The 72089-nt window shown below is 44.7% G+C and overlaps 1 protein-coding gene across 4 annotated transcripts; it reads right to left on the bottom strand.

Moving 5' to 3' along the window:
* Positions 1–19742: 19742 nt before the first annotated feature.
* Positions 19743–69546, bottom strand: USO1 (USO1 vesicle transport factor). 4 transcript variants are annotated; one of them, XM_074993817.1, is made up of 26 exons: positions 69369–69546; positions 65855–65941; positions 65646–65710; positions 62090–62169; positions 58663–58674; positions 55226–55326; positions 54605–54707; positions 54378–54433; positions 53446–53566; positions 51857–52035; positions 49013–49153; positions 47742–47830; positions 46514–46668; positions 44011–44222; positions 42973–42993; positions 34861–34971; positions 33478–33596; positions 32740–32921; positions 31704–31825; positions 31173–31311; positions 28112–28275; positions 27262–27351; positions 26159–26248; positions 24436–24528; positions 23045–23260; positions 19743–20707 (listed from the first exon to the last, which is right to left on the bottom strand). In XM_074993817.1, exons 1-26 carry the CDS (start codon positions 69432–69434, stop codon positions 20624–20626), a joined length of 2898 nt encoding a protein of 965 aa, XP_074849918.1. In that variant the 5' UTR covers positions 69435–69546; the 3' UTR covers positions 19743–20623. The 4 variants fall into 4 exon arrangements, with proteins under 4 accessions (XP_074849918.1, XP_074849920.1, XP_074849919.1 ...); XM_074993819.1 differs by lacking the exon at positions 42973–42993; XM_074993818.1 differs by lacking the exon at positions 58663–58674.
* Between the last annotated feature and the right edge of the window lie 2543 nt (positions 69547–72089).

Below are 72089 nucleotides of genomic sequence, written 5' to 3'. Positions count from 1 at the left end.
TGCTGCTGGGGAAGGGCAGGAAGCCACACCCAAACCGGGACACTGGCCCAGGTACAGGAAGCAACCCAGGGAGCGGGAGTACTGGTGGGAACAGCCCTCAGCTGGCAGAGCAGAGGCTAGTGATCAACGGCTCGATGTCGGGATGGCGGTCGGTTTTTAGTGGAGTGCCCCAAGGTTCGGTTCTGGGTCCTGTTCTGTTCAACAATGACCTCGATGAGGGGTTGGATTGCACCCCCAGCAAGTTTGAGGATGACACTAAGCTAGGGGGAGAGGTAGATACGCTGGAGGGTAGGGACAGGGTCCAGACTGACTTAGACAAATTAGAAGACTGGGCTGCAAGAAATCTGATGAGGTTCAGTAAGGGCAAGTGCAGAGTCCTGCACTTGGGCTGGAAGAATCCCAAGCATTGTTACAGGCTGGGGTCCAACTGGCTTGGAAGTAGTTTTACAGGCTGTTAGATTGTTACAGGCTGGGGTCCAACTGGCTTGGAAGTAGTTTTGCAGAAAAGGACCTGGGGGTTGTAGTGGACAAGAAGATGGACATGAGTCAACAGTGTGCTGTTGTAGCTGAGAAGGGCAATGGCATATTAGGTTGCATCAAGAGGAGTGTTGCCAGTAGATCCAGAGAAGTGATTATTCCTCTTTATGCGGCTTTGGTGAGGCCGCATCTGGAGTACTGTGTCCAGTTCTGGGCCCCCAATTATAGGAAGGATGTGGATACGCTGGAGAGGGTCCAACGGAGGGCGACCAAAATAATTAGGGGGCTGGAGCATATGACTTATGAAGAAATGTTGAGGGAATTGGGACTGTTTAGTCTGCAGAAGAGAAGACTGAGGGGGGACTTGATAACAGCCTTCAACTTACTGACGGGAGGCTGCAAAGAGGCGGGAGAGAGGCTGTTCACAGTGGTCACGGATGGCAGAACACGGAACAATGGTCTCAAGTTGCGGTTGGGAAGGTCCAGGTTGAACATCAGGAAAAACTTTTTCACTAGGAGGGTGGTGAAGCATTGGAAGGGTCTACCCAGGGAAGTAGTGGAGTCTCCATCCCTGGAGGTGTTTAAGTCTCGTCTTGACAAAGCCTTGGCTGGGCTGATCTGATGGGTTTGGTCCTGCTTAGAGCAGCAGGCTGGACTCGATGGCTTTTTTAGCTCTCTTCCAGCTCTATTGTTCTATGATTCTATGATTCTATGACATGGGTTCTCTAGCCCACGCTCCAGCAACTAGAGCCCTTAGACAGTGTGGCCCTGGACTCTGCCAGCGGGTGACTTGGGCATGGACCCTCCCAGAACACGTGTGTAAAACATGGGCATTTTTTGGTAGAAATTGGTACCAACTGAAAACGAAGGGCCTTCTCATCTGTGCCCTCGCTTCTGTTCACATCAGCCCAGAGATCAGCACTCAGGCACTCGGCAGGTTTCTTGCCTCATGAATATAAGAGCACCTGGAATGAGCAGAGTGGCTGTGGGTGTCAGTGGTGGGGGGCGTGTGTGTTGGTTATAAGATGAGATGCAGAATAGGAGGGTCTAGGTTCATTTCTCACTTCTGAGACCAACTCCTGGTGTGGCTTCATCTTAGCTAGTTTCTTGCTGTACTAGACTATTGACTTCTAGCAATTAACCAGTGTTGGTTATTTGACCTTGTGAATCTATTTCACAATCAAACAAGGTGTGGTCAAGGAATTGGCTGTACAATTTACCAACATGACTTTTTTCTACATGGGCCATTTATGTGTTTACACAGTGCAATATTAATAGATAGGAAATACACCATACCAAGCAAGAACTAGATAGAATCTAATAGGACATTTCAGTCCCTAAAATGTGCTGGAGATTGCATTTCATTCTCTGTCTTCTTGCATTCTGAAATGAATCATGACCCTAGCAACCAAAGAGCCAGTCCATGAAAACAAATCAGCCATCCCTGATAACCTGAATCCAAGAGTTGAAAAAGAGCTGGCTGAGGCAATCACTGAACTGTTTTATGATCATTTTCAATAAGCCTCGGAGGAGTGAGGAAGTTCCTAAAGTCTGGAAGCAAGGTGTACATTTTATGAGTGAGTGCAATTAGCCATTGGAATGACTTACCAAGGGCCAGCGTGGAATCTCCATCAGTGGCAAGTTTTGAATTACAGTGGGATGTTTTTCGAACAGATCTGCTCCAGGATTGACTTGAGGGAAGTTCTGTGGCCTGTCTTATTTAGGATCTGAACCATGGGCACAGCAGAAACCTTGGCCAGGCTGACCCTGCCTGCCTCGCACACCTCACACTGCTTACAAAAGCTGGCTGTGGGGCCCTGTTTGTCTGTGAACAGCTGCAAGCCTGGAGGGAGGGGAGGAAGGCATCATGCAGCTCCCACTGACCATTAATGAACAGGCAGCCTGCAAATATCCATCTCCTCAGGCTCATAGCTCTTCACAAATGCACAGGACTCCACAGCTGGCTGCACCCAGTGGCCTGCTGGGACATGGAAGCCAGGGAGCCTGCTGGGCTTCTGTCCTGGAGTTGCCCCCCAGTGAGCCTTTGCCAGCCAGAGCCTGCCCCTGGCACCCTAACCCTCCCACTCACCAGCCCTCTGCCCCCTTCTTCACATAACCCAAACCCTCTGCATCCCTGCTCCTGTTCTCTGACCCGCTCCCAGACCCTGCCCCAGGTCACAACCCGAACCGCTGAGCCACAATCTCCTGAACCAGGTCACAGCCCCCTCCTTCACCCAAACCCCACACCTCCTCCTGCATCCCAGTCCCTTACTCCAAGCTCCCTTCTGCACCCAACTTCCTCCCAGCCCCTGCACCTCCTCATTCACATCATGGAAGAGTGCAACCCTTGACCATTTGCCAAAGTCCTGGAGGGCCCTCGCATCAAAAACTGTTGCCCTCCTCTACTCTAGATGATCGTATTGGTCCTTTCTGGTTTTGTATGAGAAGTCCCAAGCTGAGAGAGGCCCTGCTGGGACGTGCTGAAAGTCAGGTGTCATTTCCGTCATTGAATGTTTACTGACTAGTTAGCCGATCGTGGAAGGTTAGGGTTGGAGCAGACGTTGGGAGGTCATCTAGTCCGACCCTCAGATGTTTCTCTACTTCTACCGGCAAAGTGACTCCCTGTCAGCTCTTGTGAGCGGCAGATTATCACTGAATGCCAGGCAATGTTTTCCTCTGAACACTCCTAGCGGTGATGCTCCTCAAGGACTCTGCCCCGGCATTCCGTGGCTTGAAAGACTCCATGCTCTGTGACCTTAACGAATACGCTGTTGAGTAAATTGGATGCAGCCTGCTTCCAGCGGAGCCTTCAGGCTGGAGGTGGCTGACGAGAGAAGGGAAATAAATATTTTGAAACAATTTCTGATCCCTGTACTCCTGCCAGGCCACGTACCCCTAGCTGACCCTCACGAGAACGTACTGGGATTGCTCGCATACTTGGGGACAGGCTTCATCTCTGATATTTCCACTGGCGACAAGCCGGAGGCAGCTCTTTACGTGCCATTTGGGCAGGGGATTCAGAAGCAGGGAGATGGATTGTCACAAATGATTAATACTGGACGAGAGCTGTAGATGTCACTTGGTTATTCAGGCAAAGGTCTTGGTGAAGTCCCCAGGGCTCCATCTCCTGGCAGTTGAGCGTGACAGCCTGATGAAGGTTCTCTCGAGGAGATGGAGAGGAAGAGGTGCAGGCAATGGTGGGACACTTCTGAAAAGCCCAGGAGAGTAACCAGGCTCTTGGGGAAACTCAGCCCTGCTTGGGCGAATGGGCTGGCTGACAAACTGGCCCTCCAGACTAGGCAAAAAGTTCCATCTCAGCACATCTTTTGTACTCCAGTGGTATGAAGAAACAAAGCCATGGTCAACACAGTGACAACACAGATGAATCTAACTGTATGGGGCAGGGGTGGGGCAGCTAAATTGTCTCCTGCCCCATTCATGGAAGGGATTGTGTGACAAGGTGCCTGGTGGTGGTGGGGAGCTGTGAGTTTCCTGCTGGACATTGTCCATGTTTGTAAAGTTCATGCTTCAGAACTTCAGCCAGTCACTTGCAGGAGTTAGGAAGGTATTTCACTCCACACTATATTCTGGGAGGCTTTTTTTTTTTTTTTTGGTCTCTGTATGCTGGTGACCCTATATAAACCAGGCTGACTCTTCCCCCATACATTATGTTTGTCTCTGAGTATGACAGTTCTGTTCTTTACTATGGTTGCAATCAGTTTGCCTGGTACTGTGGTTAGGCTTACTGACCTGTAATTGCCAGGATCACCTCTAGAGCCCTTCTTAAAAAGTGGCATCACATTAGCTATTCTTCAGTCATTTGGTACTGAAGCTGAATTAAATGATAGGTGACAAACCAGAGTTAATAGTTTTGCAATTTTATACGTTTGTTCTTTCAGAATTCTTGGGTGAATGCCATCTGGTCCCGGTGACTTAAGACTGTTGAGTTTACCAGTTTGTTCCACAACCTCCTCCAGTGACACCTCAGTCTGGAACAGTTCTTCAGATTTATCACAGAAAAAGGCATCTCCTTCATGTCCTCAGCTGTGAAGCCCAATGCAAAGATTTCATTTAGTTTCTCTGTGATGACTTTATCATCCCTGACTGCACCTTTGGCATTACAATCCGCCGGTGGCCCCACTGGTTATTTAGCAGCCTTTCAGCTTTTGGTGTACTTGCTATTATTTTTGAGTGTTTGACTAGTTGTTCTTCAAACTGCTTTTGATCTACCTAATACCTCATTCTCCAGAGTTTATGCTCCCTCCTTTCTTATTCTCCTTTCTAACTGGAGAGTTGGGCTTGCTGGCATAGCTGTGTAGATGAGCTGTGATAGGGAACTATTTATCCTCTTGAAAAAGCCCTTTTCCACTAGCGTCCCAGGGAAGACAACCTTGTCAGAAAATTCCCCACTGTCTTGTGCGTAGGTTCATCAGATCTAAAGGCTATGGGAGTAAACCCTGGCGGAAAATCCGGAGTGGAGACCCTGCTTTCTGGCATTGCCTTGCAGTCACCTCAGTTCTGAATGCACTGACTTCTGTCTTTCCTTTGGATGCACCTGGGGCGACCGAGAGGAGGGTAGTGCCACTTGGCAATGCACTTGCTCCAAACACTAGCCCAGGCAACACAGCGTGTAAGAGGGTGCCCAATGAAAAGCACTCCATCCTTGCTGATAGCATGGAAACAACATGGGAAGTGGCAGTTCTGGGTTATAAGCCCTCCTCAACCGGCACAGAGGAGGACGCCACGGGTCACTTTCATCAGTGGGAGGAGTCGTTGCGCTCCACTGGTCAGCTACCGCCCGCCTCAAGCTGGGCAGCCCCTGGTCAATACGGTGCTGACCCACCACATCTGATGGGGGCTAATTTAGCTGTAATTAATCAGGAAAGAGATCTTGGCGTTATCGTGGAGAGTTCCTTGAAAACATCCACGCAGGGTGCAGAGGCAGTCAAAAAGGCAAATAGGATGTTGGGTATCATTGAAAAAGGGATAGAAAATAAGAAAAGCAGTATCTTATTACCCCTATATAAATCTATGGTGCACCCACATCTTGAATGCTGTGTACAGATGTGGCTTCCTTACCTAAAAAAAAATATCCTGGCACTGGAAAAGGTTCAGAAAAGGGCAACTAAAATGATTAGGGGCTTGGAACAGGTCCCGTATGAGGAGAGGCTAAAAAGATTGGGACTTTTCACTTTAGAAAAGAGGAGACTGAGGGGGGACATGATAGAGGTATATAAAATTATGACAGGTGTGGAGAGGGTGAGTAAGGAGAAGTTATTTACTTGTGCCCATAATACAAGAACTAGAGGACACCAAATGAAATTAACAGGTGGCAGGTTTAAAACTAATAAAAGAAAGTTCTTCACTCAGCGCGTAGTTAACCTTGGGAACTCCTTGCCAGAGGAAACTGTGAAGGCCAGGACTATAACAGAATTTAAGAACGAGCTAGATAAATTCATGGAGTTTAGATCTATAAAAGGCTATTAGCCAAGGGTAGGAGTGGTGTCCCTGGCCTCTGATTGTCAGAGACCAGAGATGGATGGCAGGAGACAAGTAGCTTGATCATTGTCTTTGGTTCACTCCCTCTGGGGCACCTGGTATTGGCCACTGTCGGCAGACAGGCTACTGGGCTGGATGGACCTTTGGCCTGAGCCAGTATGGCCGTTCTTATGTTCTTATCTGCCTTCCTCATTGGGTGCATGGGGATAGACCAAAAATCAAAAAGTAGATGTAAATGATGTACCTGCCAAAAAATGAAAAAATAAATCAATGCACCTCCGGCTCAGTAGCTGGAATGTGCAAACCGTATGTCCGGGACTTGAATCTGCCCATGACTTTACAAACACAGACTCAGTATGCAAAACAGCAGTCATAGATCAACAGCTACACAAATGGAACCTCCACGTCGCTGCTCTCCAAGAAACCAGGCTGGCAGATGCTGGGTCAGTGAAAGAAACCAACTATACTTTTTCCTGGAAGGGCTGGAGTTCAGAGGAACACCGCCTCTGTGGAGGTGGATTTGCTGTTCGGAACAATCTGCTGAAATCTATCAGCACACCCACAGCTGAATCGGAACATAATAGATCCCTGAAGCCCTGCACCAAGTCAGGATATGTCAATATCATTAGTGCTTATTTATCCACGTTGGTGTCATGCACCGAAGACCAGGAGCACTTTTATTATAATCTTCGGAAAGTTATCGACTCCTTTCCAGCTGGTGAACAACTGTACATCCTTAGCAACTTCAATACTGGAGTTGGACGTGACCATCAGTCCTGGCCCATCTGCCTCAGTCATGACGGTATTGGGAAAATGAAAGAAAATGGTCAAAGGCTTCCCGAATTCAGGTCTCAGAATTAGCCAGAGCTGCATCACTAAGACTTTTTTTAACTTGAAAGAGTGTCAGAAGGTTTCATGGCACCACCCTACATCCGGTCACTGGCATCAACTTGACCTTGTGTTGGTACGCAGGAAACATCTCAACGCCATCTAAATTACACGCACACATCACAGCACAGATTGTGATGCTGATCACTCCTTGATTATCAGCAGAGTGAAAATTGTCCCAAAGAAACTCTATAGCTGTGTCTACACGTGCACGCTACTTCGAAGTAGCGGCACTAACTTCGAAATAGCGCCCGTCGCGGCTACACGCGTTGGGCGCTATTTCGAAGTTAACTTCGACGTTAGGCGGCGAGACGTCAAAGTCGCTAACCTCATGAGGGGATCGGAATAGCGCCCTACTTCGACGTTCAACGTCGAAGTAGGGACCATGTAGATGATCCGCGTCCCGCAACGTCGAAATTGCCGGGTCCTCCATGGCGGCCATCAGCTGGGGGGTTGAGAGATGCTCTCTCTCCAGCCCCTGTGGGGCTCTATGGTCACCGTGGGCAGCAGCCCTTAGCCCAGGGCTTCTGGCTGCTGCTGCGGCAGCTGGGGATCCATGCTGCAGGCACAGGGTCTGCAACCAGTTGTAGGCTCTGTGTATCTTGTGTTGTATAGTGCAACTGTGTCTGGGAGGGGCCCTTTAAGGGAGCGGCTTGCTGTTGAGTCCGCCCTGTGACCCTGTCTGCAGCTGTGCCTGGCACCCTTATTTCGATGTGTGCTACTTTGGCGTGTAGACGTTCCCTCGCAGCGCCTATTTCAATGTGGTGCCGCGCAACGTCGAAGTTGAACATCGACATTGCCAGCCCTGGAGGACGTGTAGAAGTTATTCATCGAAATAGCCTATTTCGATGTAGGCTTCACGTGTAGACGTAGCCTATATGACAAAGGAATGCAATAGGCCAAAAATCAGTACCCTCAATACCAGGGATGTGCTGAAATGCTCTGTCTTCACAGGTGATTTCACTCGCAAAATGGAACACAAATCTGACCAAAAAAAGTTGATGAAACATGGTCCATGCTGAGGTGCAATATACAAATGTGCCAAAGCTGCCTCTGGAACATGTAAATTCTCTGGACATTTGCAGCTTTTTGTCTGTGATCACCTGTCCATTTAAATGCTTCAAGGGGGTGACTTTGGCTATGTTTTATCTGAGTGCTTTCTTCAATCCATCATACATGGTTTTCAGGTCGCCCAAATCAGATGCTTTTTGAATATTAGAATGTAGGTCGGCCCAATGCTTGTTCGCACACCGCCTGGCTTCTCTCTGAAGAACAGATCTTGCCTGTCGAAGTTGATCTCTTGAGCTTTGTGATGGGTTCTTTATGTTATTCAGATGTGCCTTGTGTTTTTCTTCAAGAAGAGGCCTAAGGATGTCAGCATTTTCATAGAATCATAGGACATTAGGACTGGAAGGGACCTCGAGAGGCCATCAAGTCCAGCCCCCTGCCCCAATGGCAGGACCAAGTACTGTCTAAACCATCCCTCATAGACATCTATTTAACCTGTTCTCAAATATCTCCAGCGATGGAGATTCCACAGCTTCCCCAGACAATTTATTCCACTGTTCGACCAGCCTGACAGTTAGGAACTTTTTCCTAGTGTCCAACCTAAAACTCCCTTGCTGCAGTTTAAGTCCATCGCTTCTTGTTCTGTCCTCAGAGGCCAAAAAGAAAAAGTTTTCTCCTTCCTCCTTATGACACCCTTTTAGATACCTGAAAACTGCTATCATGTCGCCCCTCAATCTTCTCTTTTCCAAACTAAACAAGCCCAATTCTTTCAGCCTTTCTTCATAGGTCACATCCTCTAGACCTTTAATCATTCTTGTCGCTCTTCTCTGGACCCTCTCTAGTTTCTCCACATCTTTTTTGAACTGGGGTGCCCAGAACTGGACACAATACTCCAGCTGAGGCCTAACCAGCGCAGAGTAGAGCGGAAGAATGACTTCTCGTGTCTTGTTCAGAAAACACCTGTTAATGCATCCCAGAATCATGTTTGCTTTTTTTGCAACAGCATCACACTGACGACACATATTTAGCTTGTGGTCCACTATAACCCCTAGATCCCTTTCTGCTGTACTCATTCCTAGACAGTCTCTCCCCATTCTGCATGTGTGAAACTGATTGTTCCTTCCCAAGTGGAGCACTTTGCATTTGTCCTTATTGAACTTCATCCTGTTTACCTCAGACCAGTTCTCCAATTTATCCAGATCATTTTTAATTATGCCCCTATCCTCCAAAGCTGTTGCAACCCCTCCCAGCTTGGTATCATCTGCAAACATAATAAGTGTACTTTCTATGCCAATATCTAAATCATTGATGAAGACATTGAACAGAACCAGTCCTAACACAGACCCCGGCGGAACCCCACTTGTTATACTTTTCCAGCAGGCTTGAGAACCATTAAGAACTACTCTCTGGGTACAGTTATCCAGCCAGTTATGCACCCACCTTATCGTAGCCTCATCTAAATTGTATTTGCCTAGTTTTTTGATAAGACTATCATGACAGACCGTACCAAATGCTTTACTAAAGTCTAGGTAGACCACATCTACTGCTTCTCCCCTATCCACAAGGCTCGTTATCCTATTAAAGAAAGCTGCCAGATTAGTTTGACAAGATTTATTCTTTACAAACCCATACTGCCTGTTTCCTAGTACCTTACCACCTTCCAAGTGCTTGCAGATGATTTCTTTAATTACCTGCTCTATTATCTTTTCTGGCACTGAAGTTAAGCTGACTGGCCTGTAGTTTCCTGGGTTATTCTTATTCCCCTTTTTATAGACTGGCACTATATTTGCCCTTTTCCAGTCTTCTGGAATCTCTCCTGGCTCCCATGATTTTCCAAAGATGATAGGTAAAGGCTCAGATACCTCATCTATCAGCTCCTTGAATATTCAAATTAAATCTGAAACAGCTTCCCCCCCACAGGCTTGTCTGAGATTTAAACCCAGGACTACTCCCACCCAAAGGGTGAATCATACCCCTAGACCAATAAGCCACTACTGTCACCACAAGCCTATCCATGGATGAAGAACTGAACATCAGACTTGCGAAGGCAGCTACTATTTTTGGCATACTTATGAAACAAGCATGGAACAATCCTAAACTGACAGTTAAAACAAAGATATTACTCTACCAGCATGGTTAATGACTAACCTGCTATATGATTGTCATGATCATGAGGGTTAGCCAGCAGCCTGGGAGAATAAGGGTTAACCTCCTTTGCCAGGTGGGGTTGGCCTATAGGAATGTAGGTAAGAATTGAATTTTGGCTCCTCCCTTTTCTGTTCTCTGCTTTCTTCTTCTTCTTTCCAGCCATGAGCGAGAGAGACATAGAACATATCCCTCCAAGAACAGGCCCCTCCAATCTTCTATAAGGAGGGAAAAGTTCAGATAAGTCTGTTAGGCTTTATTGTTTTATGGTTTGGGAAGTGGGATCTGATGTCTGTGCACTTTTTAGAAAGGTTCTTTTACTCTCCCTGTAACTAAGTTCTAGGCCCATGTCCCCATGTGTTTTACTTTGTGACTCTTCCATCTAGTCGTGAGGCTTGCAACACGAATATTGTTGTAATAATAAAAGTTCTCTCTTTTTCTTTTTATTAACCTGGTATTGGTTAATGTTTGTGTCCTGGTTTTTACTTTTGGGGCTGAGATTTCCCAAGTAGTCTCTCCCTGGTTTCCTTATTATTACTTGGGTGGTGGCAGTGAATTTTATCCCCAAATTCTAAGTGTTTTTAGGATTTTGGGAGGGGAGTTTGTACCACAACCTGGTAGATAAGGTACTTTTGCTGACCCCCACTTCTGCATTTATCTTGCTAGAGTGGGGAAGGAGCCATGACACAGCATGTGTAATGAGTATCCTGGTATATGATTCTGAGGCATGGACCACCTACTCAAACTAGGAGAAAAAATTGAACAGCTTCCATCTTCGCTGCCTCTGCAGAATTATGAATATCAACTGGGAAGATGAAGTTTCAAATGCAGACGTCCTGTCAAGATCTGGCATACCCAGCCTCCTAGCAATCTTCAACAGCAGAAGATTACAATGGCTTGGTCATGTGAGAAGTACGGGTGATGAATGTCTTCCCGAAGAAATCCTCTTTGGTGTACTGTCGCGTGGGTTGAGAACAAGAGGAAGACCAAAGCTAAGATTCAAGGATACGTCCAATAATGCCACGAAAAAGTTCAGCATTGATCCAAAATCCTGGGAATCTACATCATCAGATTGAAATACGTGGTGACGATTGCTATGACAGGGCACATTGTCCTTTGATAATATATGTGCAAGCCACACAAAAGAACTTTGTCTTAGGAGGAAAAACTCTCAGACTCAAGAATTCAGAAACTGACTAACATGGTTATTGTAATCGACTGTGCAAATCCAATATTGGATGGATAACCCATGAGAGAAACTGCAGATTCATACACTGCCCATAGATCCTCACCACCGCTGCTAACCACCCTGCCTCGAGATGAAAAGAGGACATATATGTATGCTCCTTTCTATTCTTCTCACTAGGATTTAACTTCCACTTTTTAAACAATGCCTTTTTATTTCTCATTTTGTTTAGTTGTTACGCAATGGTGGCTCTTTTTTGGTTCTCTTACTGGTTTTTTTATTTGTTTTTGTTTTTTAAGTTTGGAGAATACGTTTAAGTTGAGCCTCTATTATAGTACCTTTTAAAAGTTTCCATGCAGCTTGCAGGGATTTCATTTTTGAAAGCTTATGCTCCAAAATATCTGTTAGTCTATAAGGTGCCACAGGACTTCTTGCTATTTTGGACGCTGTATCTTTTCATTTCTGTTTAACTAGCCTCCTTATTTTGTGTAGTTCCCCTTTCTGAAATGAGATGCCGTGGTGTTGGAGTGCTGTGATGTTTTTCCCACCACGGGGATGTTAAATGTCATTAATTCACTATTTCCAAGCAGTCCAGTTATAGTCACGTCCTGAATCAGATCCTGTGCTCCACTTAGTACCAAGTCACAAATTGCCTCTCTTCTTGTGAGTTCCAGAACCAGCTGCTCCAAGAAGCAGTCATTTAAGGTGTCGAGAAACTTTATCTCTGCATCTGGTCCTGAGGTGACAAGTACCTAGTCAATGTGGGGATAGCTGAAATCCCCCATTATTACAGAGTGTTTTATTTTAGTGTTTCTAATCTCCCTTTGCATTTCACAGTCACTATTACCATCCTGGTCAGGGGGTCAGTAATAGACCCCTACTGCTATATTCTTATTAGCACCTGGAATTACTATCCATAGAGATTCTATAGTACAATTTGCTTCATTTAAGATATTTATTTGATTTAATTCTATGCTGTCTTTTACATATAATCCCACCGCCTCACCAGCATGACCTATTCTGTCCTTCTGATGTATTTTGTACCCTGGTATGAATGTGTCCCATTGATTATCCTCATTCCACTAAGTTTGTGAGATGTCTATTATATGACTACCTTCATTCAATACATGACACTCTAATCCATCCATTTCATTATGTGGACACCTAAATGTTGTATATAAGCACTTAAAAATCTAGTCACTTTTTAGCTGTCTGCCATTACACAATGTGATTGAATGGGACTCTTTTTCACTTGACTGTTTCTCAGAAAATCTTACCAATATTTTATCATCTTTCATCCTCTCTTTACTAGGGCACAGAGAATCTCTAACAGATCCATGTGCTCCTCCGTACGTGTCAGCATTCTCCCAGGCCTTAGCTTAAAAACTGCTCTACAACCTTTTAAAGTGCCAGCCATTTGGTTCCATTTTGGTTTTGGCAGCGTGGATCCATCCTGTATAGGTTCCCCTTTCCCAAAAGTTTCCCTTGTTTTTAATAAATCTAAAGCCCTCCTCCCTAAACCATAGGTCTCACCGATGCATTCAGACCCTGCAGTTCTAGCTGTTTGGTGTACTAAAAAGTCTTCAAATCACAAGCTACAGCCATTCATAAACAGATGCCTGAGGCTCATCCTTTGCATCAAATGGCAAGACTGCATCACAAATGAGGAGCTTTGGAACAGAGCAGGACAAGAACCAACTGACATTGAAATCAAGAGAAGAAAGTGGGGATGGCTAGGCCACACGCTCAGAAAAACATCATCCAGCAGAGTTTGCCAAGCTCTCACATGACACCCGCAAGGAAAATGCTAAAGAGGAAGACCTCAGACAACGTGGAGAAGGTCTGAGATTGAAGGGCAACAACTGGGTTACTCCTGGAGCCAGCTAGAAGTTTTGTTCCAAGACAGAGTGAAGTAGAGGAGACTTTTAGATGACCTTTGCTCCACTCAGAGTACAAGGGTTAAGTATTAGGAAGTAGGAAGTAGTTCTAGCTGTCTAACTGGCCCAGGGCATGGAACTGGAAGCATTTCAGAGAATGCTACCATGGAGATCCTGGATTTCAATCTCTTACCTAGTAGCCTAAATTTGGCCTCCAGGACCTCTCTCTTACCCTTCCCCAGGTCATTGATACCTACATTTACCATGACGACCAGCTCCTACCCAGCACTACATGGAAGTCTATCTAGATGTCTTGAGAAACCAGCAACGTTCACACTAGGTAGCCAACATCACTGTGCCATTCTCCTGGTTATCATAAATCCAGTTGTTTATGTTTCTTATGATCGAATGCACCACCACTAGTACCTGGCTCTTTTAATAATCGGCATTCCTGTCCCTGAAGAGTATCGGAGGGGTAGCCATATTAGTCTGGATCTGTAACAGCCCTGCAGATTTCCAAGACCAGCATCTGGTGAAGTGAGTCTGTGCTCATGAAAGCTCATGCTCAAAACTTTTCTGTTAGTCTATAAGGTGCCACAGGACCCTTCGTTGCTGTCCCTGAAGAGGTATCCTCAGTGTGAGCTGATACCACCATTTATAGACAGAAGGTCCCGACCATGGGATGGTTTCCCTGCTGCTCCTGTTGGTTGTTCTCCTTCCCGGAGACTTTCACCCTCCTTAACAGCACAGAGGCTGTCTGACTGGAGGTGAGACCCCTCTCTGTGTCCTGGAGGCCTCATCAATGTACCTCTCTGCTCCCTTAGTTCTTCCAGCTCAGCCAGCTTGGCCTCCAAAACCCATACGTGGTCCCTGAGGGCCAGGAGCTCCTTGCACCAAACACATAACATACACCACCTGGTAGTCATATATGCTGCACTGGGTGTAATAAGCAGGGTAGCCGCCACTCTGGTGATGGGCTTCTGCCAGCATTCTCTTCTTACGCCTAGAACTTGTCCTTTCTGAGTGTTCATTTTTTAAAATCAGGTGGTTTGGGTTTTAGTTTAAAGCCGTTTAGCGATTGTTGATCGTATAAAGCCCATGCCCCAACTCTGCCTCTAATCTTCCTGGCAGCCCTGCCCTGTTAGCCCACCTTTGGACTGGTATCTTTCGACTGGAGTACCTCACGGTGCTGCTGGGATCATCAGCCGCTCCTCGCTCCCTGCAATGACAAGCCTTTTGTTACTGTACTCGCCCTGCCTCTGTTTATACACAAACTCCCTGCCCCAAAGGCTGTGCAGCTCCCAGTCACACTCAGGCTTGATCTATACCGAAGGCCTAACGCTGCCCCGTAACTCCAGCAGGAGCTTTGGGTGCACTGGAAATGGAGGTGGCCTGGGCAGCCCCTTATGCTTACCACACCACACAGGACCTTGTTTATACTCTGTCATCAGGCTGTTCCTAGTCTGCTGCTGCCACCCACAGACAGATCCGCGTAACGGAGCATGGTCTGTCAGCAGGTGATGGATGATTAGCATCGCGGGCAGGGAGGATACATGGGCACTTGGCCACAGGCCTGCACTCATGAAAGCCTTTTGTCCCTTAGCAGCTGTCACTGTGTAGCAGCTTTGGCTAGGGCTGGCTCTGGATGAGTGATACTGATGAGTCTCGGGAGGCAGGGAGAATGCAGCAGTGGCTGCTGAACTAGGGCAGGCTGTGCTCAACAGCCCGACCTCCTGTTTGCTTTTACATGCGGAGGGCCCAGGTTGGGTCCCCACTGCCAACCCAACTGGGCCTTGCAGCTGGAGAGGTTAGTGCAAGACTCCTACAGCCATGACTGGACAGGTCTTTGCTTGGCACAGCGAATTTTGAACCGCTTTAGCCTGGCAACCTTGGAACCTTACTGGTGGCAGACAAGAGAACTACAACACCGTTGGAGATGAGGGCGAGCTCAGCCGTTGGAGCAGTGCCTCCCTAAACCCAGGGCTGTGCGCTCAGTCCTTGAGGGGCCATGTGGGGCAAACGGATTTATTTTATTTTAAACAAAAAAACCCGTCAGAGATGGTGATAGGTCCTGCTGTGAGGGTAGAGGGCTGGACTCACTAACCTCTTAAGGTCCCTTCCAGCTCTATGCGCTAGGTGTATCTCCATCTATTTTTATATTTAATAGCGTCTAGCAGCATTACCAACCCTTCCACTGCTTACTGGGCTCTGAGAGGACAAGTGGGGTTAAATTAGAGCTAAACAACAGTGAGAGCCAGGACTGGTGGCTGGAAACAAACTTTATGGGGCCATGGGAAACTTGGCCACACCCAGGTAATGTGACATCCAGCTGATTAACATCCTCCCGGACCAGAGCATGCTGGCCTAGAGAGGTTCAGCCTGTATTTGTTTTATTGTTGCAGTTTCACTCTTAGTCTGCGCTCAGGGGGATCTGGCCCTTCAAGAACACAGCCTGGCTTGGCACAGTATGGTGGAGACAGAGCACAGTGTGGCAGATTGGCTTGTGATCACGCCTGTGTGCCTGCGCTGCAGAGCGTTATTTTAGAAACATCTTTCCAGAGAGCAGCTTCGGGCTCCCAGGGGTAACTCCGCACTCGTTAGGGGGGATGGCTGGGAAGTATTGCTAATGAACTAGTGATCAACTGGTGTGCACGTCTATTGGGTGCTTGGTGGCCCTAACGCGAGATTAATTTGGTGGGGCCGCCCCTCCCGCATCCTGCTCTAAACTGGCGCGCTGGCTCACGGTCTGTACAGCCCCTAGCACAGGAGGGCCCATCTCAGCTTGGACCTTTTGGTGATACCTGAGTAGGGTTCAACATTCCTCATTGGGTAATAGTGAGGGGGAGCCAGAAGGGCTGTCACTGCCTCCCCTGCACTGAGGAAACGGGCGGGGGGCCTCTGAGGCTGGCCCACAATGAAAATTCAATGAGTTTCTTAAATCCCACAGGGGTGAGGGAGTCAGACCCATGTCGTTGGGCTGCGTGTCAGCAGCTGAGCTGTGTATGACCTGCTGCTGCTCGTAGGTCATTCAGTAAAACATCACAGGAATGTGAACTTTTCAAAGTCCAAGGCCCATTTGTAACAGCAAACAGCTCACACTTTGCCTACACAGGGAAATTTACTAGCCTCAATGTGCTGGTACCTTCACACACCTCTCGTTACACCCATTCAATGCCCACCCCTGTTCTGGCGTAAGACTGACTTTTCTGGCTGACCTGAAAGCCGTATGAGCTAAACCAGGAAAAGGCTGGGCCTATTCTGGGATTGGGGTGTCCACCCCGGAAGTTTTCCAGGTACAGACACACTGGTAACATTGCCCTGTGTACAGCAGCCTCAGGAAAGAGCTGTCAAATTAGGCTCTGAATATTCAGGCCTCGCTCGGTGAGCAAGCAGGAACCAGCAGGGACAGATCCTCCCTACATGCAAGATAGACCTTCCCACCCCCAACCATGGGTGTCACCCCAGCAAATGGGACATGATCTCTACCATGGCAGCTTGGGATGAGGAACTGGCATGAAAGCTGCAGTGGTCCATCCCCACATGTGGCGGGGGCGGGGTCCCACTGGCAAGGCAGCTCAGGGACACTCGCCTCGCTCCTTCCAGAGCACTGCACTGGCAATCAAATCAGGAGCTGCTGCTTATCATTTGCCATTAACCAGTTGTCGTTTGGCTCTTCCGCGGGCCAAAGCACTAATTCAGAGCCTGTGGGGGGCTCCATCAATGCCCTTTTAGAGGATCTAAAGCACTGGTACCACCAGGTAAAAGGAGCTGCAGACAATCTTTCCAAGCCTCTGCCCATAAGCGCTTTAGGTGTATTGGTGGTACCAGTATTGAGGTTGGTGGGCAGTGTTCCCTGTAAGCTGAGCGCTTGGGCAGCTGCCCAGGAGAGGATCAGGTGCTGCCCAGCTGCTTCGCAGAACACCTACCGCTAGCGAGGTCTGTTTCTATTGGGGGTGCACAGCTGCACATGCCTTGGGGCACACACCATTTATTCCACCCATGGACTGAAAAAATTAGAACACATAACTGGGTACCGAGGTCACCAAACTAGCAGGTGTAAGATGGCTCAGTGGTTTGAGCATTGGCCTGCTAAATCCAGGGTGTGAGCTCAATCCTTGAGGGGGAATTGGGGGCAAATAAATCAAAACAAAAATCTGCTAGGGATGGTGGTGGGCCCTGCTGAAAGGGCAGGGGAGTGGACTCAATGACTTCCTGGGGTCCCTTCCAGCTCTGAGATCTCTCTACATTATTATTTTTCGGTTGCTTCCCTAGTCAGGGGACTTGTCGCCTGCTTTGAGAGGAATCCAAAGATTTTCCCTTTGCCAGCAGAGTTTAGGAGCAGAGGACACTGACAGACTTGGCCTTGTCAGGGACTGCTGGGGGAGAGGAGAAAAGGAAGGAGCAGGCGCCAGGTATAAGTGAACTTTCCATTGTGATACATCTCAATTTTGGGTCACAGTTTCTCCTAGCTGTCAATTTTAGTTTGAGGGAAACACCTACCTTTGAAGGCCTCGAATGCAGCGGAAGAGCCATCCGTCACTGGAGCCCTTTCTTGCCAGGAGACCTGATGTTTAACCTGGAGGAGTCAGGCCCCACCCCCCTTTTTGAGTTCACTTCCCAGGAGGGAACCAAGAATTAAAGACAGGAAATTAGCGACTGTAATAAATCAGAATTTTTTAACTTCCTTGTATTTGGTGATGCTGGTTCGTGGAAACTATCAACTCTGCTGTCACTAGGGAAACCGAAGTCTGAACTCAGACTGCGCTAAGGCTCTGCCCCAGGCCCAGTGGGTGGAGAAGGAAGCTGAGGGCAGTTTATCCAGGCAGTGCTATTTATTCTCAAGGGGAGCATAAGATGAGGAAAGGGCACAAGCTGGCCCAACAGACACTGCTACCTAAATCTCCAGGTCACATCGTCATGCCTCAAGCTGAGTGCAGCACGTGCAGATACTCACAGCTGGACTCAGATCTCCACACACATCAATTTCTGCTTAATTCCAGAAACAGCAGCAAACTGTCAAGGGCTAGCCCTGTTTGTGATGTCCTAGCAGCGCAGTCTTGATGCTATTTTGCAGGTCAGTATACACAGCAATCAGCAATAGGTTACAACTGCTTCAACACGTGCTTGTCCGCTGCCCGAGGGGGCATCGTTACTTTGCACTGCTTCCTGGCAAACCGAGTGGGCAATTTAAAGTGGACTTCAAAATGGAAAGGCTCCCCAAGATCTGGTACATGATCTGGTGTAGGGCAGTACATATTCTAGGGCCGTGGAGTGAAGAATTAACAGCACAATCAAATGTATTTTAAAATAACTCCTTACATGTGAAAAACTTTCAGAGGAACTCTCCTATTTGTGAACAGGGCCCAGGACACTGTACATAAGAACATAAGAACATAAGAATGGCCATACTGGGTCAGACCAAAGGTCCATCGAGCCCAGCATCCCATCTGCCGACGGTGGCCAATGCCAGGTGCCCCAGAGAAGGAGAACAGAAGACAATGATCAAGTGATTTATCTCCTGCCATCCATCTCCTGCCCTTGTTCTGAAGGCTAGGGCACCATACTTTATCCCTGGCTAATAGCCATTTATGGACCTAACCTGCAAAAATTTATCAAGCTCTTTTTTAAACCCTAATAGAGTCCTGGCCTTCACAGCCTCCTCGGGCAAGGAGTTCCACAGGTTGACTGTGCGCTGTGTGAAGAAAAATTTCCTTTTATTAGTTTTGAACCTACTACCCATCAATTTCATTTGGTGTCCCCTAGTTCTTGTATTATGGGAAAAGGTAAATAATTTTTCTATATTCACTTTCTCCACACCATTCATGATTTTATATACCTCTATCATATCGCCCCTCAATCGCCTCTTTTCCAAACTGAAAAGTCCCAGTCTCTCTAGCCTCTCCCCATATGGGACCCTTTCCAAGCCCCTAATCATCTTAGTCGCCCTTTTCTGAACCTTTTCTAATGCCAATATATCTTTTTTGAGGTGAGGAGACCACATCTGCACGCAGTACTCGAGATGTGGGCGTACCATAGTTTTATATAGGGGAAGCATGATATCTTTTGTTTTATTATCGATCCCTTTTTTAATAATTCCTAACATCCTATTTGCCTTACTAACTGCCGCTGCACACTGCGTGGATGTCTTTAGAGAACTATCCACTATAACTCCAAGATCCCTTTCCTGATCTGTCGTAGTGTGTACCCCCACAATCCCTACTACTCCACCCAGGCTTTGATCCTGACTCCTCTCACACACACATCAATGTGGCTGAGTCTGAAGAAATGGCAAGAGCGAACTCTCTTCCTAACACCTTATTTTGGGATGGTTTTAATTCAATCCCTGAACAAGATGTTACCTAAGAGGTAATAAAAACACACAAGACAATTTTAAAATGTTTATAATAACCAGCCCGCCCTTTTCTTCCCCTGCTCCAAACTCTCCCACTTTGGTTTGTGACACACTGCCACGGCCTATGAAAGCATCTTGGGAGAATGCAAAAAAAGTTTGATGAGCTAGGGAACTGGTTCCTCTGAGAGCATCCTTTCCATCTGTCCGGACAGAGCAATGTTCTTAAGCCACTCTGCTTCAAAGGCAAACCTCTAGCAAAATACACTATGAAAAACAAGCCAGGAGAATTAAATGAACAAATACCAAATGGTCATAATATCTATTTTTATTACCAAAACATGAAATTTATGCATTGTTTATTAATTTTGTTCTTTTAAAATCTATTCTCATCTCCTCAGCATAAGAGCCAATAAATTACATAAATCAGGCTGTATTTTCACTTCTTTACTCAGGAACACAACGGAATCACTTATGACGCTCTGCTAGCACTTCTAATCTTTCAGCGGAGTTGTGTTTTTTTAAGAAAATATTGAGATGTGCAGTGTAGAAATGCTACCAGACTGCTGCAAGTTTTTAATGCAACTTCCTCCTCGTTATCTGTATAATGTTCTGTTTCCTTGGGGAGCATCACTGAGGTACAGACTGCAGTGCAGCCAGATAAGGTGTCAAGGCACACAACACTGTTCAGTTCAATTGATTTTAGTAACGTTGAACCGGAATCTGATGGGGTGTGTACAAGTGTCAATTCACCCAGCCCACCCCTTCAACCAAAAAGGAACCCAGGAGTTCTCATTAGCGCCATGCTGACTGCAGAAGCAATGATTCTATGCAAGGGATGTTAAACCAAATACATATATACTTAATCACCTTGGAGTTCCAAAAACCATCACAATGATAGACAAATGCAAAGAACTTCTGTAAATGACCAGGAACTAAGGCAACTGTCATCCCCATAACGGTGTCTAAAGAGACTTCTAAACGATTAGACCTTGGGATGCTTTTGTTTAACCGAACAGTGATTTCTCTTTCACTGATGATGAAGGTTTCCAAACACTTTGCTTCAGAAAATCAGAACATTATTTCCCCATTTGCTTCCAGAAGTGGGTGCTTTACTTTGTAGGTCAATAGCATTCATTTAATTTTGTATTACAATATAAGCTCTAATTTTCATATGGTGAGTCTAAAGGACTATTAGTTCTCCTCTTCCCCATCCTCCTCCTCCTCTTCATCTTCATCACCTTGGTCTCCAGAGTCCATATCATCCTCATCTTCCACCTGAAATAAAAGCCAGGAATGCATTTTGAGAGAAGCAACATTTGAGAGATGTACGAACCAGAGACCAAGCCAACCGCTAAGTACTGAAAAAGCATTCCTAAAGCAATCTAAAAGCACCGTATCAATTGCATTTATAGCAGTATTTGAACTTCTAGGCACCATCCATCATGGATTACCAAAGCTAAGAAGTCAATTCCTGAGACCAGTGGGTGTTACTTGATTCAGTCCTGCGAAGAGAGAGAGTGTGGAGTAACAGGGGATCTGGACGTAGAAAATAAGTGACGCCTCTGGGAAGTTCTGTGTCCTTGGGTAAATCTTCCTCTGTGCCTCAGTTTCTCCACCAGTAAAATGAGGCTACCTACCCCACTGATTGCTGAGACCTAACGCCTATGCAGTGCTTTGAGAACCTCTGAATAAAGCCACTATCTGCTACAATGTCTTCAGTAACTTGATGACCCACAAACTTTCCAAAGAATGTTGAACCCTCTTTATTTCAACTTAGCCCACAGTTTGTAGAACTAGGGAACAAACTTTTCCATGCATTTCTTTCAAACCCCTCTGGAGTTAGGATATGCCAAACAGGTCATACGGCCAACAGGTAACACGGCCAAGAGGGGAAGCTCTCAACAAGGAGAGGCAGAGGATTTAGGCAAACACATGAATTGTATTCACAGAATGCTAGAACTGGAAAGGACCTGAATAGGTCATCGAGTCCAGTTCCCTGCCCTCTTGGCAGGACCAGGCACCATCTTGATCATCCCTGTCAGATACTTACCTAATCTGTTCTTAAGTATCTCCAATGATGGAGATTCTGCAGCCACCCTAGGCAATTTATTCCAGCGATTAACCATCCTGACAAAGAGGACATTTTCCCTAATGCACAACCTAAGCCTTCCTTGCTGCAATTTAAGCCCACTGCTTCTTGTCCAATTTTCAGAGGCTAAGGAGAATAAATTTCCTCCCACCTCCTTGTAACACCCTTTTATGTATTTGAAAGCTGCTATCCTGCCCCCTTGGCCTTCTCTTTTCCAAACCAAACAACCCCAATTCTTTTAATCTTCTAAGGTCATATTTTCTATACCTTAATCATTTTAGCTGCTCTTCTCTGGACCCTTTCCAATTTCTCCACATCTGCCCTAAAAGGTGGTGCCCACACCTGGACACAGTACTCCAGCTGAGGCCTTAATCAGTGCAGAGAAGAGCAGAAGAATGACTTCTCGTGGCTTGCTTGCAACACTCCTGCTAATGCATCCCAGAATCATGTTTTTGGAAATAGAAAATGTAACCAGAAGTCATCTGACCACCCACATCAGCAGCAGAGTGACATGGTCTGATGCACAAGCCCAGCTGTAGATTATGGTGGGGTTTGTCAGGAGTGAAGCACCCTGAGAGAGCAGTTTGGGACATGTGCTTGCTGGTTTCTACCTGTACTATTGCAGGTGTGACGGGGACCTGTGCATTCGCAGGTGGAGGCCAGAACAGCCAGGCTTTGATTTCAAGGACAACTTTTACACCAAGACAGGATTCTGCACACAGGAGCTACCTGGACCTATTTTCTAGGCTGCATGTGATGGCAAATGCTGACTGCTATTAGCTGTTATTCCTGGTCCATGAGCTTCACTGCCTGGTTCTTAAAGAACATGCTTGGGGGGGAGGAGAGAAAAAAAGATGGACCTTGTAACGTATCCAGTTGGGTGAACAAAATCCACTGTGGAGAGCATGTTTCAAAACCGAGGGTGACCCTGTCTATCTTAGCGGAGAAAATGTGCCAGGGCGAGAAAGCCACAAGCAATCAGGTTGGAAGCTATTCAGCTATTTATGTTACAACCAACTCATTAAATTCCAGTTGAGATCTCTGGAAGCTGGTGCCAATCATAGGCCCCTGCTGCTCCCATCGGGCCATTCCATTTAGTAAGCAGGCTGCAGCTTTTTGAGCGGGCTTAGCTTTCTAATGGTGATAGCTCCCTGGAGAATGCAATACAGCCTGCAAACGTCCAGGAGAAAGAGGCAGGCACGGTTGTCGCATAGCCCTTGCAGGGAGAGGTGGTCACACGCTCATTGTACCGGGTGCACGTGGGAGGGAGGGGGAGAAGGTATGTCTGGCCACAGTTAATACCCAGTTTGGGCCATGATCTAAGAGCACACACCACCCCCTCCCCATGCTGTGCATTTGGTTTACTTACAGCTTAAACTTCTGCCAACCCTACTGGCTGCTTCGACTCCCACTAGCTTATCAAATGCTGACACTGTGAGTGACTGCAGGCACAGGCAGTCGGTACTGGGCACTCTGTACCAGCTTTGGGTGTTGGAACTTACTTCACGCAACACTTATCTTACCGGTTCACCAAGTTCCTTGAGCTTGTTTTTTAGGGCAAATATTTTCTGATCCTGATCAGCGAGAAGCACCAAGAGGTCGTCCTGTTCTTTCTTAGATTCAGCAACTTCTCGCTGGAGTTTGCTTTTCTCTTCTTTCAAGACAGCAACTGTACTGTTGACTGAGTCCAGATGCTGCTTTAGGGATGCTTTTTCCTCAGCAAGACCTTTAACTTCATTCTGGTAACAGTCACAAAATGAGGAAAGTCAACATCCCAGACAGGCAGTTCACTCAAGTCCTTCAACTGATCATTCGTGACAGCTCAACATTCCTGCCTCTACTTCCCACTCAAAGCCAGGAGCTTCAACCCCTGCGCTGGGGTCTGTCCCTCATTAGGGGTTAGGCCATGCGGAGATTGATGAATTTGCTACTGCCGTCAAACTAACGGCAGGCCCTTTAGCTAAAGCAGCATGGCCCAGAGAGTGGAGATTAAACAATACGGTGCTTTAAGAAGGCTGCTTTGGGACTTGGTGCTCACCAGTAGTCACAATTCCCAAAAGGGAAGACGTGCAAGGAGCTGAATGTGCCTGGTAAACAACAGGCTGCAGCCAGCACCCTGCTGAGCGGGACAATTGCCGGGTTCCACCCCAAGGAGTAAGGACACAAGGCCTCATAGCTGGAACCTGAGAGGCAGAAACTCTGGAGACTGAAAGGAGTCAAAGGTGTGTATAGCCTTCCACAGCCAGTCACACACAAGTCCTGATGTCCATCTCCGTGGCAACCCAGGACTGCTATTTCAACTACAACCCCAGCCATGTAACACAGCTTATAGACGTCCTGGAAGACGCTTTTAGGTTCCGTCTGGCTTCTCTGCATTCTGATGCTGAAGGAAGGTTTGAAACGCTAAGCATGCAGGCACCATCTTAACTTCCCAAGTCCAGGAGCAGCAAGTGCTATCTGCCCTGTTTCTTCTGATTGTCTCTGAAGAAACGTTGAGGACCCATGCTCACTCTTCAAACATTGGAGACCTTAGAGTGTTAAGTCTTGTGGTAACAAGCTTGCTGTTTGCCCATCACTGACGTTAAAACTCTCTTTTCTTAATGGCTAAACCTTCTTTCCTATTCCCAGTTGTGGAAGGTTTGTTTTGATCCCTGAGGTCACTTCTCAAGCTCTCCAAACCAACTCTGTCAGGACACACAAGAACTGAATTTCTAATGTGAAAACAGCAGGAAAAAGCTTAAGTTTTTCTGACAGAGTTTTAAAAAAAGTTAGTTACCAATACCTTGTAATACCAACCCCTCCCCCTGACTCGGGGCAATTCACCTTTAATGGTGAAGCACTTCACTAAGTAGTGATCAGAATGGAACACTGAGCGTGCAGTCTTTTCAGGTTCTGTGTTTCACCAGTGACCAACCTTCAGTTCTTTTATCTCCTGCAACAATCGGCCCTCCAATTCGCTGTTCTTTGCTGCATTGCTGTCGCCCCGTCCAGGAACTGAACCCGTCGCCTGTGGAATAGATATTTAACATCAGGAACTGTTAATGTTTCAATCACGCACACAATGGTCAACTTAAGCTGTAGCTCATCAAACTGTAGGCTTAAAGCTTATGTCACGATGAAGGCTGCTGAGATGCAGCCAGATTGGCGCTCCGGAAGCACAACTCAGACAGCAGACACATCAGAGGAGCCATTTAGTCCCTGGCACCATGTGCCAGTCAGGGTGCTAAGTAGAGCAGGTGTTGCTGACACGACTTTTACAGCTATGAGGTTGCACTATACATCTGGCTCTCCTTGGAGGAGAGAAGAGTGAAGGTGTTCTTAGGGGAACCATAAAAGAAAGGGACACCTAAAACAAACGGCAAACTCCTGTGCAGTGCTGATGCTGTCAGGCCAGTGTGCCAGGAGAGCTGTACCAGGCAGCACACTGCCATATGCACCAGCGTGCAGAACAAACAAATGCTGAATGAGATCAGCTACAGCAGCTGGGATTTCTGTTGCTGAAGAGCGTGTTTAAAATTCCCAGCCACCCAGCTTCTCTTGTAACAAATTTCAACAGGCTCCAGCTTGGTTACTCCCATAAATTATGTCTCTTTTCCGACTTCCAACCGCAGAAGTAACAGAAGTACAATTGTGTCAGATAAATGTATATAAAATAATGGTAGAGAATGTGTGTGTGTGTGTGTGTGTGTGTGTGTGTGTGTGTGTGTGTGTGTGTGTGTGTGTGTGTGTGTGTGTGTGTGTGTGTGTGTGTGTGCGCGCGCGCGCGCGCGTGCATGCATAAAATTAACAGTCTTAAGGAAAAGTAAAATGGAACTTTCCTGCTTTCTGCCTGTGTCTGGTTGTCAGTGCTTTCAAAGCTTGTAAAAAATCATCAAGCTGGTTTATGTCTTATCTATAGGGGATTCATGGCTAACAGGGCAAAGCAAACTGACATATGTGATTTACCAGCCATACGCAAACTCTCCTAGGAAAACGGACTAGGGCGGATGGATACTGACTGAGCAGGACAAGTTAACCAGTAACCCCAAGGCCATGAGCAGCAGATACGTAAGAATGAGACAGGTGTAGTCCAAAATAAGGGAAGATAGGAAAGTAATGAAGAAACAGCTGGGCTGTATGAGGAGGAGGATAGTGATGACTAAAAACAGATATACAAGGAGGTACCAGTTAAGTGTTAGCAAGGTAATTTAGCCTAATGTGTATGAAAATATATTGAGAACAGAATGTTTATTGATGTTTAATAATCGGCACCAAAATGACATCAGAGACACTATGTAAAGGACGTGTGTTTAACAAAGGGGATTTGAGCAACTCAGGATTTATCCCAGATCAGTCCAGCATGGACTGGATACCACAAACAGCCTACCCGTGCCCAGGACTGGGCACTTCCTCATTATGTTGTCCAGCTCTACTTATGCTTTCGGCCTGATGAAGATGGTGCTACGTTACTCTAAAATTCTGCACTGAAGGTTTAAAACACTTCTACTTCATAACTGCGCTTTTCATCAGGCTTGTTCTGAACAAGCCCCGTCTCATTATGAATGACAACAAAGTGAAAAAAGAGCGAGAAACATTTTTCTGCAGTTTAATCAACAGATCCAGGAGGGGGCAAGGGGGCAAGCCTCTTACTGCATTACCATTTGTTGTAGCAGCTCCTGTTTCTCAGCCTGAAGTTTAGCAATGTCTGCAGACTGTGACTGTATTTGGCTCCTCAAGGCGTCTAGCTCCTGTGTCAAAAAAATCCAGCAGATTTCAACTTCTCTAACCAGTGACTTAAGTAAGGACAGAAGTTCAATTTCTCATGTGAAGTAGCAGCCACACATTATATACCATGTTATTTCAATTAGTTATGGGAGGAAGGACAGGCATAGGCTTGGAGTGGTTTCCATCATATGCTGGTTTTTCAGTTTGGTTCATGGCTTTCAGCACCCCCGCTATATAAATTGCTCCAAAACCTTTAGTCACAGGCATGTGTCACCAATTCCACAGCAGCCACTTGTCTAAGCACGCTGACAGAGACCTCAGGAGTACGATCCCAGCACCTTTAAGAACCTCGTGCAATTTTTAAGTAGCCCCATGTTTTGTATGGCATGCAAAACTTCATCACCTATTTGAGACTCGTTACTTTTTTAAGCTCTCTCAGAACACATCTTTTTAACTCTGCGGGCTATTCTAAGTGCATCTTAATTTACGTTGCAGAAACTGTCCAATGCAAGTCATCTTCGATAAAGTATTTCTCAATCCAAGTCCTGCACCGGTTAATTTGCTTTCTCATTGGGATAAAAAAAAAGAGCGGGATACTCTTAGCCAGGCAAGTTTCTTCAATCAGTCATTTCCTAATAGAGGTGCTCTTTATTCTGGTGGAAAGTGCTCAAAACCCTGTATGTTTATAACGCATAGCAGAATGTGAGAGAACTGCAAATAGGCAGTCAGGCATCTTCAGAATCGCAGTTTAACTTTCTCCAATGGCTTAATTCACCTCAGCTCAACATTTTTTTGTGATTCTTTTCAGGATTTACACTCATGATGCTCCAGGGTTACAAAGAGCAGCACGTGAAGTCTAAGTAGTCACCAGCCTTACCAGTCAATGGTGGGAACTTGGCCTACAAACATGTCCCCATCCTCCACCATTACTATTCATATTAGGCAGCTTTGCTCTATGGTGATTGCACACAATTATTCCCACATTACAAACAGAGGAAGTTTGACCTCAGCATCTGTCAGTGCATCAAGAACTCACCCTATGTAGTTCATTGGCAAGTTCCAGTCCAGCAGATGCAGTTATTTGTGATGATTGCTCGGTTGTTCCTGTATCTGACTGCAAAGACTTCTGCAACGAGAGAAAAAGCAACCACGAAACTAGATTTACCACCTCTCTTCCCGGTTAATGTGGATTTCCTTTCCTCTGGGATTTGCATCCTCTCATCATCTTCTGATTCAATATATTAGCAATTTCTGTAGCCTCAAATGCTGAGGGCTTTTTTGTTTTGTTACATGCTGCCTCAACCTCATCTGTAATCCGCATAAACACCCGCTCCTGGGCTATCAAATCAAACATTTTCCCCTAAGCACCAACAGCTCCCACCTTTGTTATCCATATTCTCAAAAACTACATTTTATGTACAAATTCAACATAGTTCTGCCATGACTGCAGGGAACGAGACTCAATGACCCCTTGAGGTCCCTCCCAGCTCTAGTATTGTGTGATTCTATGAGCAATATTGTCAAACATTCTGCAGTTTTTGTACTTCCTTCGATCGCTCTCTGGGTAATCTGAAATCTTTACAATAAATTTCCTTCAGATGTCTCGTCTCTCTTAGCATCTCTCGCCTCTGTTATCACTCAAAAGTTGTCTCAGAGTCCTGGCACAGATGAACTGCCAAATGAATATTACGCCCACAGCTGGAGGCAGAAAGCTCTGCACAAACAATTCAAGCCATATTAGCTGTTTGCAGTGGTTACCTGGTTCTAACAAACCATTGTCTTTCTAGTGTAGACAGGTCCAGAGAGAAGAGCATCATGCAGGTAATAGTTTCAAGTAGCACTGCAACTCTGTACTGAAAGTCCTTCCAAAGCAATCACTTTCTTACCAAGTTTTCAATCACAGAATCCTTTTCTCTCAGCTGTCCTTGTAACGCTTCCTGCCTGTTTTTCAGTTCTTCTATCTCCTGTCGCAACTTGCTGATTTCTTCCAGTTGTATGCCATTCATCTGGAGCACATCACTGTGGGAACTGTGATGCTGACTGTCCTTTCCTAATGGCCAGATATTTGAAAATTAGTATTAAAAACTTAATAGCACAGGTTGTGTTTACACATCTGCTACACACACACACTCCTTAGCCCTCTCTTTTCCACGGCTGCCCGTCTCTAACTGCTCCTCAGAGGGAAGCCATTCCAGACCCCTAATCATTAGTTGCCCTTTTCTGAATCTTTTCCAATTCCAATATATCTTTTTTTGAGATGAGGAGACCACATTTGCGCACAGTATTCACAATGTGGGTGTACCATGGATTTATAAAGAGACAATATGATATTCTTGGTATTATTAGCTATCCTTTTCCTAACAATTTCTAACACTGAGGTTTTTGAATGCCGCTGCATGAGTGGACATTTTCAGAGAATTATACACAACAATGCCAACATCTCTTTCTTGTGTATCATTTGCAAATTTTGCCCTCTCACTGTTTAACCCCTTTCCAAATCATTTTATGTATGTGTTGAACAGGACTGGTCCCAGCACAGATCCCTGAAGGACACCACTAGCTCTCCCTCACTCTTCTGAAAACTGGGTTAGGGTTCAGAAAACTGACCATTTATTCCTACCCTTTGTCTCCCATCTTTTAACCAGTTACCAACCCATGAGAGGGCCCTCCCTCTTATCCCATGACCGCTTCCTTTGCTGAAGAGCCTTTGTGAAGGACAATGTCAAAGGCTTTCTGAAAATTTAAGTGCACTATCTACTGGATCCCCCTTGTCCACATGCTTACTGACCCCTCAAAGAATTCATGGCTGGATCTACACTGGAGAGTTTTGTTGATGCAAGGGGCCTTCCATCAACATAACTCAGGGAGCGTCTACACCCTTAAAGCATTCTGTCAACAGCTTCTGGACAGAACTCTGCATTTGCCTCGATAGTATTATCCCTCAAAAATCTGAGGCATAACAATCCAGTAACAGAGTATTGTCGACAGAAGTGCAGCGTACACACATCTGTCAACAGAGACGGCTTCCGGTCGCCGAGCAGCCCTCTTTGCAGAGCTGCCATTCCGCTTTCTGGCACTAGAGGGCAGTGCAGTCTGGCAGTTCTCTGTTGACAGAGCAACTTGTATGTTGATGCAATCCGTCGACAGAGGTTCGAAAGTCGACAGTAAGTTCTGCCGACAGATGCTTCCAGTGTAGACATAGCCTTGATTTCCCTTTACAAAAGCCATGACAGCTGTTCCCCCAACAAATTGTGTTCATCCATGTGTCTGAGGATTCTGTTCTTCACTACATTTCAACCAATTTGCCTGGTACTGAAATTAGACTTTTCAGCTTGTAATTGCCAGGATCACCTCTGGAGACTTTAATGCATTGGCGTCACATTAACTATCCCCCACTCATTTGCTACAGAAGTAGATTTATGTATCACAGTTTGCAATTCTGCCATTTTCCAATTTGTTCTGCATTTCCACTCTTTCTAGGATTCCTCTGAAGACATCAACTGGCGCCATTAGCCAGTCTCTAGTAAGACAAGGCTTGCTGTAGCTCTTCAACCCACTAATTGCCACAAAAACAGGCTTAGGTATAATATCACTATGTGATAATAAGGCCTAATGTTTTTAACCAGACAAAATCATTCAAATACCTTGATTTGTTCATTATGAGGAATAATTTTACCACACTTGACATGATAACCACACAGAAACCATCCAGTAGTATTGTATCCTGCTAGTTTGTTCAGCAACATTGGGTCTCCCTATCCAATGTCTCATTTTTTGCCCTTTTGCAGCAGCGGAAACAGAATCCTTGGCTTGGGCAATTTGGCTGCAAAATGCAGTCTTTCATGTTCTCACACGTTTCTAGTGTCTGATTGCCAAGGCTGGCTTCCAAATGTGAATGAGTACGGTGTTTTCTTCCTTCAGCTACAGACAGCCAGACAATAGCTCTGACAAGCATAAACTACCCCATTCATTTCAAAGGGACATGAACTGTGAAACCTCAGGACAAATGAAACCGGTGCACTTCACAGCTGTTCATTAAAAAGGCGCCTTCTCTCTGCTGGCCAAGGGTACTTCTTCTAAAACAGCATCCGACAAGAATGAAAAAGGAGCAGCACAAGGTGGCTGTCTGTGAACTCCTCCGCCTTTGTCTAACATGTTCAGACAGTACAGCAAGGAGAGCTCTGGAGGTCAGAATTCAAGGAGTGGCACGGCAGAGAGAAGAGCTTTCCCACTATCTCCTATCTGACCCCGCTGAAGAAACCTCTTCCCAGATGCCTGTGGCTAAAAGCAATCCATCAGTTTCCCTTTTTTCTAATGTACTTATCAGTTATCCACACAAAATATTCATCAGTAAGGCCGTTTCTACACATGCCACTTAATGGCCCAAAATATGCTAGTGAGGTGTGGATGTAAATTACTGGCGCCTGATTAGCATAGGGTCACATGATTTGGAATTCACAAGAAGCTCTTCTGGACTCCAAAACAGCACATAGATGCGCGACCACTGGGGGGGGGATCTTCTGGAAGGAAATCCTCCTTTTGGAGACCCCTTCTTTGTGAAAATGTTCTTCTTCCGGACTCCAAATCATGTGACCCTATACTAATGAGGCACTGGAAATTTACATCCATGCCTCATCAGCATATTTTGGGCCAGTTATTAGCATGCCACTTTCGGAGAAATTGGCACGTGTAGAAACGGCCTAGAAGTTAGGAGGCATATAAAAATTACAAACTGACATTTTTCTTTAACTTAACAAGTAAGACACTGGTAGAATGACTGTTCTATAGTTGCATTTTTTTAGTTTTTCAAGTGAGTGAATTCAAGCATGCTGCTGAAACTGGAAAGCATTGGTTTCTGCAGAAGCTGATTGCTTGCCGTGAAGTACACAGTGTTTTGGACATACACCGTGAAGCAATGATGGATTTCAATGTTCTCATGGGGTATACCTAGCTGTACTTTAAGGAGATTATACTGGTCCTTATGCTGCTGGATCTGTGCCACTTGCTGCGTAACTGCTGTCTGAAGCTGTTCATTCTGGGATTTTAAAGTATTAACTTTCTGCTTCAACTCTTCGAGCTGCTGATCCTGTGATGGGGGAAAAAATATTTTGAATTCTGCTTAATTTTTTATAGAAAAATGAATCAACAGGGAGATGTGCTGCAAAGCAATCAGATCAATTCAATAGAATCAAGCAGTTTAATCAACTCACAGAAGATTTTCTCACGTGCAGTGCTCTGTATCTTGTGGAACGCTTTCCTGCACAGATAAGCTTCCAATTTTATTAAAGGCAGAACTGGTTGCACTGTTAATTATTATGGTGCCTGACACTTTCCCAGGTTATCTGAGCTGGAAAGCCTCTTCCATGCTTTGTGATATCTGATTTGGGATTCCATTCCAGCCTCCCCAAAAAGCCAGATAACATGATTCTTCCCCAACAATACATGTGACTGTAGGAGTTTATTACAGCTCATATTTACCTGCTCTCTAATGACTTTCTTATAGTGAGTCACAATGTTGTCATGCTGTTCTAGTGTCTTCTTCACCTCCTCTTCCTGTTTGTCTTCTTCGCTAGATTTGTAAATAGCCTTAGTTATGATTCCTGTCAAAAATGGAGCCTACGTTATTCAGAATGAAGCTAACGCATGTGTATTCTCACATCCTCCTTGTTTTACAAAATCGTACTGTGCCAGACAGGCTCCATCTGTTTATTGATCACTCACGCTGACTGAAATGACTAGACATCAAGCTAATTCTTAGGACATGATTTGGGCAGGTTGTCTCAACACTCAGGATAAGTTCTATCCATTGATCAATAGAGCATTAACACACAATATCTGAACTGCAAACCACAGAATCACAGAACGCTACAGCTGGAAGGGACCTTGAGAAGTCATCAAGTCCAGTCACCCGCCCTCATGGCGGAACCAAGTGCCATCCAGATCATCCCTGAGAGATGCCTATCCAACCTGCTCTTAAACATCTGCAATAAGGGAGATTCCACAACCTCCCTAGGCAATTTATTTCAGTGTTTTAAGTACCCTGACAGGAAGTTTTTCCTAATGTCCAACCTAAATCTTCCTCATTGCAATTTAAGCCAATTACTTCTTGTCTTATTTTTAGAGGTTAAAGAGAATAATTTTTCTCCCTCCTCCTCGTAGCATCCTTTAAAGTACCTGAAAGCTCCTATCAAGTCTCCTCTCAGTCTTCTTTTTTCCAAACTAAAAAACCCAATTCTTTCATTCTCCCCTCATGTTTTCTAGACCGTTAGTCATTTTTGTTGCTCTTCTCTGGACCCTCTCCATTTTTTCCACATCTTTCTTGAAATGTGGTGCCCAGAACGGACATAACACTCCAGATCAGACCCATATACACATAAGAAACCCTCACATCTCTTAGAGATTTTTAGATTTGATCATACCTTTAAAAAGCTAAATTCAAAACGCTTGGTAATTGAATCATGGCCATCTGAAGCGCACAGCAAGTGACAAAATAAAAGAGTGTAACGTATCTCACCCTCCAATTCCTTTACCAGTTTAGTAAATTCGTGATCAAACATCATGTGGTCTGGGCTAGAAAAAGTAGGCTGAGGTTTCTGAGCAGCTCTGGAATACAGTTCATGTTTGCTAATGAAACCTAGCTTTTCAATGAAATTCTCCTTGCCAATCCTCTTCTCTATCAGTTGTTTTAGTTTCTCTCTAAAACAAAAAGATATAATTAGTACTGTGCACCAGCCAGGACTGTGCCAAGGGAAGAAAAAAAAAAAAAAGGAGAAGAGTGAAATACCATCTTTTTTTACCTCCCCTCCAAACAGCACTTAGTTCTTCAGGAAAATATCTGTAACCATTCCTTCTGCCCCTGTCAGACAGGCTTTTCTTGGCACTGGGAAGCTGACTGTTCTCAGTCTGCCAATATCCGTTGTTCACATGCCACAGGTGAAAGGATACTTGAAGAACGTACTAACTGTATTTCTTGGTAAAAATGGCTCAGATGTTTTGTTCTAAGGGTTCTAGCACAGACTTTTCGCAGCTGGTTAACACTGAGAAGCCATCTCGCATTTTTGAGCCATATGTATCCCCTCATGTAATGAATAAATTAAAAGCAGGGGAGAAAGGGATGCTACACTAAGAACATCAATAGAATAGGTTGTGTTGTCTTTCACTTAGAGACTTCTTCCTAGTTCTGGACAGCTGATAGCCTGCACATAAACGTTTACCTCCCCCAGAGTCTTTGGTTAGTCCTACCCACACTTACTTCCTGTAATTTTCGAGGGAATTGTCATTGTAATAAATGGAAATGCCCAGCAACAGCGCGCACAGTCCTTGAACTAATTGTTCCTCTTCTCCAAGGTTTTCGGCTATCTGCCCTGTGAGCTGGAACATTTACTAAGGAAGCTTAAACATTTCAAGAACACAACACACAAAACATCGTATCTTTCCCTGTCAATAGGTATCCTCAGCCTAAACAATTTAAGAGCTTAATCCAACATGTAAAACCAATTTCTTTACTCATTAAAACCACAAACTTAATTAGTAATATTAGTTGGCATGTTAAACGAAACTGCTCAGACACACAGCTTGTTTTCAGGAATCTGTGTAACATGTACATACATTGCTATTCAAGTCTGATGCCCACATAACTCAATGGAATACTTAAAAGGTTTTCTGTATCCAAACAGTTCTCTTTCTTATGTCACTAGTGAAAGTTTTTGAAGACACTGATTACCGCTAGACAGTACACAGTGCTTAACTGTCAGCTGGATTAAGTTCCTCTTCACAGCTGTATATTTAACACTACAGTTCAGTGAAATTAAGAAGTATTTGCCCAGTTCTGTGAGATTACCAGGGTGAGATTCTTCATGCTAAGACTCCCATGAGTTTATGGGCAGTGGACCACATCACAGGCATATACGCACTGAACCGGAGGTGTGTGATAACAGCTTCTGCAGGCATACCCATGGCTGCTTGACTCTAGCAAACAGCTAAACCACAGCAGTAAGGAGATGGTGGCCTGGACTCCAGCACAGACTGCAAATACAAATATGCACCCAGGGTCCTGGATGGGCTTGTAAACTACACGCTGAAGTTTGTCTCTCCACTTTTTCCACTGTTATTTTTGGTACATTAGCCACATCAGTGCTAATGAGGGTATTCCTGCCCATGCTGCAATCACACCAATGGCAGTATGCATGTATCCTACATTTGCAAAACAGCCCAAAAACCCCACCAAGCAACAGCTCCCTATGTTCAGAGGAACGACATATGACATGGCTTTTCAAATTCACAGGTTCGACTACGCTTTACTTAGTATCTATTATCCATGGTGTCCAACCAGCTCTGAAGCAGTAGCCACTAGGGCCTACAGCAAACTAGCCACATTTTTCTGAAAACAGATTTATTGCTCAAACCAATTAGCCACACTCAGCTGGCCACAGCCACATGTGGCTAGCATGTTGGACATCATGGGTCTACATGTTAACATATAAGGGACACTGCCTCTTTAAGGCCCACATCAGAGACCCTTAAATAGTCTGAAGCTTTCCTGTAAATCGAGCTACATAAAATACATTTTTCATATTACAAATACAATTTTTTTGTCCGTTCAAACCCCTATATTCTGCAAGCATTTAAAGGATACAAATGGAATATTGGCTGGGTTGTGGAGAAAGTGTGTGACAGCAATTGGACAATTGCTTAACCAGGTACAAAGCAGCATTAATAATCCAACTCTTGTCTGCACTTTGCTGCCCTGAAATGAAAAAGCTGGCATCAACTTCTTCATAATGATGTATTCACTGTTGTGTTTTAGAGGCTGTATTTACTTCAGAACCCACCCACTGTCAACTTCAACAACACACAAAGGAAGTCGCTGCTTCCAAGAATACACACTTACTAGCTATATTTCACTTAACTTACAGTGCTTCGATGGAAGGGAGTCACAAAAGTCTAGCAGTCTTCAATGCATGTCAAACCAAGACAGGTGCAAGATATGACTCAACTCAAATTAGCATTGGAGCAAAATCCTAACATGTTAGTTTGCCTTGGTAACTAATGCTGGGATAACAATACTGGAAACGGCAAAAGATACATGCAGAACCTTCTGGATGGAAGTGCAGCATAAAATGCTCAGTTAGCACATCGGATGCAAACTTTAAAAGCAACACAGCACTAAGCTTGCTGCAAATATAACATATACCCATTACTGATGTATTTTACCATTGGTTGAGATTTTACTTCAAGGCTTTTTTCTACTGGGCAGTTTCTTTAGTGATACAGAAGTACATATGATTAAAAAAAAAGTGGAATATTCTAAAAAGACTCCATCTTGTCTTGGGAAATTAGTATCTTACCAACATGTTATTCAAATCAATACAGGTTGGACCTCTATAATCCAGAATTCTCTGATCTGGCAACATCTGTAATCCAGCATGATTTTAGTTAGCTGGATGACCATTTATTATGGGCGTGGCCAAGTTTTCTGTGTTTCCCATACAGCCACCAGTCCTGGCTTTGTGTTCTGAGCTGCTATTTAAACATAATTTACCCTTATATGTCTTCTAACAGCCCTGTAAGCAGTGTTGGTAATGTGCTAGACAATATTGACCCCCCCATGGTCCGGCAAATTTTCTTGTCCGGCACTGGTTAGGCCCCAAAGGTGCGAGAGTAGAGAGGTTTAACTTGTATACAAAAATTGTATGAAAATACTGCTCAAGATGCTGAGTTCTTGTTAAATTGTTTCAATTACTGTAAGTGGTTTAATTCCCACATTTAGTACACATGGTACCTTGGACAATGAAGTAGTTCATTAAGTAAAGCAGATATTTTGGGGCTGTTAAGTGAGTAAAATAATTGTGCTTTATTGTGAAATTAATAGTGCTGTTAAATGACATAATACCTTTTATTTAAATATTTTGGATATTTTCCTACATTTTCAAATATATTAATTTCAAGTACAACACAGAATACAAAGCGTACCGTGTTCACGTCATATTTAGTGCTATAAATAGTTGCACTGCAAAAATACAGATTTTTTTGTAAATTTAGCTAATACAAGTACTGTAGTGCAATTTCTATCATGAAAGCTGAACTTACAAAGGTACAAAGTAACCTGCATTCAAAAATAAAACACAACGTAAAACTTTAGCGCCTACAAAGCCATGCAAGCCTATTTCTTGTTCAGCAATTGCTGAAACGCGGTTGTTTACATTTACAGGAGATAATGCTCCCCACTTCTTGTTTTCAATGGCACCTGAAAGTGAAAACAAATATTTGCATGGCACTGTTGTAACCAGTGTTGCACGACATTTGTGTGCCAGATGTGCTAAACATTTATAGCTCTTTTCATGCTTCAACCGCCCTTCCAGAAGGTGTGTTTATGCTGATGATGGGTTCTGCTCAATACCAATCCAAAGCAGTGTGGGCTGACGTATGTTCATTTTCATTGTATGAATCAGATGCACTAATAGAAGGATGATTTTCTTTTTTTGGTGGTTAGGATTCTGTAGTTTCCACACGGGAGTGCTTCTCTGTTAAGACTTCTGGAAGCACGAACCATACCTAGTCCCTTTCAGATTACTTCAGGTTCTTAAGCCTGGGGTCAAATGCTGTAGTTATCTTTAAAAACCTCACCCTGATCTCTTCATTGTGTTTTGTCAAATCTGCAGTGAGAGGGTTCTTAAAATAAACATGCACTGAGTCATCATCCAAGGCTCCTATAGCATGAAATATATGGAAGAATGTGGGAAAAACAGCAGGAGATGAACAATTCTCCCCCCAAAGAGATCGGTCAGAAATTAAATTAAAACCTTTTTTTGTATCAAGTATCATCAGCATGGAAGTATATCCTGTGGAATGGTGGCCAAAGTATGAAGGGGCACAGGATTGTTCAGCATATTTAGCATGTAAATACCCTGCACCACCAGCTACAGAAGTGCCAGGTAAATACCTGTTCTCACCTTCAGGTGACTGTAAATAAGAAGTGTACAGCATTACCTCCCATTACATGTAAACAAACTTGTTTCCCTTAGCAACTGGTTGAAGAAGTAGGACTGAGTGGATTTCTAGGCTCTAAAATTTTGCATGCTTTTGCGTTTGAGTGCAGTTGTGTAACAACAACAAAAATCTCTATTTGTAAATTGCACTTTCATGACAAAAAGACTGCAGTACAGTACTTGCATGAAATGAACCTACAGGCACCATTTCTTTTAAAATTTTACTGTACAAATATTTGTAATAATATAAAATTTGCAGTGCCCACTTTGTATTGCATGTTGGAATTGTTAATACATTTCAATTGGCATTCTATTGTTTAACTGCACAATTAAAACTGCAAACACGGCGTTGCTTTCAGCCCTATAATAGCACTACATGAACCAGAAGCCTTAAGTCCTTATCTGCCTTTAGGAACTGCTGTGAGCCATGCAGAGCAGCAGCCATCAGAAGGAAGACAGGAGGACAGGCTCCCAGCTGTTGCCATCTGCCTCCAGGATCAGTGGGTCACTAAAGGTGATATTCAAGTTGCCATACAAGGGAAAAAAAAGGCTAAGATTTGAACATGCTGGATACAAGAGCTAGGGTGGTTTGAAGACCTGCTGGAGTGAGGACTGGGTGGGGAGAGATACCACCATTGAGGAGAACAGCCTTGTCAGTACCAGAAGGTAAAGCATCCCAGTGCATTTGTAAGGCAGGCTATACACCACTTCATCTGTAAAACCCCCACAGCAGTGTATAGAGATCTGAGGCACATTGCCTCTAGGGATGTAAAATCCTGGTTCATTGGATAACCACTTAAACAGCAGGAAAATCTACCATTTAACCAATTGCTGCCGCACTGGAGTGCCCCCTGCTTGCAGTGTCGTCCCCCCCCCGTTAACCTAGAACATCCCTAATTGCCTCTTCACATTGTCATCTCCGTATTCCTTTACTCTGATCTTTGGAAACATCTTAACACAGCAGAGAATCAAATCAACATTAGTCGTATGTCTCACTACCTCTTTTCCACAAGCTGAAGATACCCACTTGGGTATTAGGATCATATTGCGGACATTCTCAGAGCTTTTGAATTGTTTCACTTGTGCCAAACACTTTATTAAGGGGGGTGGTTTTGCTTTCATTTTCCCAAAACACTGCTGCAAGCATCTGGGCTTCTTCTACTGCTGAGGCTTTACTATTCTTCCACTTGCATCCTTTGCAGAATGTTCCACTTCCGGGGCCCCATTTTCAAGCCCCTACATAAGTGCTCTGGCCTCTCTCAGAAAGCCCAGATGCCCAGAGCAAAGTATTTCCATCCCACTTACTGCTACATTCTCCTCCCACCTGCCCCTCACTTTCTGTTGTCCATTTGGTGTGCTTTCACTAATCACACAAAGATCCAGGTGCAAGCACCTTGTCTTTTCTGCCCTGTAAAGTACAGCACATTCAGACACATTGCAGGACACAGAAGGGCTTTGTAAGAAGCATGCAAAAATGACGACTTTTCATTTAGATCTCAAAGATGCTTCCTAGAGATCAGCACTTAAATTTAGAGAAGATGTAGCTTTTAGTACCACATTCTCACTTTTAACTGCTGTCTTTCACTGTTGGGTGAACGAGAGGGTGGTGGGGGTGGAAAACATGTCTAAGTACGATCATTCCACAGCCAATCCTCAAGGTAAGCATGGCTAGCAATGCAGAGAGTTTCAACACGACATAAGGCAAATTGTTCCAGTCACTGGAATGATTCTTATCCTCTATCTGTGTAAAAATGGCAGGGCATCCTTTGTGTGTGGACTGAAGATCTTTCTCTCAGGCATCAGAAGTCACATGGCAGACTACAGGTGAATTTCTGCGTAAAGGCATAACAGCCAGAAACACCTTGTAAGTTCATTTCTAGAGACACCATGGAATAGCCTTTTGCTTAGTGACCCTCCAAGACACACTGGCTCAGAAAGTGTCAGACCAGGCTTGAATCTCTCTCAGCACTTGGAAGCCAAAGCAGTATTAATTACCAATGCATCAGCTCTGCAGCCTCTAAAATACAGCCACATGGCTCTCTGGCAACGGCACAATGGATCCTGCTGGAAACCCCAAGGCACATTGGACAGATCCTACTTCCATAAGACTTGTGGTTTACCATGATCCACGGGACTGGAAAATTGCTTATTTCCTTCATTTTACAGCTCCAAACCAGTAGCTAGTCTGTCGTGTCTGATGATGACGTCTTGAGCTTGCACAGGCTCATCGGTTGTGGACTAGCATGTGGCTGAGGAGCCCAAGCTTTGAACGGCATGGGCATTCACGGGGGGGCAAGGGAATTGTCTTGACTCAGTTGGTGCAGCTGCTGCTGTTGCTTTCTTCCTCTCACGAGCATCAATGAGGCGAACACATCGCTGCTCTTCGAAGTTGTCATACGCATGTTGTACGAGAGCACGCCAGCCTGTTGGGTCTTTTGCATGCTGCTCTAGCTGATCTGGTTTTACACCACCATGAGCAATACTGGCCTTCACGTTGTCTTTATACCTCTTGCGAGGCCTACCTTGATTCCTTTTGCCCTGGGAGAGTTCACCATAGAGGAGCTGCTTAGGGATTCTTGACTCCTCCATTCATATGACGTGCTCTGTCCAGCAAAGCTGGGCTTTCAGAATCATGGCTTCGATGCTCGTGGTTCCTGCTCTGTCCAGGACTTCCAGGTTTGCAACTCTGTCCTGCCATCGAATGTGCAGTGTTGACCTCAGGCTGCGTGTGTGGAAGCGCTCCAGCAGTTTTATATGTTTTCTGTACAAGGTCCAGGTTTCACAGACACACAGGAGACTGGTCAGGACTACAGCCTTGTACACTTTCAGTTTAGTGGACTGTCGGATATTGTGCTGATTCAACAAACCAGTCAGAAGAGAAACCATGGATTGGCTGATCTCACCTATTCAAAGGTATTACCTCAATTCCCCGGTTTATGACAGACCACCAGCAGACGGGCACTAAAACCCACTCTGCAGGACAACCCCCCGCGAGAGGACATTTGCAGGTTTGGTTTTACCTGTGTAAGGATTTTACAGCTATGTGATTCATTTTGTTCTTCTCAGTCAGCACAGTCTAGGTTTGTACAATCCACAGTCCAAACCCAGCTGGGGCTCTGCCAACAGCCTAGCTTGACCTGTCTGGAGCCAACACCTTGAAAGCTTCCTGAAGCACAAGCAGGCAGGCCCTTTCAACCAGCCAGCTCAAGCTGGGAGAGGGCACAGCTATATCCCATGAGCTGGCCAGCAAGTGCAGGGTTAACAGGACTGCGTTTTCCCCACTGTAACACAGGTGAGCTATAGGTTCGTTGCACAAAAACACATTCAAACGTCACCAAGATTGATGAATGAATAAATTCCCAGGCCAGCTGGAACTTTTGGGATGTAATCTGACCTACAGGCCATAGAATTTTCCCCACATAATTTCAATAGCAGATGTTTCAGAAAACTATCCAATTGCAATTTAAAAAGGCTGTGAAGTCAAGCAACTAAATGAGGAAATGCCAGATTTAAGGAAGGCAACACAGCCTTTAATATGCATACACATTATAATGCAAACTTATTAATGGTCCTAAATTAGTACTGTCCACATGATCCAGGCCTTATTCAGTGATTGGTGAGTTACCTTTTGTTTTTCACATCAGATGTTTAAATCAGAGACGTCATTTATCACACTCCATCCAAACCCTACATGCATTTCAAAGTTACACACTTTCAGATTTCTCCAACAAGGGAGGCTGGAGCCCTTCATAAAACAGTCCTTCACTTCAACCCTAATTCACCCCCTGAATGAGGCAGAGTCCTGTGGGGAAAACCAGTATATGACCATGTAAGAACACTGGAATGCATTAGTACTGAAGAGGCTTCCTCAATTCTGGCATTTCCTAACCCCCATTCTTGACTTAGCAAACTTAATATTCTCTTACAATAGTTAGGATGCCATTTAATACATTCATAGAAGACCTAAAAAATTAAAGATTCGGCTGTGTGGAACCCTACTGATCTCCTACTTGGATACCCTTTCGATCAGCAGTACAGAGACCTACCACCTGAGACAAGAGTATGCGGGTCCTCACAAAAGTGTGTTCCCCCCAGTAACCTTCTGACAGAGGAGGAATATGCTGACTGTGGACTCTTCAATTCATGTTTTAGATTCTCATGGGAGTGAGTTCTCTAATGGTCCTCAACCCTTCTGCCCCTGTGCCCTCAGCGTGTCTGCCCCTTTGATCCCTATCTAGCCCACATCCCTTGACTCCTGCCCACCTGTCCCAGCAAAGGCCTTCCCCATGTTCCCTCTGCAGCTATTCAGACCCCCTCTACACTGCGTAGTACCACAGTGGTCTGCAGTAGCAATTGCAGGGCAAGTCCTGGCCAGCACCTGCACCTCGAAGCTGGAGCCTGCCCCAGGCAGACAGATACTTTAGCAGCCACACTAACAAGTCTGAGCAGACATAAGACTTCTCAGGGGCTCAGTGTTAGCAATTTCCTAGGCATAGCAAAAGGCTCGCCAGATACCAGGGTAACCCCTTGCCAAGTTTCAAGACCTCTATTGATATCGTGGCATTGTGACAGCTTCTCAAAAAGGGTTACATGGGTTAAAAACCCCAAACTAAAGCACTGTCGAGGCAAAATGTCTTCCTCCTCATTCTCATTCTGGGAAGCCGCTGAAACATTTTAGTGGAGAGTTTCCAAACCCACAAAACTTCAGCCTAAGAGCTCATCGTCAGGAGTTATAAAGCACCAGCACACACTTCTATCATGGGAATGTCAGGCAACGCCACCACCTCGCTCTGTGCCAAGAACATCGTCAGACAACACCTGGCAGCAGTGCTCAGGGAAGAGATCACTATTGGAGATGCCAAGCTTAATAGTGTACCACCTGTGAATAACTATAGTCTTGTCTACACGTATAACTTAGGCAGGCATTGCTACAGCGCTTGGGGATATGAAATATCCATACCCAAGTACCATGGCCACCCCTCCCGCACAGATGCAGCTAAGTCAGTGTAAAAACACCTCTGTCAAAATTGCTGCTCTCGCTCAGGATGCTGGAAGCTTTTACAGTGATGGAAAAACTGTCAGTGCATCTAAACCACCAGTTCCCGCTGTCGCAACTGTGTGTAGTCACAACAGTCCTTGTAATGTGGACAAAGCCTTAGTCTTTGCCGTCTTGCAGATAACTTCTAGCTTCAGAATTACCTAGTAAAAATCCCACCCTTCCTGTTTACAACTTAAGACAATTGGAATAAAATTCTGCAGAAGAAATTATCCCTGGAAATCACAGTATAACTGTGGACTGGAATACAGAGAGAGGACACTCATTTCATTAGCAATTAAAAGGCCAAACGAGTATTCCTGTTACAGTCCATGGCCGCCTTTTTCTCCTGGTCAGAATGGGAAGTGTTTATAACAGTTCTAAACACTGATTTGGTTTCACGACAGCGTAAAATTTAACTCACATTGCGAGGAAGTGTGCACAAAATTTAGTAAATTTCAGAGCTACTGGTGAACGTGCAATGCCCCATTGGAAAGAAAGCACCTGAGGCACCCAAGCCCTCATCCCACAGTTCCCAGGAACACCAGGACAGAATGCCATGGAGACACACAGAGAAAGCTAGTTACAGAAATCAACACCAGTTGCAGCACGACACTGTAAGTAGAAACACTTAAAAAGCAGTTAAAAAAATCAGCAAAACCCAAGACAGAAAAGGCCCTCCTTGTGACAAGAAAATGCCTCAGCTATGCCAAGAAATACATACCCGTCTGTCGATCTTATCACCCTGTAAATCACATATTAAAAAATTCACATGCATTACTTGGGAGCTTTTTCTAGATAACTACAGAAATACCTCAAACTTTTCCTTCCACAACCTGGCAAAATGCAAACCCGAAAATTCAGTGGCTGTTTTATTATTGAAATTGTTACGTTGAAGTGCATCTCAAGCCATGGAGTAAGTAGAACAATTCAGAGATTACTCTTCTGGCTATTTTTATAGTAAAGTCAATATCTACAAAATCTAAGTTTCTTGTACTCAACTACCACAGTTTCAGATCAAAGAACCAAATACAATAAACAAGGAAAACACCTGAAAAGTTGATGGGCGATACTTGACTCAGACTTGGGCTTCCAACTATGTGTGGTGTCATGACTAAGTTGTATATTTGTCTGCACAGTACAGAAGGGCATCAACTTCAAACTTAATGTTTTCAGAAGTAAATTAACAATAGCTTCAGGTGCTACCTCTGCCTTTGAGTCCCTCTGCGTATCAGTTTTATCGTTATTTTCCTCCCTAAATTAAGTAACTGTTTCTCACCCCATTTTTGAATGAAAGACCCCAAGATGTGAAGCTGGGCATGTGACACTGTACTGTCTATGTAAACTGAAGTAAGTAAGTTCTTTCAGTTACAGGGCTCTTTAGGGTTTCTTGTAACTGTCGGCAAATCAATTCAAGACAGAAGTAGGATTGCTTTAGCTGGTGCCCTTTCAATGCATGACTTGTATGCAAAATAGCAATGAACTAGGAGCAGACTAAAACAATGCCATTTCAAATGTAAGATGTTTGACTCACAACTGGACAGCAGCTTCTAATGGTGCTTTACGATGGCCCATCTGCTACACTTTAATTTTTACTGGAAAGGCACTCTATGCTGTACAGTAACAACTAGCATTAACTTTGCTACTGAATCTCACTTCCACTTCTACTAAGAAAATCAGCGTTTTTCCTTGAGTCATTAATACTAAGACACTAATTCCTTAAGTGAACAGAACCACAGCACTGATATAGTAAACACGCTACCTGTGAAAGAATGTTGGTGCACTGTTGCAGCAGAGATACGGGTGGGTTACCAATACTCGTTGCAAGCTGAACTCTTAGCAGTTGCTCTTTCAGGATTGCGTTGTCTTCTAAAGCGTGGGCCAGGGCCACAGCGGCACACCAGTTTGAGACAGAGTCCGTGGAAAAGAGTCCTCCGCAGAGCAGCTGGCCAGCTGACACAGAATTACCCGTAGCTACAATAAAGGCAAAGAGATGCTGTGGCACAAAAGCAAGCCAGGATCTAGACTTGTTAAGTATTTATGATGTAGGCACACAGAGGGCCCCTGGCCAGGAAGGGGACTTCATTGCACTAGATGCCTTACACACATAGTCCCCACCTCAGAGAAGTCACATATCTAAACTCTAAGAGCATATGAAGACATTTTCCCAGCACAAATTCACCATACAGTTTATAAAACTTTTAGCAATGAAAACACAGCACCTACACGGCACACTTGGGGTAGCGCAGGGGAAAATTACTAGCTGTTCCTAAAAGAGGTAGCCCATAGTTAGGCCCCCTCCATGGCCACAATGCCAGAGCAACCCCTGAACGACTCAACCTTCAGAGCGAAGAGCCTGTTGGCTACTTGGAGTTCTAGCCTTCCATTAACAACTCTAGAAGGTAGCGTGAAGCCTTTGGAGCATTCTCAATTCCCAAACAACCGCATATGGCCAGTCCTCAGAGTGGTTCATCCTGTTTTTCTGTGGGAGGCTGCGAGCCAGGAAAGGAAATTGGAATTAAGAGACCTGGGTTCAAGTCACAGATCTACCACTACTGATGGAAGTCACTCTGGGCAAGTCATTTTACCTCCTAGTATCAAGTTCCTCATGACCAAAGGGGATGGCTCTTTTGGAAGGAGGTCTGAACTCCACAGAGAAAAAGCATTAAGTGTAAAGTAGGATGACACCTGGAGTTTGCCAGAAAAGCTTTTAAAGATCTTATTGAGTAGATAATTAACAAGAATATATTCCCTGAAAATTGTAATGAGCCACAATGCTCTAACAAGGTGAACAGTCTGAATTTGGACAGGCAGGGAGTCGGATCAGTTCCTTCTACGTAACAAGGCCAAAATCCATAAGAAAGACAGTGTATGTGAAAGCCCTGGTGATCTTTAATGCCTCAGAAGACTGGAATGAGTCCATCAAGCACAGTTTGTTTTCATGCACACACATTCATGTGATACTAGCTCTTCAAAGTTACGGCAGGCAAAGGTCTTAGTATCCACCTTGTACAACTGAAAGACTGTACCACGGTCCTTGGCTTAACTGTAAAACAAATAAAAATGGGACTTTGATCCCCTCATTTGCTTCTAGTTAGAGCAATGCTTATAACGGGAAGGTACATAGTGCAATGCCACAGGTTAACAAGCAATGCGTTAAGACTTACTTCCCATCATTTTATTTGTAGGGTCTCTTTCCTTGGAGCACGCCTGCCTTATTCTCCGAGACTCATGTAGCAAATTTTGGATGTTTAACAAACAGTGGAAAGAAACAGAACAAAATCATAAGAGTGTTTTAAAAAAGCGAATGCCAGTCTCTGGCTGGATCAACACTTCTCCCCAGCTTCGAAGGGGGCATGGCAATCAGGGCCATGGGAGGTTACTAATGAAGTGCTGTGGTAAATATGCAGCACTTCATTAGGCTAATTTTCCCCGCAGCAACTTTGAAGCATCAGATTTCAAAGTGCCAGCAAGCGTGTAGCCGCGAGCACTCCCAAGTCCCTTTACTCCGGCTACCCGCATGCTGGCACTTCGAAGTTTGATGTTTCGAAGTTGCCAGGGGGGAAGATTAGCCTAATGAAGTGCTGCATATTCACCACAGCACTTCATCAGTAATCTCCCATGGCTGTGATTACCATCCCCCCTCTGAAGTTGGGGGCAAGTGTAGACAAGCCCCCTGAGTTACACCACGGAATGTAGCCCCGGTTTTGCTGCTTGATGTTTAAAATTTTATAGGTTATTAAAATACTGGTTGGCTTCTCAGCCTCTTTGGAATTTTACTTGTCAGGAAACATTTTCTCACGTACCCACTTCATGCCCAGTTATAAAGGAAAAGGTTGAAAATTACTGCTCAAAATAGGAAGTCAGTATGTAAATTATATGCCAAAGAACAAAAAACATTAATATTTTGTATGAATTTGCACAGAGTATAATACACAGAAACAATCCCTCCACTTCAACAACAAGCACAGATAACTAACCAATCTGGAACCAGTCTTTATCCTTTTAGAGGACAAATACTTCACCAAATTGTGTAGCCTGAATTCTTGTATATTTAACACATGGATGTTATGCATTGTCATTAAGTTCAAGCAGAATTCAAATCAAAATTTTCTCTCTTAAATTAAAACAAGGTGATGTTTACATATCCTGTTCCTGGCACTTAACTAAAGGTATGAAATGTATTATAGAAAACCTTATGATGCCTTCTGCATCCAAATGCATTCTAAAGTAGGGATTGCTTTTGAAATGTCCAAGTTGCATACCATCTATGGTTGACGGTAGAAGTGTTGAAACAATCTCCCCTTGTCCTTTTTGGTTTTTGTATAAGAAACACTGGAAACAGTAAAGAACAGCACAGCGCAGCACAAATGGTTGCCTTTCATTCACCATGGACATCAGAAGTACTACAATTGCAGGCCTATTTTGAAAGAAAGAGACCGGAGATTGGAATAAAAGTCACAAACACAACTGCAGTTCCCGTATAGGCTATGCTCAGGACTGGGAAAGCAGGAATATGGAAAGCTTAGATGTAGGTATAAGCAACTTCAGTGAAACCTCTGATGTCCTGTCAGGTGCAGTCACATCAGAGCTCAACAGAAATCTTCCTTCTCTACACTAGGTCATGAAGCGTTGCCCCACATGGCTCAATATGGGACTGGATTGAAAAAACTGCAGTGTCATGTTACAAATGAATCTCAGTTTGCTACTGAGGCTCATCTGAAGTTTTGTAGCGTTACTGCTTTACAGGTTCTCCTCTCATTGAGCAGGTGTGGGGCACAGTAAAGTAGTTTCTGATCAGTGTATTAGCTTGCTCCGTCACACACCTGGATCAGTGTCATTTTCTACCTTTTTTCTAAGATCTACGCCGCCATTAAAACCCAGGGCTGGCCTGGGTCAGACAACTTGGGTTTACAAGGCACTGATTAAGAGTCTTGTTAATGGCAGAGTGGATGTTCAGGCTTGCTCTGGATTGCAAGCTCCAGGATTCGGCATGGGGGGAAGGGCTCCAGAACCTGGGCTCCAGACAGGTCCTGAGCGTCTACGCAGTCAAACAAACCCCTAGTCCAAGCTCCATGAGTCAATCAGCTGACCCGAGCCAGTTATGCGGTTTTAATTGCAGCACAGATACACCCAAGTTTTTTGATCTTTTCCCTTTCATTGGTTTTGACAGCTTCTCAAATTTTGTTTCCACAGATTTCATTAATGTACCACTAGTTTCATTTTCTAGATCATGAAGGAAGGCGTTAAGTGAGACCAGTTCAAAAGTTATTCTGAGTGAAAGCCTTCTAGACATCTTCACACTTCAACTAATACATGCTTGATAATCCTTCCCTGTAAAGCCTCAATCTGATATGCTCTACTGTAGCTCTAACTCATTATAGATGCCGTTTCTGAAGGATCATGGGCTCTAAACGGAAGCGGAATTAACTTGTTCTTACCTATTATAACAAATCTTTGTTTGATAAATAGTTAAGCATTTTCTTTCCCTACCTTGGTGGATTTGAAGGTGCATTTACAGAAGCAAAGTAGTCTTGGTTTATCTGGCATCCTCGAATGACTTCTGACACAGTGTTAATGGTCTAAAGGAAAGTAAGTTAAGCCACACCAAGTTGACATGAAATATCAACATATCAAGAAAGCAACAAACCCATTTCTACAACAGTCCAAGTATTTCTGGAATACGCTGACAGAGATATCAGCTTTTAAACACAGTATTTATAAATACTGGGACAGACCAGTGTATCCTAAATTTAGGAGTATTTACTTAGATGAGAAAGTGCTTGCAAACCAAGGAAGCCAAATGTCCTTTGGTTTTAATGTTATTTAGGGAAATTGACCCTGGATGTATCTCAAAACAGGTGCAGATTACAGAGGAAAGCTGCAAATAACTCTCCATCAGTTCAAGACCAGTATGTAACAGAAGAAGTGTCACAAGTATGACATGGCACACAGCATTTTCAGCAGCCTGAGTTATTTGGAGTCAGCTTTCAAGATTATCACACAAACTAACTCCAGGTTTATGTGAAGTCGATAAATTAGGGAGAGGTAAGTAGCATGACTAAAATGACTGACTCAGCTACCTCTTTCTCTTTGGAAAAATTGCCCCCCTCTAAAATGAAAGACAGAGACAGGCCATTGGAAATAAGCTCAGAAGGTTATTGTATAGCCTTATAGCAAGTGCGGCTAGAATGAAACATCTTATGAATAACTGGAGTTAGAAATGCAACTGCTACAACACAATGTTTCAAGCACAGACAAGGATGCTACGTTGGAGGAGGATAATCACTGGGGCCCATTTCACCTAGTTAGTGTCTCAGGTAAGGAATTAATTGGTCTCATCTTAACCTGGTAAGGGACTTCCCAGAAGCTAGAAAAAAATATATATGCTAGTTTGTTTACACTGGCACGGAAGGTTAGGGAAAAGACTAAGGACTGAGCTCGCTGTGGGATTACTTATCCCCACAAAAAGCAGTGAACAAATCAGGTTACTTTCCAGTAAACTTAAAAGATCTATAATCATTCACACATTCACTTCAAGCTGGAATTTAAGAAGCAGAGTGAATTTACATCAGATTGTTTTCCACAGCTGTAACTCCAAGCCAGGGCATGGAAGGAAAAACTGAAATTTCTCATACTTCACAAATTGATAGTTCAGGAATATTACACTTATCTAATCTGACTTCCCTTTATGGCTACATAGTCTCATATAATACTGCTTCCTTGCTCCTTGGCTACCTTCTCTCCTGCTCTGCCTTACTTACCTCTGTCAGAATGTCAGCTGGAACGCCAGTTGCCATTAAGATTGTGCAAAGCTGCTGTAGTAACCCACAATGAAACATGGTTTTCTGACAGCTGCTGGTGGCACCAAGTGGGTTCGTGGGGGACACCAACACCCGGACAAGCTGCAAAGAAGAGAAATGTATGTTGGTATAAGCATGGAGGTTAAACACCCATTTCATACAGATGTGAAAACTGCAGGGGGAGGGGTCCTGGGTCTCTTCATTAGGCTTGGTTCACATGGTGGACAAGAGAAAAATGAGAAGAATTATTCAAAACTGTCAACAGCCAACTAGCAGTTGAAGACTGTTGGAATTTTTACTGCAATCTAGGCATGACACACAAATCAACTCTCCTCTTCAGAAAGAATGGAGCTGTTAATTCCCACAAACGGCCAGAACTTCTGTGTTTTACATTTGTAAAATTGCCATTGGACCAGAAGTTCAAGTAAAACTCAATTCCTGAGGATTCCTTAAAGATTCTGAAATAGCTCAGTCCACCACTTCTGTTGAAACTGTGTGAAGAGTTGTGCAAACTGAACAAACGTGCTGCTTGTGCATGTATTTCTATTGTAAACTGAATCCAGCTACTTTTCACAAACGTCACCACTCCTTCAGAATGAATTATCAAGTTCCACTCTCCTAAAAGCAGTTGCCTGTACAGCACAGAAAAACACAAATATCTTAATGTGCACCTCCGTGAAAACAGAAGTGTCCATTAAGCAATTGCCCCAATTATGAATTCACTGTGTTGGCAGAGTCCATATACTTTACAGAGGCATCATAAACATACATGAGAGGTAAACTTTGCAAGAGCTTCAAACATTTGAGTCTTTGCCCATCATACAGTCATTTTAAAACAAATATAAGGCTTAACATAGACACATTTTGATAAGTAATTTACCAAAAGGTTTTCAAAATCTTGTAAAGGGTATTTCTGTGCCGAAAAGTGATTAAACATGGCAAAATCCCTACCACGTTGTGTAGTATTAACTAACGTAGCTGGAATTAATTGATTTTTTAGTGAACAGCTGTAGGAAGAATGTAAAATGCCATTTAATTAGTTAACTCATTAAACATTAAGTTTAACCGATTAATTAATTAAAAGGGGGTAGAGGAAAGCAAACAGAGGGTAAAAGGGAGATGGTCCAAGTGGACTGGAACTCCCTGCATGGAACAGAAGTGCTCTGGCTGGGCAGAAGTGACCCTGCAGATGGCACTCCCGGGGCTGCTGCGGACTAGGCTTGTTCTGGCCGCACTGGAGTGCCCCCGGCAAGGCTGAAGCAGGCTTAACAGCAGATCAATATATTTTTTCACTGCAAGACACCAGTTATTGCTATACAGTGGACACCTGACTTATGAGTGGATTGTGTTCTTGGGCAACCACGTGTAAGTCAAACTATGCATGTCGGGATCACATGGGGGAGGGGCCCCGCCACCTTCGGGTCCCCATCCTGGCTGCAGGGACCCCAGAGCCAGGCACAACAGTGTGGGCAATGTTCCTGGTTCCTGTAAGCAGTGAGGAGCCAGGCTGCCGCTTGGTTTCCAACTCCCCACCACTCACAATTTCAACTTGCTTTATTTTAAGAAACATGTAAATCAAAATCATGTAAGTGGGGCGGGGGTCTACTGGAGTTTAGTAGTTTCTTGACTAAAAGAAACACACACTGTGTATGCGCACCTATGTGCGCATAAGTGGAAATGCTACAATCAAACCCTAATTTAAAAATAGATGCCTACAACTATTCTTCTAATAGCTTGTAAGGAGACTTTGTGGTCATTCCTTTTTCCATACATATCACATTTCAGAACTTCTTTATCAAGATTATTTTACTTTGTTCAAATTCCAGTGGTAACATACTGATAGTTACAACTCCAAAAAAGGATCCAGGGTATTTATGTAGCATATTTTACAATTCCCTTTGCTGTGGACAGACTAGTTTATATGCCTATGGCATTCAGAAATATTTGGAGTACAGAAACTGTGTACTCACATTGGCATGCTGAACACATCCAGCAATCCAGTATCATAGCAATGACACCACCTCACTGTACAACTTTCACAGCTACCAAACCTCCATGCCATATATTTTCACTTGCCAGGAAGTTTAGTGGTGTCTTTATACACTCCCGCACAACTGAAACAAAACACTGGAGATTCAACTCTTATATTCTTTCAACGACAGCACAGTTGATGCCAGGAGTTTCTTTGTAAAGCAGTGGTAAGGCCCTCAAACTCCGCAAACAAAAACTAACTTTGCCCATATGAGATGCTGCTTATGGCAGACTGTGCAAAAATGTTTCAATTATGATCACGTGTAACCTGCTGAGGTTCTGTGATCTTGGACTCCCTCTGCTGACCAGGGGCCTAGATTTAAGATTAAAAACACCCAATTGTAAATTAGGAAGTGCCCAGAGTAATTAATCATGCAAGCTTGAAGCATGCTTAACACTGTTTTATGCATCCATGTCAGATGAAAAGCAGAATGAAGACAGCCTGAAATCACAGCTGAGTGATTGTACATCTTGTGAGCTTTTAACAGCACTCTAAAAAATCTCAAGAACTGGAAAAAGAGTTAAGCACTCTTGTGTGACTCTGACCCGCTCCCATTTGAAAAAAGATTTTGGTTAACTGAATTAATGTTTGCACTTTTTCAGTTTACTCTGGCGACTGCAGTAACTATGCACAATTTCGCTGGTGTGATCTTACAGTAGTGGGAAGAGAAAATCAAAACACTCAGCTGAAAGCAGAAAGTAATGATTTAAAAAGCAGAAGAACGTATGCTAGAAATGTTCATTATTTCCACCATAAATCACAAGTTATTTTACCTGTAACATTAGATGAAGATTAGTTACTTTCTGTGCTGACCAACCAGAGTTGTCATCTCCAACTTCAAACCAAGGTTTCATCCGCTGAATGTATGAACCTTCTTTAAAGAAATTTTGATTGGAATTGTTGTTCTTTAACAAATTTTGTAACAGGAGAAGACAGTCTTCTACTACTATTCCTGGAAAGACAAGAGGTAAGGCAAAGATTAACCAAGAAAGTGAAAGATATTTCATCTCCAGAGGTTTAACACTTTTCAGGTATGAAAGAACAGAATTATACTTTATATCACTTCCTGGAAGCCCAATATTTTCACGGAGACAAAAAAAAGTTCTTCCACAACTCTAAAATACTGAGTGTAATAAAAAGGTTTCTTGTGGCAATGAAACTGCAGTCTTCTGGGGGCTTTTTTAGTGGCTAGAAGTAAATATGTCTCTCTATTCCAGGACGAGGCTTCATTGTTCTCCTACTGCAAAACAGTGAAGAAAGAAAGGCAATCCTGAATAACAGTAGGCTGGTGCCATAGGTCCATGGTAAGAGTTTTGCCACAGTAATTTTTATTTGGTAGTCTGCTAGCTTTATTCGGTGGCTAAGATTCAAACAACCTCCTCTCTTCTCATTCCAAAGTTATTTCTAGTTTAAAATCTAGAAAGGGAGAAGAAATTCTTAGCTCTATTCAGCAAAACAATCACATTTAAATTGGGAATTTTACAGAATTGGAATAGCTTCTCCCGCTGCATTACACATGGCTCTGAGGACACTGACCGCAAACAATAATGCCCAAAATCTGCCCACAGAAGTACGGCTGAAATGTAATGCTAGACAACTTGACCCACGAATCTGAATGACAGGAGCAGAATGACTGGTGACAACACCCTCCTATTTCTGTGCTCTTGAGCTGGCATCAAACATGGTTTGCTGAGACAGAGGCTTAAAGCTTAATTCCCTCAACTTGTGAAAACGACAAGCATGAGTATACAGCATCAGGGCATAGACAACAGAGATCAGCTGTTTGACAACATTCCCTCGCTAGGCAGGCTGCAGAGAGTCATACACAGCAACCCAAGCCTCAGGAAGGCCATAGCGAAGATAATCAAACCTGAAGTGGAGGTACAGGTGGAAAGAGAGGGGAGAGCTCAGTGCTTCTGAAAATAGGTGCCATCTCTGCAATCTGCTCCTTCGCTAATAAATTAAGATGCAGAGCTTTACTATTTAGGGGGTGGTTGGTAACATTAGCTGGTCTTGTGTTAATTCACAGGAGACATGGTTTTAAGCAAGCTCCTGACTGCATGGGGGAATCTGGGAGGGGCTGAGCCGCCACCTCATGTGCTGATCAAAAATGGCTTGTATGTCACACTTGGCACCCGTGCCCAGGAGTTGCTGATCCCTGTCAGGTTATATACTTGCTCATCTCACCATTCTTAATACGTTCCTACTCTTGCGAACTTGGTCCTTTTACCAGTCTCCACAGCACGGCTAACACCTGAAAGTCACTGACCTTGAGATTCTACTTTGATTGACACAGCAGTCCTAGCATTTTCTCCCTATCGCCACACCCAGTCAGCAAAGCAACGCTCTGTTTATACCATACCTCCATCACTGTTCCCTTCATCGGTTACGATATCCAGCAATCTCTCAAAGGCATTTTCAAAAGCAACTATTTTCTGAATGGCGGCATTGCTTTTGGTCAGCTGCTGTAGCAACAAGACTCCCTTCAGGAAGAAGATAAATCTAATGAATGGACAAAGCTTTACAAGAAGATGAGCATTATCTTTAAAGGCGGGCCCTCCCTCAACAGTTAGCATACACGAGCAACGTAAACCGTGGTGGGGATGGTTGGATACTGTTGTACCCGACGCACGTGGCACCTTTCATCAAACCCCACCATCAAGCACTTGAAGTAGTGGATCGTACCTCAAACTTGCTTGAAACTTAAAAGCCTGACAAAAGGAAGACTCAATGTAGGAAGAGGCTATTAAAACAAAATCATACACAGAGTAGAGCTCCTCAGTAATATAGGGTATATGGGTCACTTCCAGTGTTCCCTGTAAGTCGCGTACTTGTCGAGCTGCTTGGGAGTCAAATGCCGACCAGCGGGTTAGCAGAGTGCCCACGGTCGTTTTGTTTCTGCTGGTGCGGCATATTTGCACATGGTTCAATGCACACAGGAAAATTTATTTCGCACTTGGTGGAAAAAGACGAAAGAGAACACTGGTCCCCTCTAGATATCCTGCCCCCACAAAGCTACTCTTGGGTGTATGCAGTGTTTTGTGACTCTACAAGCTACCGTTGCCAATACTGTCTGGCAAAAGGTCTACATCTGTCCAAGAGACATGCCAACCCATTCCTTTCCCTGGTCCTTTTAAACCACCCCAGAGTGCACCGACTCTGCAGCAGCAGGGATAGGCTGAGTGCAGCATCATAAAACCAATGCAATGGAGAGCTAGCTTCTAGGTATAACACGGATAAACAACTTTAAATACATGTGCAAGCATGATTGCAATGCCTCTGTCCTGTACTTACATCATTCCTTATCACCTCCCTAGAATCTGCGAGTAAATCCATCAGCCTTGACACACCTGGAAAAGCAAGCAACCACGTGAGGGATGAGTTACCAAATGGAGTTGAATAAGCTCCAAGTTTGGAAGCCCCTTCCAGACTTGTTAAAATGCTCTGTTAGGAGAGCCCCTCTGGGTCAGATGTTTCGCTCAATTCACAGTTTGTAACCAGCAACCAACCAAACCACTTACCCATGGGACTGACAAGAATGATCTGCTGCACCTGAGGTCCTTGCTGCTTTAACAATGATGTCAGAAGTTTCACTCCAGGCCAGCGAACATGGAAGTCAAATTCCTACGGGGATACAGAAAATGACATTGAACAGTGACTCCAGGAGCATTTCACGCTCTTGAAGGTAACCTATACTGGGACTTTAAAAGACAGGACCGCTACGTAACTGAGTGCCAAATGGCCCTGTGATAGACGGGCATTCATCATTGGGAGTAGATGCCTTTCCCCATCTGCTCTGTAATAGTGCACACACTGTAAAGTCAAACCTCACACCCCTGGTTTCACTTTAACAGTAACCCCAACTACCACCAGCTTCAGCTCCACCCAGGATTCCTCTAACCATTTATACTCCACTTCTGCTTCTAAAAGCAGCTCTCTCACCTATCCTATTGTGAGATGTTGCCTTCTTCACTCTAGAAGACCGATATTATGCCCATGGTCACCAACGCTTTTCTTAGACTGCTTCAAATTTAACTTATTCTGCAGCAGGGAGGCAAAATGTCTGGCTTCATCCACAAACACAGAATCAAAAATCCATTTCACTGTTTCTCCATTGTGCAAAGTACCCTGCCACTACTCACCTCCAGAAAGCTCAGCAGGAGAGTTACATTTTCTTGCTGTTTAATGAAGAGTTCTGTAAACTGTCTTCCCAGATCATCAACCTGTTTTTGTGAATTTTCTTCTGTAACATTCAAGAAGAATGTGTTACATCGTAACATTAAAATAACTATAGAAATTCCTTCTACAGGTTGCAATGAACACACAGCACATAAGGTATTTATGAATCAAGGTTCAAAGAATCCTCGTTGTCACATTAAATAATAAGTGTATCTTGTTTTCCCATTAATCACTGTTGGAATCTGCATGCCACAAACAATATTTACATTGGGTTAAACATGAGAAAGAAAGAATCTAAGTGTTTTCTATCCTAAAGTCAGAACTGAAATTAAAGAACTAATTTGTTTTAATAGTGGAAAATCAGACATTCACAAAGGATTTCTGATTCAGCTTCCATTGAAAATGATGGTGTCTTACAATTGACTTCAAGGGAAATCAGATCAGGTCTCAGATAAAATCTAGACTATTTTTCATTGCACAATTTACAAGAGATTCTATTTCCATCAGTTGTGGCTGGTCAGAGCCACACTTCTCATCTTTAGGACTGCACGCTCAAAACGCAACTAAGCTCCCAAGGGATGAAACAGCTGCTACAAAGCAGAGAACACTTTCCTTTTCAAACGAAGTACAAGTTGCACCTCTCTGGTCTGGTTGTGATCTGATGGATCCTGAACAAGAGAATTTGCTGTACCAGGCAGGGGACTCCTGCCCCCACTGCCACCTGGTGTCATGGGGCAGACAAGGGGCTACTATTTGAAGACATCAGATCTCATGATAATCTACTGAGTCAAACCGGATTGGGCTAATCCTCGGCATTCTACTAGAAAAACAAGTTCTGTCCAATGCATGGTACTCCCGCCTTCCTGCTCTGGATAATGGTTCTGCATGAATCAAGCAGAAACCCCCACTACAGATTAAAGACAGAGCGGAAGGCAGGGCAGGGCAGAACGTGCCACAGAAACAACAAGAAGTTTTACTGTGCTTTCATAATTACTCCCTCAGCTGCTTCCCATCTACAGTGGGAGCTCTGTAGCAGACAGACCACTACAGTACACAACGTTCAAGCTTCAATCTCAGTTCAGTCAAAAGGGGCTACCATGTGCCTCATTTCCTGATTACAATCCTCCTCCCTCCTCAATGCACCTGAATCCAGCTCTAAAACGCCCTCTTCCCTAAAGCTTCTCTCAACCTCTCATACCCTCCCCAACATACTTATTTCCTGTGCTGCCTCATTCCCACCTGACCTCAGAGACCTCCCTCCCATGCTCCCAGCTGCCTTCCCAAGTGCCTAAGCAGAGCTCAGCCAGTGACTTAGCATTACTGGTCCAGGTCAACGAAGCAACTTCTGTCACCTAACCTTCGTCTCAACCACTGCTCTCCTGAACATGAAAGATGTTACAAGGGTTTAATTTTAAGGTATGAAAAGTGAGCTACACCAAGGTGTCACTAAGTAGCTCAAGATGAGTTTGTGGATTACTGCTGTGGAGCTGTACGAACTCAAAGTAACACAAGGAACATGGGCACTTTTGAGAGAAGCAGTTTTATACGCTTCATCTGCAAATGTCATCGAAGTTTTTTTTACAAAACACATTTACACAGGAAACTCTCCCTAGAGCCACTGCATTATTTATCTGATTAATTCATGTCAATTATCTGCAACATTAAGTTATTTTAGTTCCCCTTTAACAGGAAGTCTCCATAGAGACTTAACTATGAAATTGCTACAGCTGTTTCCAGAATTGAGAGACTTGTAACAGGGTGACAAACTGGAGTTCTGCTACACACTTTGAGCAGTGGTAGAAGACATTGACTTCTGATCTTTTCTACAAAGTCCTTAAAGTCAGCTTCAATCACTGACGCACCTTTAGAGACTAACTCTCGATTTGCTACATTTTCCCCATCACAAATGGTTGGTAAAGTTTTCAATTGGTCATTTCTATCCTGGGTTGCCAACCATCACTACTCAATATGTACAAGTCACATTTATTTCTTCCCTGATGAAACAGTCATTTTGGTGCCACTGACTAGGGAAAAGGCTCTGGTGCCACTGATTTGGAAAAATTAGGGTCATCTAAAGTTAACTGTTCTGTTTGAGATTTTAGCCTAGGAATTTGTCAATTCTTTCCCTCCTTTTGGAGGGCAATGAAAAATAACATACACATACAAATTCACAAAAATCTGCAAAAGAAGATTCAAGACCTGAACCCACGTGAAGCCGATGGCCTCAGACCACAAAGAGAGTTACAAGACTCTACCATTTCCAAGTCACTTACAGTTTTCAGGAAAAGTTCAGTTAGTAGCAGATACACATTAAAACATGCATTTGGTTCATCCACTAAGTCCTAATGCTTTAATGCTTACAATAGTTCTAGATGGTAAAGCCACAATCTGTTTCCTTCTACCCACATGCTGAGGGGTTTACTTGTTCCAATGGTTTTGTTCCCATTCAATATGTCCTAGAGTCACTATTCTATGCAAGGGACATGCTAAAGATAAGTCACCAGAATAATCCTAGAACACTTTAATGGTAAAGGAAATAGGGAAAAGGAAAATTAGAAAAAATTAAACTGAAAGTTCAAATGGTAGGGAAAGCTGAAGAGGGCAAGAAAGGGACGATGCATCAAATGTATAGTACTTCAACTTTGATTTCCCCCAGGCTGGTCAATAATATTATTGCAGGTGCTCAAGAAAAGCTATGGTTATGTGAAGTGATACATAAGTTCCGCATGTGCAGGTTGTGTGAGTGGAGGAAGACGTATCTCTGCTTATGAAGATTGGTATTAGATGTTTCAACAACAAACAGCGCTTTTCAAAGGACCAGTTTTAGCCAATCTGTTAAAACATAGCTATGCATCCCAGAAGTGAGAAGGTTAACAGGTGAGGGACAAATAAGTACGTAAGAGGACAAGTAAGTCAATTAAATGAAAGTAATAATGCCATATTCTTAACGTGTATTACTTAAAAGGGACACTGAACGCCAAAAGGCTCAAAGCTTGATTTTGATTCCATTTTACAGTTTCTGAAGTCCTTTAATGTTTCTTCTATCTCAAAGAACTTTGTGTGTCTGTATCTGTCCATCAAAGTCTTGTGCTGAACTCTGATACCCACTTCCATTAAATAGTTAACTAAGAAGTATCTAGTGGCTTACATTAATGCCAATAAGCCCACTTAGATTTATGGCACAGAATTATGTGCCAATCAGTAGGTAAGTATAATGGGACGACATATATTTCAGGTACAAACACAAATTGAATTTTAAATTTGAGAAATTAAAAAGCATGAAAAATGCAAAAAGGATAAAAAAAATTAGTGTCCCTTTTAAGAAGAAAGGTGAAAAATACCTTGTGATTAGCAGCTATGACTAATAAAAGCAGCATGCTATATGAATTGAGGTTTTTACCTTCGGAATCATCTGTAAAGGTAGACAAAAGGGGAAAAAAAAGAAAAGAAAGGTTCACAAGTAACACAGTTTTCCATGAAGTTCTTCAGAACAAATAATGGATTTTATAGGCAGCCATCTTGGAATTCTGCCACCATTATTACTTTAATTGTCATGGAACTGGGAGAACAAGACACCCTTGCAACTACCGTGCTACTACTGACCACACATGTAAGACTAGGCCAACACTTCTTTGTTTGAAATGGCTGTCTAAGCACAATGTTCTTATACCACAGTCTCCTTCCTTTGGGGAGTACGCTATCAAGGCCATTGCCAAAAAAATCCTCGCATTAGTGCTATTTGTACAATAACTCCAAATGACAGCCCTAGATTTTACTAGAGATGTCTGTGCTTTCAGTAAAGGGACTGAATGAGAAAATGCAGCTAAATGACCTTGTGGGGATAGAAGTTAGGAAAAGCAGGACTCAACAAGGCTGGACTATGAAGCAAGATTCCCTTATGTTAGTTTCTTTGAGCAAGTCTCATTTAGTAACCCAACAGAAGGGACAACAAATTCTAGAAAGGAGTGCGAGCACATTTCCATTTCTGCACATATCCTGACACTACGTTAAATTAACATTAATCCACACCTGCCTTCCATCAAGGCCATTCTTCTGGTATAAATTATTCAATTGTTAAAACTTTTGGAAAACTTGTGTAAGGAATTGTCTTCTTCCTACTTCCCCCTGAACTCCAAGGCCATTGGCTAGATCACTTTTCAAGTACAAAGTTAACAGAAGTCCAGCAGTGCAAGAGCAGCGCAACACACAACTGAAATCGACAACCAGGTGGTCAGTGGCCTCTGGTTATCTTCATTCATTTCTAAGCTTCTCATTTTCCGTGTCTCTTCCTTTGCACATGTGTTCTTCATGGTCTGCCCCTGCCTTCAGCCCTTCTCTTGCTGATTCAGAGTGATGTTTTCTTTAGGATCCCCGAAAGTCAGACTGTCGTTTGATATACTTGACACTTATTTTTAAAACCAAGTATGTGTGGGGGGGGAGGGCGGGTCTTACAGGTTAGATTGTTAAATTAATAAGATAGCAAAGAACTGCTTTTCTAACGAAAGGAGAAGCAGCTGTGTGTACAATTCCACAAAGCTGTAATAAAACCAGGAGATATGCAGTTTCCTGGAAAAGTCAGTTCAAGTTGTGTTTTGCAGGAGCAAAATTGTAGCTTGTTTTACTACTTAACCCACTCTGGCTGATCTCTCACATTGAACTGCTGCATGTCTTTCTGGCAGAGGTAGCTGCCTATGAAGTACTCGACTGCAGCCAAGTCTAGACCCAATCATACCATTCCTGTTACCACAAACTGGGCATTAAGGAGCTAACGAAATCTTACTGAGCCTCAGCCTCTGGCATGGCCAATGATGAGCTTCTCCCGCCCCTGTCTGACAGCTCATGGCTGCTTTGGACAAGGCCCCTCGCACTGTGCGACAGCCAGAAAACCTGAGATTTTCACCTGTCTGGAAAGCTGTCTTGCCCCATTCTAAGCAATTGGAATTTCCCCAGCTGTTACTAATAGCAAAAGTACACAATTCCAACACACAATCGTTAATGTGAAGTATGGGTAAACATTTTCTTATATCTCAATTACGATTCACAGCAGATTCTCTTTAATGATTTTAGTGTTTATTTTTGGCTATCACTTTTAGCAGTAATCATTTTCAACACTCTCCATTCTGGCTATAATTCAATAAAAAGCTTTAAAGCCCTGTAATGATCAAATATTCTTGTTCTAAATTTGCCTACGCAGATTTATATATATATCTATATATATATACACACACACACAGGTATGCATATTTCATAGAACTGGAAAGGACCTTGAGAGGTCATTGAGTCCAGTCCCCTGCACTCACTGAAGAGCCTATCACCCTGATAGTGTTTTTTTTTTTTAAACCTATTTGCCCCGAATCCCTAGATAGGGCCCTCAAGGACTGAACTCATAACTCTGGGTTTAGCAGGCCAATGCTCAAACCATTGAGCTATCCCCAAGCAGTGGGAACCCCTTTCATAACACCTAATCCTCCTACTTAATCCACTTCTTACTATTTTCTTCTTATAAAATGTTATAACAACACTTGGCTAAAAATATCAAATTTCAAGACGAAATGTCCCATGTCTCTGGGCAAATGTGGAAATACTGGAGTAAGAGTAGGTGTTTTCGTTGGGTTGTTTTATTAATGGTTGTTGTTTCCATCCTAAATTGACAGTCTTTGCCTGGCCAGCACTCAACATATTTTCACCCTCCAGCACAGCTCTTAAGGAATCTAGGTTTTTTTAAAGCAGTGCTTCCCAAACGAAATTTGGTCATGGAACACTTTCAGGCTTGGAATATACCAACAGAAAATATACTGATCTGGAGGTGGTAGGGTGTTTTAAACTGAAAGAATGCAGCCCATAATGTTTTTAAAGAGTTAGGTTTTTTAGATGTCTTATTTTACAAAGAACAAAAGAATAATAAGAGAAAATCATCTGAATGAACAACAAATGTCCTCCTTATAGGACGGTTAGCAATCCTATAATTAGGTATAAAAATTAAAAATTAAGTACACACTCAAAACAAAACATCATTCTAGATGACAGAACAAAGTAAGTATGGTTAGTGTTGTTGTTTTGTACAAAAACAGAGGACAATATTGTTCAAAAAATGACTGCCCTTTCTTAAAGCTTACAAATATTTTTATGAAAAAAACAAAAACAATTTAGGTATGGAAAAGTGTTTTTAAATTTTGTGTTTTTATAAATTTGTTATTTTTATGGAAAACTACTGGAAAACAAAGTGACATTTCACAGTTTTTTTTTAATGGGAAGAGTGTTTTGCATCTCTGTTTCAGCACAAGTCGCACAATAACCATACTACTATGAACATGTTATAATTATTAATAATCTATACGTTATTCAAATACTTCAATATTTTTGATACACACAATTTCTTATATAACATTTTAGACAGAAAAACATTGCTAGCACTGAATTATTTTTGAACACCTATTTCTATCATTTGGTACAACCGTGTTCCACGCAACAGTTTGGGAAATGCTGTTCTAAAGAGCAGTAATTGCTAAATGAGCATAAAAGAAGCCTATCTGATCAGCACCACTCATCTCAATTTAGCTTTCAGCAAAAATACTAGTTTGCAAACACGGTTTAAGTCTAGAATCAGAAAATCCACAATCACTACAATGCACATTACCAATGCCCAACACCCCTTGCATTCACACATGAGCGTAGTGGTACTGTTGTCAGACAGGAACCACAAAGGGATAGTGCTTAGTAAACCGATTTCATTACTTTGGTATCATTTCAACATAAATCATAAAGCAATCATGAAAGTTGAATTTAACTTTAGGAGATGAGTATAACTGTTACTACTGCAGGCTTACCTTGCTCCTCTTCTTCTAAGTCATTTGATACTATATTGTACAGAGTGTCCAAAGCATAGCCAATTATTTCGGAATCTGAACTGTGAACAGAAATAACACTTTTCTTTAATGACTTAATTCCACTTTCTTCTTATTTTTTTGCTTTGTATTATTGAATTCTTAGTGCAGATAGACACATTAGCAGTGACAGCTGTAGTAAATGGAAAGGTTATGTTGTTACAGGATATTTTTTTATATGGTAACACTTTCCAGATGCGGCATTGTGTTCCCACAGACTTCAAAATCCTCTCTTCCTAATTTTATTCTCCTTGTGTGTAATCATTTCAGAAGTTAAAAGCCAGTACAAAAATGGTAGCAGCATAACTACCACCATGCCTGGCATTTCAGAAGTCATTCCATCTCTTTTGAACATCATCAAAAAATTAAGGCCAAGATTAACTGAAAGAGTTTATCAGAATGAACTGTGATTTGGCTGCTCTTTTTTAGAGTACAGTTTGATGCAGTGATGTTTGCTAACCGCTGCAGTTACACTGAACCTGGATTGTATACCTTGCACTTCCTTTTGCACATCAGTTAAAGACATCTCATGGACTTGGCAAAACTCTTAAGACTGAACTTTAAGAATTTGTACTAAACACTGCAAACAAATGTAGAGACAACATAAAATGCATCTTTCCACAATTAAGTACTAGAAGCAAAAGTAATTTCACCAGAACTCAGCTAGCCAGAGAGTTGGATTCTCTCCCCTACACCAAAGTTGTGAGATGCTAAACCTCAGCCCTCTCCAAAAGCCCCAAACAACACTTGTTGCTTTTGCAGTTTTGCCTTGAAAGTTTAGCTATTTCAGACCAAAGTGCAGAGCAAATCTGGAATCTCAGAGCACGCACACAAACACCCTGCCAACACCCTCTTTTATAAAGGTGATCCAGTTCGAGTGCCCCAGCAGATCAATGCTGTGGCATAGAGTAAAAGGCAATCCCCACAGTAAGACAGTCTCAGGTCATGCAGGGCTTTACCCACCATAACCGACACCTTGAACTCTGCTGTGAGACCAATGGGCAACCAACACAGACCCTGCCTAGAGCAGTAGTGGCACAGGCTGTCAACAAGATACCCTTCACAATCAGCTTCAGCTGCTGAATGGTTTTATCAAGGTGTCGAGCAATATAGGGAGCACTGCAATAGTCTAATTTTAAGGAAACAAAACCATAGGTAAAAATAGCCAGGGATACGTAAGAAAGGAAAGGCAGAAATCCAATAGACATAGGCGATAAAAAGCTCACTGAGTTACTACTGTCATAGAATTGCCCAACAATAGCTAGAATGTGTAAAATAAGCCCATTACTCAGGAACCCAGTAATTAACGGTGGCTATATTATCCTGTTGCTTCTGCCAGTTGACTGCCACTTTGTCACTCTTATTTGGATTGATCCTTGCCAGCTCCCTCTCATCTGTACCCTAATCTCAACTAGACAACAGCTGAGGTATTGAACTGAACTGTCCACGTCAAATGAAATGAACTCACAGCTGAGCTCACTGAAAGCAACGCAGTGCCATGTCCCTTCGCTGACCCTTAAAAAGGCCTCCCCTGAAGACTGGAAAAGAGGGTGACAGAAGAGCACTCAGCAAGACCCCACACTTCAGAGCTCTTTGGGAAGAGCAGCAAATTTCAGCCACCTGCTTATGGGACACAAAGAATTTTGCAATTGAAGTTCACTTTTTGCCAGCTGCGATTTACATTCTGCATTGCATTCAGCCTCTAGAGGAAAAGCCAGAATAGCCAGGTCTGTTCTACTGACAGCCCACCCAGCTTCACTTTCAGATTCTCCGACGGATGCTCACATGCAGATTGCAAAGCAAGCAAAAGAATGTTATACCAATAGAATGCTATTGCCATTCAATTTTTAAAAAGAGAAGTGTATGCAGTAATCCCTCAAAATGTGCGATTTCGAGTTGCGCCTGACCCACATTAATGCGAGTTAAACGCAACTCAAAATCCTGCTTCCCCCCAGGTCCCATGTGGCCCCTAGTTCACCACCCCCTCACATGGCCCTGGCTCATCCCACACACCCCGTGTGCAGCTCCGCCTCAACCCCCAGCAGGGCTGCATGGCCATGGCTCAACTCCACCCCCCACTCCCTCCCTAATCTATCCCCTGCTTAATTCCCCTGCCTCCCTCCCACTGCCCCAACTGCCCTCCTCCCCAGGACTTACCTTCCAAAAGGAGCTCGAGGTGCTCCTGCTGCTTCCCCAACTGCAGAACGTGCATTCCAAGGGGAAGAAAGCCACAACCCCCTCCTGACTTATGCAAAAGTGTTGCTTACGTGAAACAAAGAATTTGTGGGAAATTGTGGGAAGGCAACCCTTGCATAACTCGAGGGACTACTGTACTAGGGCTGGTTTTTGTAAAACCCTGGTTTGACAGCTCTTAAGTGCTGACGTTATAGTGTCATTGAGCTCTACAAGAGCAGCCATACCCATAGGTCCAATGGCATCTCCCATTCACTACTGATTTTTCTAGCCCTGTACAATATGTTCCTGAGATGAAGCCACCAACCCTTGGTGACAATACCTTGATTTATGAGGCTAATGACCTGCCTTAGTACCTGACTCCCTCTTTCCTTGGTTTGCATGTAAGGAAATGCTCTCCTGCCCACCTTCTTTACGTCCACATGGGAGCCCAAGGTCCTCATGTGGGCAACATATAAACTAGACACCCGGTGACCACTTGTCACTTAGCTCTGTGTGGAGGCGCAGGTCGGGAGGAGTCTGCTTTGTTATATGCCTCCAGAATGGAAGGGAAAGAGCAACACATGATGGTGATGCCATGACAGTGGATGAAACAACAAAGAGGAAGTTCCTACGCACAGCGCCGTCGAATGCTAAAAGTATCTCACCTAATGAAGCAACTGTTATCTATGTAATCTACGTTTTTCTTTCTGACCTATGAACAATTTCAAATGAGTATCATTTGTTCCTGTGACAGCAGCACTCTCAACATAGGTAAGCTGTAATTATGCTATTGCGCCAAAGACTAAACCTGTACAAATTAACACTGCTCTGTACGAAAAATACGTGCCAACCCAAATTATGTACACCAGTAAATAAAACTGATTCCATATTCACTCCTAATTACAAATAGAAAATTATATGTTAACTTCCTTTAGCCCTAACTCTGTGCCATTGTTAGCCTTTAAATACATAATTTTTCAGTCTATTAATATCACAACATCTGATTTGTTAGTCATCCAAACATGACTAATTTTACATTTTTTAAGATTAGCAAGTTTCTCCTGTATTGACACACACTTCTGTATCACCATCATTCTGTTGCTATTACAATTTGTTATTCCTAAATGTCCTTGTTTCCTACTTTCTTATGTACATGTTTGTAGTCAGGTACTGTACGCAAATTTTAATCAGTAAGGAAAGCTGCTAATAATACTTAGCATTCTATTCATGTTAATTACAGATCTGAAACAGTACTTAAAAAAAGAGGGTGGTTTCAAGAAACCTGCCAATTTGAGTTCATTTTTAGAGGTCAGAATGTTCTTACCGGTCTGTCTGGAGAACATTGATAAGATGGGCCATAGCCTGGAAGCCCACTTCCAGGCGATATTTCTGTCCAGAAAACAAAAAAGATTGAGAGTACTATTAAAAATGAAACTAGAAATATAATGCAAACTGCTCATAACATTTTTAAATGGGGTGCCACAAAAGGCACTGTATACATTTATAGCACTATTAAAAAAATACAACACACACCTTTGATAATGATTTGAGAGCACGTACAGCATCCCTTCGATCATCCAATAAAGTAGATGAAGCTACACGGTCACAGAGTTTCTGAATCTATAAAAACCAACACAGAATTGCATCAAAAGAGATTGAGCAACAGTCACTGTACAGCAAATAAAAGATCCTCCAAAGCCACCACCTCAAAAAACTGACATAAGACAACTGGCAATTTTTCTATTTCTTCTATTTGGATGGTAAATGAATGCCGATCAGACCTCTTGAAAAACAGAATGACTGAAATATAAGATATCTAGAATGAGACAAAAGTGTACTCAAAGTTCACCAAGGACTGACGTCAGAATCAACAGTTTTGTAACAGACTATTTAGTTTTTAGACATTCTGCTGTACACCCCACTCTGGTCTACCCAACCACACTTTTTAGGGCAAATAGCTTGTTTCACTGAATCTACACATATACATGAACTTTAAATTACATTTTAAATTACTAACTCCCGCCCAGGCTACCAAATTATCCATAGTGACCAGCATTCACACTTCTCTACAACCAGACTCTGCACACTGGGAGCCTCTCTGATGTTCTGGATCTCAGCACATGCACACAGAGGATTACCTAAACAGGTGATTGTTTGCTACAGAATACAGAACGCTCTCACTGGCTGTTGACCTTGTCTGCACAGTGACATTTTTTGCACCAGTGCAGAAAGTGTAAAGAGCAAAAATTTTCACTGCTTCAATTATATTAGTGTAGATACACTTTGTACACAAAGCAGCAAGCACAAACAGTTCTTTAGGGAAGTAAAGTTATGCCTATTTCATAAACACACTGCAGAGCTTGTCTCTCCTTCAGTGAGATATCTTGACTGACACATGCAATTTTAGCTAAAGCCTCTTTTGTCATTTAATTCAAGAAGGAGCAGGACAGCGGAAACCTCATCCAGCCTCAGTGACGTTTATTTTTGGTACTTCTCCATCAGTAACAGAAAACCATCCTCCTTGTCAACCAGACAAGAATTATTACGGTGCTGTGGTCTGCATGCGCAACCAGAATACATGTCATCGGCCAAGTGTCCACAGTGCCCTTTTAAGCACTGCTGGCTACAAGACAGCACATGTGTACTTGTCCTTTATTTCCTCATTGAAACCACTTCACAGTTCTCCCCTCTGTCCAGGAGCCACAGAATTTAAGTAACACAGCAGAAGGAAGATCAGCAGAGCTTTGTGGAGAACAAGCATTATTCTGGTCAGTGAGCTCTCCCCTCTTGAATTAGTTTGCTTCACAGATCCCCACTTTGGTTCAGTAAGCAACCTGAGGAACACCCCTCTCTGGATATTGAGGGAAGCCTTGATTCCGCACAATCCAAGTCTCATCTCAATGCATTATCCAGAGACTGTCAAGTCATGAGAGTGCCACTGGAACTCCTGTATACTGATTATACAGACCACAGATAAGAACCTGTATGAAATAATCTATCTAAAGCTGCCACTCTTGGCTAACTAGGCTCTTACACAGAGACAGACACTTTGGCTACAGGAGGTTAAGCACACAGCCCTTTTCACAGTCACAAAGAGCAACATGAGACACCATGTAAACTTCAAGTGCACATAGCACAGTTTTAAATTAAAGGTGACATTTAAAGTCAAGAACAAGATACCAGATCAAAACTTTTGTGCCAGATGAATCTCTGGCCTTTAAACTGAGTTTATGAAATATATTTCTAATCTAAGTTGGCAAGGAATTACCTTCAGTAAAATTAACAAAAAATATTTCTAAAATAGACAGAGTGTCCTAACAGAGCTGTCACTACACTGGTTTAAATCTGCAATTAGACAAAGTGAGCTTTTCAAACATATCAACACAGCAGAAAAAGGATAGAAGGTTAAGGGGCCGTTTGGTTTTTAAACACATCCTTTGGAAACTAACAAACACAATTTTTCTCTTTAGAAACTTGTATAAGTCAACAGCTGGGAACTGGAAGACAGTCTGGTCATTTTATTCAGTTAATAGATTTTAAAATACTATATTTGTTCATTCTTGATTTGAATTCTTTTTTCAACAGAAACAGGTATCAGAATATTTAATAAAGCCTTGTCTATTCTACTGAGGACTGTCGACCTAAGTTACACAACTTCAAGTATGTGACTAACATAACTGAAGTTGACCTACTTAGGTCTGTTTACTGTGGTATCTTCACAACAGTAAATAGATAGCTGATGCTTTCCCACTGATGCTGCCTACTCTTCTCATTTTGGAGGAGTATTGGAGTCAACAGGAGAGCATTCAGTGGTTGATTCACCACATTGTGACCACCACTGGATCAGCCTTGGCCCACTGATCCAGTGGGTAGTGAAGACATGCATTTGGAAAGCTTAATCACTTTTACCCTTTTTGACACAGCGGGGAAAAGTGAAGTCACCAAAGCTTTAACTACAGACATTTAAAATTTGGTTTGTTTATAAATTTTGGCTAAATATGATATGTATTGGAAACGTATCTCACGGAAAAAAGGAGCAACTTCTTTAGCTGAAGCATTACTCTATGAAACCTGCTAGGAAATGGCAAGGAAGAATACAAACACAAGGCACAAAAAGAAGCTCAATTTTAAATTGATAGAGAAAAGAACTCAAAATCACAGATGGTAAATACAGTCTGTTACAAACAGATACTGGAAGAAGTTATTTCTTCTACAAAATCAACCTCTTTATTGATATGAAAGTTTGTACAGCCTTCAAAAACAATCAAGAGTCCTGTGGCACCTTAAAGGCTAACAAATATTTGGCCATAAGCTTTCATGGGTTAAAACCACTTTGCCAGTTACATCTGACAAAGTGTTTTTTATCCAGAAAAGCTTATGCACAATCATATCTGTTAAGACTTCAAGGTACCACAAGGCTCCTCTTTGTTTTTGCGGAAACAAACGGACAGCTACCCCCCCTCATACAATCTTCCTTTTTCCCCCACCTTCAATTTCAAAGGAAAGGACACTGAAACCTTATGAGCTCCCCCTTTCAAAAACTAAACACTGGAGCAACGAACTTTTATAGTGACTAAATGCAGCTTCACTTGGGTCTATCCTAGAAACACCAACTGTAGGGGAGCCGTTTTATATCCAAAGGAGCTGTTTAAGACTCTGTTTAAGACTGCGTATACCCATTTCCCAGTCGGGGTAAGCTGTGGCCCAAGCTCAAAACGTAAACAGGAATTAAGCGCGGTCCCTATAAAACCCCTCGAGACTGGGGTTTAGCCTGTTACACCCACCTGGGTCCATCCCACAGACTCAGGGCACGCAAGGCCGGGAAGGGACCTCGGGAGGCCATCAAGTCCAGTCCCCTGCCCTCCAGGGCGGGGACACCCCTGCCCGCAGCGCCCAGAGTGACGGGGGCCCGGATCGCCGCCTGCAGACGGGCGATCGCCCCCCAGCGCAGGGGACCCGCCCCAGCCGGGCAGAGCCCCGGGCGCGCCCCGTAGTGGGTCGGCGGGGGCAGATGCGCCCCCCCCCAGCCCGGCGCCCCTGGACTCACCGTGTCGGCCCCCGAGGGCTGGGCCCCGGCGCTCTGCCCCCCCATGACGCCCCGCAGGAAGTTCATGGCGGCGCCGCGCGGCGCGGCCCAGCCCGGCCCGGCCCGGCCCGGCTGTCGCGCCCGCCCGCGGACAGTGGCAAGTGCGGGCCGCTCACGGATCCGCCGCCCGCCGGCGCCGGAAGCAGCCGCCGCGCCTGCGCCGGGACGTGGCACCGACGTGGCCGCTGGGAGAGCGAGGGAGGCGGGGCGGTGCTCAGAGCCGAGGCCGCGCGCGCGTCCCTGCGAAGGGTGGCGGGAGCGGGCAGCGCCGCGCCCGATGGGAAAGGACCGGACCGCGTTCAGTTCCCGGGTTCCCGCCCCCCCCCCAAACCCAGCCGGGTCTCCTGACCCCCCAACACCCACCGCCTCTGAGCCTGCCCGACCCCCCCAACACCCCCCCAGCCTCTGAGCCTGCCCGACCCCCCCAACACCCACAGCCTCTGAGCCTGCCCGACCCCCCCAACACCCACCGCCTCTGAGCCTGCCCGACCCCCCCAACACCCACCGCCTCTGAGCCTGCCCGACCCCCCCAACACCCAGCCGGGTCTCCTGACCCCCAACACCCACAGCCTCTGAGCCTGCCCGACCCCCCCCAAAACCCAGCCGGGTCTCCTGACCCCCCAACACACCCATCCTCTGAGCCTGCCCGACCCCCCCAACACCCACAGCCTCTGAGCCTGCCTGACCCCCCCCAACACCCCCAGCCTCTGAGCCTGCCTGACCCCCCCAACACCCCCACAGCCTCTGAGCCTGCCTGACCCCCCCAACACCCCCACCCTCTGAGCCTGCCCGACCCCCCCCCCAACACCCAGCCGGGTCTCCTGACCCCCAACACCCACAGCCTCTGAGCCTGCCTGACCCCCCCCCAACACCCAGCCGGGTCTCCTGACCCCCAACACCCACAGCCTCTGAGCCTGCCCGACCCCCCCAACACCCAGCCGGGTCTCCTGACCCCCAACACCCACAGCCTCTGAGCCTGCCCGACCCCCCTCAACACCCACAGCCTCTGAGCCTGCCCGACCCCCCCCAACACCCAGCCGGGTCTCCTGACCCCCAACACCCACAGCCTCTGAGCCTGCCCGACCCCCACCAAAACCTAGCCGGGTCTCCTGACCCCCCAACACACCCATCCTCTGAGCCTGCCCGACCCCCCCAACACCCACAGCCTCTGAGCCTGCCCGACCCCCCCCAACACCCAGCCGGGTCTCCTGACCCCCAACACACCCATCCTCTGAGCCTGCCCGAACCCCCCAACACCCACCGCCTCTGAGCCTGCCCGACCCCCCCCAACACCCAGCCGGGTCTCCTGACCCCCCAACACACCCATCCTCTGAGCCTGCCCGACCCCCCCAACGCCCACAGCCTCTGAGCCTGCCCGACCCCCCCAACACACACATCCTCTGAGCCTGCCCGACCCCCCCCAACACGCACCGCCTCTGAGCCTGCCCGACCCCCCCAACACCCACCGCCTCTGAGCCTGCCCGACCCCCCCAACACCCAGCCGGGTCTCCTGACCCCCAACACCCACAGCCTCTGAGCCTGCCCGACCCCCCCCAAAACCCAGCCGGGTCTCCTGACCCCCCAACACACCCATCCTCTGAGCCTGCCCGACCCCCCCAACACCCACAGCCTCTGAGCCTGCCTGACCCCCCCCAACACCCCCAGCCTCTGAGCCTGCCTGACCCCCCCAACACCCCCACAGCCTCTGAGCCTGCCTGACCCCCCCAACACCCCCACCCTCTGAGCCTGCCCGACCCCCCCCCCAACACCCAGCCGGGTCTCCTGACCCCCAACACCCACAGCCTCTGAGCCTGCCTGACCCCCCCCCAACACCCAGCCGGGTCTCCTGACCCCCAACACCCACAGCCTCTGAGCCTGCCCGACCCCCCCAACACCCAGCCGGGTCTCCTGACCCCCAACACCCACAGCCTCTGAGCCTGCCCGACCCCCCTCAACACCCACAGCCTCTGAGCCTGCCCGACCCCCCCCAACACCCAGCCGGGTCTCCTGACCCCCAACACCCACAGCCTCTGAGCCTGCCCGACCCCCACCAAAACCTAGCCGGGTCTCCTGACCCCCCAACACACCCATCCTCTGAGCCTGCCCGACCCCCCCAACACCCACAGCCTCTGAGCCTGCCCGACCCCCCCCAACACCCAGCCGGGTCTCCTGACCCCCAACACACCCATCCTCTGAGCCTGCCCGAACCCCCCAACACCCACCGCCTCTGAGCCTGCCCGACCCCCCCCAACACCCAGCCGGGTCTCCTGACCCCCCAACACACCCATCCTCTGAGCCTGCCCGACCCCCCCAACGCCCACAGCCTCTGAGCCTGCCCGACCCCCCCAACACACACATCCTCTGAGCCTGCCCGACCCCCCCCAACACGCACCGCCTCTGAGCCTGCCCGACGCCCCCGCAACACCCAACCGGGTCTCCTGACCCCCAACACACCCACAGCCTCTGAGCCTGCCTGACCCCCCCAACGCCCACCGCCTCTGAGCCTGCCCGACCCCCCCAACGCCCACCGCCTCTGAGCCTGCCCGACCCTCCCAACACACCCACCGCCTCTGAGCCTGCCCGACCCCCCCAACACCCAGCCGGGTCTCCTGACCCCCCAACACCCACCGCCTCTGAGCCTGCCCGACCCCCCCAACACCCAGCCGGGTCTCCTGACCCCCA

Source organism: Carettochelys insculpta, chromosome 4 (genome assembly GCF_033958435.1).
Source record: "Carettochelys insculpta isolate YL-2023 chromosome 4, ASM3395843v1, whole genome shotgun sequence".
NCBI classification, from domain to species: Eukaryota; Metazoa; Chordata; order Testudines; family Carettochelyidae; genus Carettochelys; species Carettochelys insculpta.
This window is presented reverse-complemented; position numbering and strand designations above follow the sequence as displayed.

Bases quoted from the DNA above. Each gene is read 5' to 3' on its own strand.
- USO1 (XM_074993817.1), bottom strand. From the start codon at position 69,434: ATGAACTTCCTGCGGGGCGTCATGGGGGGGCAGAGCGCCGGGGCCCAG. The intron at 46,669-47,741 runs GTAGGGAAAGAA...CTTTCAAAATAG, and splicing joins GCACCTTCAAATCCACCAAG to GCCTGCAATTGTAGTACTTC. The intron at 20,708-23,044 runs GTAAGATAAGTG...CTTTTATTTCAG, and splicing joins TCAAGGAACTTGGTGAACCG to GTGGAAGATGAGGATGATAT.